Source organism: Dreissena polymorpha, chromosome 2 (assembly GCF_020536995.1).
Source record: "Dreissena polymorpha isolate Duluth1 chromosome 2, UMN_Dpol_1.0, whole genome shotgun sequence".
NCBI classification, from domain to species: Eukaryota; Metazoa; Mollusca; class Bivalvia; order Myida; family Dreissenidae; genus Dreissena; species Dreissena polymorpha.
In genome coordinates, this window is record NC_068356.1 from 133,913,239 (window position 1) to 133,985,327 (window position 72,089).

General features: G+C 34.8%; 1 protein-coding gene and 2 long non-coding RNA genes across 3 annotated transcripts; 2 read left to right on the forward strand and 1 right to left on the reverse strand.

Annotated features, from left to right (window-relative positions):
- Positions 1-20,362: 20,362 nt before the first annotated feature.
- LOC127870091 (myosin-binding protein C, fast-type-like) lies at positions 20,363-26,788 on the reverse strand. The gene is made up of 5 exons (XM_052412752.1): positions 26,779-26,788; positions 26,131-26,282; positions 25,190-25,325; positions 24,852-24,959; positions 20,363-20,646 (listed from the first exon to the last, which is right to left on the reverse strand). Exons 1-5 carry the CDS (start codon positions 26,786-26,788, stop codon positions 20,363-20,365), a joined length of 690 nt encoding a protein of 229 aa, XP_052268712.1.
- A 12,510-nt stretch (positions 26,789-39,298) lies between these two features.
- On the forward strand, positions 39,299-40,461 carry LOC127870441 (uncharacterized). Its single transcript, XR_008044823.1, has 2 exons — positions 39,299-39,616; positions 40,299-40,461. It is a non-coding gene; the product is annotated as an uncharacterized LOC127870441 (long non-coding RNA).
- A 15,599-nt stretch (positions 40,462-56,060) lies between these two features.
- Positions 56,061-58,630, forward strand: LOC127870503 (uncharacterized). Its single transcript, XR_008044855.1, has 3 exons — positions 56,061-56,126; positions 57,600-57,764; positions 58,040-58,630. It is a non-coding gene; the product is annotated as an uncharacterized LOC127870503 (long non-coding RNA).
- Positions 58,631-72,089: the final 13,459 nt, after the last annotated feature.

The window sequence follows — 72,089 nt, forward strand, 5'->3', positions numbered from 1 at the left end:
AAAAACTGCCTTTTATGCACTAAAGATTTTTGCAAATGTATTTCAATAACTTGAGTTTTTACCGTTAACTTTACATTCTTTCCAGCCCGTATGAAAACTCCTGTAAACCCCGTTGATTCTGCACCCTGTTCAGGCTGACAAAGAACGCAAGATACAGGTTTTCAAATACAAGTAAATTCGAAGCTGTTCCGTATCTTCTACAAAGAGCCCAAGACCAACGAGTAAGTCTTGAACATTACATCAACACTTGTTGGACTACAAGAACCCCTCCTGGCGGCCGTCAAACGAATTTTTTTAGCTTGGATAAGAAACGACTCACTGTGCAAAACTGTGCTCCAGGGCACGATAGAGGGAGGTCGCCGTCGAGGCCGTCAGAGGAAAACCTGGATAAAAAATGCGAAAGTCTCGACAGCCCTCCTGGCGGATGAGTTACTCCCAGCACCACACAACAAACCTGACTGTCGGAGAATTTCTGTGTCGTCGTGGCTCATTTCGCCCCGACGACAAGACCGATTAAGAGAATGATGATAATGATAATGCTGCTGCTGCTGATGATGATGATATAACAGACCGTGTATTTTTGGTATCGAATAAAAACGTTTGAAGATTTTATAAACAACAAAGTGCATATGTTGATTTAGTTTTCTACCGTAGTCTTAGTATTACTAGTATATAATTGTATTGTAAACTCTCCCCCCCAAAAAAAAACAACAACAACAAACAAACAACAACAACAACACAACAACAAACAGTTCAAGCATAACATGACCCAGCGATAGAAAATCTTTTTCAAATAGCAACCTGTGGACTGGAATTTTAGATTTAATTTTCTTAAAATACACTCAGTTACATTGTTGTAGAAGAACTTTCATTCGAAGAAAATACGCGATGCGCAGTACACTGATGAAATTCATAACTTCATGGTTGTGTTGAAAGATATTTATTTGACACGCGGGTTATTCTTACTATTTGAACGAGATGTTTAATGCAAATGAAAACTGTGTTCAGTTTGTAAGAAATGCATTACAGGGACACTCAATGAAATGGTACTGAGTACCATTTCATTGAGTGTCCCTGTAATGAGTAACTCAAATGCCAATATGCATGGGTGTGTTTGACAGGCCTATAATATTACCGTGGCAACATATTCTCTGCAGACGTTGCCTTTTGAAGTTAACCAACAAACACAGATCACAGATGTGATACTTTAAAACTGTGAAGTTTCCCGTGTCCATTATGCCGGCGAAAGTGTAAACTTTAAAATGTTGTTGGCAAAGCCATGACGGAGAAGATCTTAAACGTTGTCCAGAAAACAGGCTTTATAATCAATTGCAGCAAAGGAAAACGAAGTTTAAAAGAACATCTGAAAATACAAACAGATTGTCATCGGTATGTTGTAAGGCGGAAAATTATCACGAAAGAAGGACAAAAACTTCCCTAGTGCAAGAAAAAACATCATAATTTGAAAATCATTTTGCAGGTCAAAAGGCGTCTGCTGTTTTCTAGAATGCTACATCTGTAATTAAACGTTTGTGGTGTTTACGCCTTAGTGACGAATTTTTTGTTTTTGTCAAAGTTTAACTACCGAAAAGCCGTTTGTTTGCTATTTATAAAGATGTTAAACATACGTTCAATCGATAAGCAAGTGAATAGAATCGTTGTATGGTGTCACTTGTGACCACTCTTCATCAAAAGCCCTTCCATTCAGCAGTTTCACCATGACCTATAGGTGTTAGACTTCATTAGGACAGAACATCACCAATCCACATAATTAACAGGGTCAATACACTCAAACGGAATAATATTAATTAGGGCGAGGTAATTCGAAAATACAAAAAACTAAACATCTAGATAGATATTTAGATACAAATTGTTTGTTAAATTTCCTCACAGTCATTGTTTGAAGTTATTCCAATTGTGTGGAGTACAATTTTTCTCATGGATAAGATGTTTTTGTTGACAAATAGGTCAATCCTTGATAATCTTAAAGTTTTAAACTTGTTATGAACTCATCTCCAACCAATACCCCGTGCGGTCTTCGAGTATGCGCGTTAACTAAGATAATTTGGTCAAACTCAACACAAGATATGGGTTGAAAAATTCACATAAAAAACTAGCTGCCTTTGTTGTGTTGTGTAGAGGTAAAGCACTTTTACATCGAGACGTCCCGAGTTTGATTCCAATGGGAGGCAAGAATAGTATAAAGTATAATAGCAAAAACACGTTAATAAAAATAGTATGCCTCGCATTGGAATCAAACTGGTTGAATGGCGTATATTTGCCCTGCACCGGATTTGTTTTCGCCAAAGGGATATTTTTCTATTCATTTTGATTACGCCTACATTGTTACGACTTTTTATTTTGCGTTGAACGGTTAATAGCACAACCTGGCAGTATTAAACTGTTAGGCCGTGTCTTTCACGCACATGTAATTGATCACTCTTCACAAATTGACCCTCGATTCTGGCTATGAAATGTAGACCATATAGTTCTAATGTATAAAAGGCAATGGCATTGATGGTAGGGAGGAAGCAGAAATAGTAAGTGCACACACATGACAAAATAAATATTACTAATCCTTTAAAACCACTGTACTTAATTTGAATGGGCTAAATAAAGATACTGCCTATGGTTGGTTGGCTCAGATTATTGACGATAGGCCTTCAGTTATTAAAACCGACAGCGTCCTGCTCACTTACATTACACGAACAAGGCAATTAACTTTGTCTGACTCGCATGTGTTTTTAAAATGATAAAGCAAAACTGATTTTTACTTAAAATCGGTTTTCGTAGAACGAAAGAGGATAATCAAGATAACATATGTTGAAAGATACGATGAAACTAGGAGTGGAGTGGTGATTGTCGTTTGATGATAAACAATTTTATATATGAACCATGTAATTTCGCTAAAAATAATGTTGACAACATAATTTTCTTGGAACAAGACAATACTGAACAAACTGCATACAGTTGAAACAATCAAAATAAAACTCTAAACTCTAAATATAGTATACGTTTTCTATGTTAAAAGAACGATTATGCTGTTAAGTTGCGCAATGATTAACGTTCTGCGTCAGTTCATGCAGATTGTGAATCGATATATTTACCGAAAGTGTTTGCTTTATATACGCTTAGCAGCCGAATCGCTGTGAGGTATGAATAGCAGAATAGGTACTTAAAACACACACACGCACGTAAACGCGTGCACACACGCACGCACGCACGCACGAGCGCAGACGAACTATTATAAGTATTCTTAAGACTTCTTTGTATACGACTACTTCTACAATAACAACATCGCCATCGTCATCATCAGCATCACCAGCACCAGCACCAGCACCATCATCATAAATGAAACAATCATTCAATAAAGTATGTAAAACCAATTAGATTGAAGAGTATACGTGACGTTCAATATGGCGAACTTAGTAAAAGTTGTCAAATGATCGTTTATTAGTTTTTTTACGTTTTGACATCTGCAATATGAGAAATTTTTGTAAACTTTTGAACTAGTTAACACTGGATTAAGTGCAAATTACCTGGTTTCATTTTAAGCGTTTTTGTTCGTATTGAAATTTCAAATGTGTGTTATACTGTTGTTTTTTTCTTTTTCTGATTTCATTCACATCGCTTAATGTTAAAAAAAATAACAACATATGATATAATTAATTGTGCGGTAGAAAACATTAATCGTTGTTTTCGCAGATGCATAAACACCATCGATTCGAGCGATCATAACAATGCTTATTGTTGTACATAGATGATTGAGCAATATCGATCCATGGGGCAAAAATACTTACTCTGTAGTTACATAAACATTATCGTTTAAGAACTTAGGTATTCTATTGCTGTACGAGCAATAGAATACTTACGTTCTTGGGTACGTAAAAAACACAGGTTCAATGCACGATTGAATACTTATTTTCCTAGATACATGAACATACTTGTAAACAGCAATTTTTTTTATACGATTGATACTTATTATCGTAGATATAATATCAGCGTCGTTTCAACGTTCGACTTAAATACTTATTTTCGTTGATGCATTAATAACATCGTTTTAATGCACACGTTATAGCTTATTGTCGTACATAGATACACAGAATTGTTTCACAGCACTCCTGACTACTTATTTACGTACATATTCATACCTATATTAGTTTCAACGTGTCGCTGAATACTTATTATATGAAATACATTAACAGGATGACAATAGATATTTACACAGTATCGTTTCAAAGATCGATGTATTGCTTGTTTTCTAAGATATTATATATTGACCCTTTAACAAAGTTCAACAACAAAAACGTGACAATATATGAACACTCTTACTATATCCTAAAATATCATGATACATTCGAAAGTTAGAACGAAAAGAGGATTGTTATACATAGTTTCTCTTTCAGCATTAAAATAGTCTTAAAAGAAACTAAAAGAGATTAAAAGGTAACTAAAACATTAAAAACTAAAAATCCCCCAATAATTTCTAGACTGTTACCTTGGTTAACAATACTGTTTCCTTCTTACATTTTTCAAACATAACATAATTATATATAAATTCATATAGAGCTGTATAGTTCAATAGAGGTTTGTGACTTATATAATATTTCAAATCTAATTTAAAATTTATAATAACAGGCTTGGCTGTTACCTTAGCTAAATCTAAGTTGGAGAGAAGAAATACATCATACAAGTGAATTAAATCTCTATCGATTTGAATAGCTTTATCATATAAAACAGTTCTTAATGCCTCAGAGGCTGGACACTGTGTCAAAACATATGTTTCAGTTTCAACGCCTTATTTGCAAACAGTACATATACGTTTATTTAATGTAATGTCCTCATATCTCCCCGTCTCTAATCTAAGAGGGGCAACGCCACATCTGAATTTTGACAATGCCGCTCTATGCTTTAAAGACATTGCTATACATACATATTTCTCTGTTTCAAATTCATGTTCAAACAATTGATATGTTCGTAACTTATTTCTAGATATCCTATTAGAGCCGGTGTGACTTGATACTTTGTCTTTCCAGTCGTTTATAAACAGATGCATACATTTCTCTGAAACAATTTCACTAAATCTTTTCTTGACAATTCACTGAATTCAGATCTGGTTTCTAAAACATGAGACAAATTCAACAAATGCATCTTTTGTACAAATTCAAACTGCCAATTTTTACAAACATTACCACTTTTTGACGATGCTGCTTCAGCGAAGCAGCTCGTTTAAGTTATCATACCATGAAACAATTTTTCACAATGGCGACCTATGGTAAAGACCGAGTCAGTCCGATTGAGTTAACACATTTTCTCAATCGGCATACCTCGCAGATTATCATTGATTAAGGTAAATATTAATAGAACATCATATTCTGGGGAAACAGATTCATTAAGTGTATCAAAACGTTAATTTTAAATTAGTTATTTTACATCCATTGTATCTTTATGGACCAATGAAACAACTATATATTTTCTCCATTGTGTTTGATTGTTTTCGATTTTGTAAATACATTGCGAATGAAAACATATAAAATTAACTTTTTACGCGATCACAAATCTAAAGAATACGAACAATTTCGAACATGCAAATTGTAAACGCTGCACTGCTTTGATTTATAAAGATAGAACAACCCTTGTAACCGTAGCTGTTCGTACAGCTAGTGCAGTGGTTAGCACGTACGCTTTTTCACCTCTACGACACCGGTTCGATTCCCGCTCCCTGGTAAAACAGCATATCTCCATGTCCATGGGCATGTAAAATCACGTCCGTACATATAATATTATTAAATTAAGAAGGTAAACAACGAAATAAAGGTATGGTATGATGAACATGTGTTATTAACGATCATGTCATGTTTTTTATATATCTGCTGAAACGTTATTTTAATAACCCACATACATTTTATTGTAATAGAAGGTTTTTACGAAAAGTAGTAGAGAAAAATAAACGCCGATTATCTTTTTAAAGATATTTCTTGTAAGATTTGATCGAGAATGTAACCCGCCTCCAAGTTTTGCTGAATGGGTCAAGTTCCCCACGGGAACTACTTCCCTGAACCCCAATTTTTTTTTAGTACCCAACATTTTTCGTACCCTATTTTCTTTCGTACCCATTTTTTTTAGAACCCGAATTTTTTCGTACCCAAATTTTTCTTCGTACCCAAATGTTTTTCGTATCCAATTTTTTTTCGTACCCAATTTTTTTTGTACATACATTTGTTTTTGTACCCCAATTTGTGTGGGCATAATTTTTTTTACCCACACTTTTCGTACCCACATTTTTTTCGTATCCTAAATGTTCGTACCCACATACACAATTGTGGTGATGTAGATAAACTTAAATTGATGCTTTTATATCCACCCTCTTCAAAAGCATCGTCACACCAGTACTGTCAGTACTTTGATTGATTTACAAAATGCAAACACTTTATAAATTAGTCTATCATTATTTATTCTTTGAAATCTATGCCAATGACGAGCGACACAGATCTATTGTTTCACATGTGGCGGTTGCCAACCAAGCTCTACAAACAATGCTTCTGTATTTTTATCAAAACCCAAATAAAAACGCATTGCTCTTTTTTGTATTGTATTTATGCAAGAATTGGACTTGTTTCCCAAAAGCGCCATATGAAATTATAGGCCAAACTTTGCCATGAAATAATTTGGTGAAAACCTTAAATGACATACCTCCCATGCTTTTACACTTAGCAATCAACAAACCAAGTGCACGGCCAGTTTTTTTGGGCTACAGACTTTGCAGTTTTTGTATGATCCAAGTGCTCATGGAGAAGCATGCAGAGATAAGTGTATTGATTTACAACATGTAATGAATGAGTACCACATGTGAAACCATGCGATGTCCTCGATCGAGACGGTGGTCTAAATTGCACAATGTTGCTTTTAAGTGGATAAACAATCATATTATTTGATTCACATCGATTTGATAAAACATCAAGTATATACTGTAAATCTGATTAATTTTCAGCCATTACATGCAAAACAATGTCACAATTAGTAAAATACAAAGCAAATCATCATCTATCTGAATTCCTTTACCAGTGGCTTTAATTTTACCAACTTAATCATCAATAAATATATTAAATAATAAGGGAGATAACGAACATCCCTGACGAAGACCACATGTATTCTCAAACCAATCAGTGTAATGACAATTGATTCTAACACACGATGATACATTTTGGTATAAAGACCTTAAAGCCTTAAACATGCTACCTCCAATGCCTTTATCTAATAGTGTTTTCCAAAATAGACTACGATTAATGGAATCAAACGCTTTTTTAAAGTCGATAAAGGCACAAAAGGTAGACTGCCTAAAAAAAATTCTAGTTTCAATTACATTTGTCAAAGTTGAGATATGGTCAACTGTATTTCTGTGTTTACGGAACCCATTTTGTTCATCTGCTAAGACATTATAATTCTCGGCCCATACTGATAATCTATTGTTTAATACTGAACAATAAAGCATATACACGCTAACAGATGGTGAAATACCTCTGTAAGATAATGGATCACGTCGATCAACAGTATATGACTTCGGAATGGGATTATTACTTTATCCCAGTCAGTAGGTACAGTACCAGTAGTGAAACAAACATTAAAATCAAGAGCACCGCCTTCCGGGTGCAGACCACTCATCTATTTTTCTTTTTAGGGGTGTAGGGACCTATCTCAATTTCAATCACAAAGGAGGGAGGGTTGGAGTGGAGAGGGGTGTATAGTGTGGGGGGTGTGGTCATTTATTACATTATCTTCCAAAATGCAAAAAAGGGGGATTCTCGGGTGGGATGGTTTGACGGTATTTCAAAAATAAAATAATAAAAATAAATATTTGTGTTTTTTAACCATGTTTGAAAAAACAAACAAGAGATGTGTTTGTCAGAAACACAATGCCCCCTATTGCGCCGCTTTAATTTTTTTTTTACCTTTGACTTTGAAGGATGACCTTGACCTTGAACTTCAACCACTTGAAATGTGCAGCTTTATGAGAACGCGCTTTGAAATATTTTTTTTTTACCTTTCACCTTGAATGATGACCTTGACCTTGAAGGATGACCTTGACTTTGAACTTCCACCACGCAAAATGTGCAGCTTCATGATAACGCCGCTTTGAAATTATTTTTTTTTAACCTTTGACCTTGAAGGATGACCTTGACCTTGAAGAATGACTTGAACTTCCACCACTCAAAATGCGCAGCTTCATGAGAACGCCGCTTTGAATTTTATTTCATTTTTGACCTTTGACCTTGAAGGATGACCTTGACCTTGAACTTCCACCACTTTAAATTTGCAGCTTCATGAGAACGTCGCTTTGAATTTTTTTATATTTTTTTTACCTTGAAGGATGACCTTGACCTTTAACTTCCACCACTCAAAATGTGCAGCTTCATGATAATGCCGCTTAAAAAATTGACATTTGACCTTGAAGGATGACCTTGACCTAGAAGGATGACCTTGACCTTGAACTTTCAATATTAAAAATGTGTAGCTTCATGATAACGCTGCTTTGAAATTATTTTTTTCACCTTTGACCTTGACGGATGACCTTGACCTTGAAGAATGGCTTTCACCTTGAACTTCCACCACTGAAAATGTGCAGCTTCATGAGAACGCCGCTTTGAAATTTTTAATATTTTTTTACCTTAAAGGATGACCTTGACCTTTAACTTCCACAACTCAAAATGTGCAGCTTCATGATAACGCCGCTTTGATGTTGTTTTTTTACCTTTGACATTTGACCTTGAAGGATGACCTTGACCTAGAAGGATGACCTTGACCTTGAACTTTCAATATTAAAAATGTGTAGCTTCATGATAACGCTGCTTTGAAATTATTTTTTTCACCTTTGACCTTGACGGATGACATTGACCTTGAAGGATGACCTTGACCTTGAACTTCCACCACTCAAAATGTGTAGCTTCATGATAACGCCGCTTTGAATATTTTTATTTATTTTTTTACCTTGAAGGATGACCTTGACCTTGAAGGATGACCTTGACCTTGAACTTCAACCAATCAAAATGTGCAGCTTCATGAGAAAGCCACCTTGATTATTTTGATTTTTTTTTTACCTTGAAGGATGACCTTGACCTTGAAGGATGACCTTGACCTTGAACTTCAACCAATTCAAATGTGCAGCTTCTTGAGAACGCAGCTTTGATTTGTTATATATTTTTTGACCTTGAAGGATGACCATGACCTTTAACTTCCACCACTCAAAATGTGCAGCTTCATGATAACGTCGCTTTGATTGTTTTTGACCTTTGATCTTGAAGGATGACCTTGACCTTGAAGGATGACCTTGACCTTGAACTTCCACCATTCAAAATGTCTAGCTTCATGATAACGCCGCTTTTAATATTTTTTCTGACCTTTGATTTTGAAGGATGACCTTGAAGAATGACCTTGACCTTGAACTTCCACCACTCAAAATGTGCAGCTTCATGAGAACGCCGCTTTGATATTTAAAAAAAATAATTTGACCTTGAAGGATGACCTTGACCTTGAACTTCCACCACTCAAAATGTGCATCTTCATGAGAAACACATGCATGCCAAATGTCAAGTTGCAATCTTCAATATATAAAAGGTTATGGCAAATGTTAAAGTTTTCGGACTGTCAGACGCCATATATTTGACATTTGACCTTGACCTTTCACCTTCACCTTTTACCACTCAAAATGTTCAGCTCCATGAGATACACATACATGCCAAATATCAAGTTGCTATCTTCAATATTGAAAAAGTTATTGCCAATGTTAAAGTTTTCGGAGGGACAGACACCATAAATTTGACATTTGACCTTGAAGGATGGCCTTGACCTTTCACCACTCAAAATGTGCAACTCCATGAGATACATATGCATGCCAAATATCAAGTTGCTATCTTCAAAAGTGAAAAAGTTATGGCCAATGTCAAAGCATTTTTCGGACGGACGGACAGACTGACTGACATACTGACGGACAGTTCAACAGCTATATGCCACCCTACCGGGGGCATTAAAATTATTTTTTGGGGTGGGGGGGGGGGGGTAAAGTATGAGGGTGTGGCGGTCATTTATGAGATGTTCTTTAATTAAAAAAATAATGGGGGGGATTGAGGGGGATTCGGGGAGATTCGACTCGAATCATAAATCAAGAAGTTATGGCAATTTTAGCAAAATTTAATAATTTGACCTTGAGAGTCAAGGTCATTCAAAGGTCAAGGTAAAATTCAACTTGCCAGGTACAGTACCCTCATGTAAGCATGAAAGTATTTGAAATTTAAGAGCAATAGCCTTGATACTTTAGAAGTAAAGTGGATCGAAACACAAAATGTAACCATAGATTCAAAGTTACTAAGTCACAAAAAGGGCCATAATTCCGTAAAAATGACAACCAGAGTTATGTAACTTGTCCTTAAATGTCCCCTTATGATAGTTTGCGAGTGTTCACAGTATGAAAGCAATATCTATGATACTTTAGGGGTAAAGTGGACCAAAACACAAAACTAAACCAAATTTTCAAGTATAAAGGGCCCATAATTCCGTCAAAATGCCAGTCAGAGTTACATCACTTTGCCTGCACAGTCCCCTTACGATATTTAGTGAGTGTTGCAAGTATGAAAGCAATAGCTTTAATGCTTTAGGAAAAAAGTGGACCTAAACACAAAACTAAACCAAATGTTTAATTATCTAAGTATAAAAAGGGCACACAATTCTGTCAAAATGCCAGTCAGAGTTACAAAACTTTGCCTGCACAGTCCCCTAATGATATTAAGTAAGTGTTGCAAGTATGAAAGCAATAGCTTTGATACTTAAGGAATAAAATGGACCTAAACACAAAACTTAACCAAAATTTTCAAATTTCTAAGTATAAAAAGGGCACATAATTCTGTCAAAATGCAAGCCAGAGTTATCTTACTTTGCCTGCCCAGTCCCCTCTTGATAGTAAGTAAGTGTACCTAGCTTGAATGCAATAGCATTGATACTTTATGAGAAAAGTGCACCTAAACGCAAAACTTAACCGGACGCCGACGCCGACACCGACGCCGACGCCAAGGTGATGACAATAGCTCATTTTTTTTCAAAAAATAGATTAGCTAATAATATGTAAAAATGACACTGCGCAAGTATTTCGAAATATATCTAACGGTAAAGAATCCATGCCACATGCCTTTTGCTCTAAAAATTGCATTTTTTATTTCCTCTATAAAAATCTTATGGTTTAAGACACTGTTATCAGTAGAATCCAAATTACTTAGATCATTATCAGACACAAAGTAAGATTGACCTGTATCACTAAGATTTCTATTTTAAATACTACTAAAATAATTCTCCCATTTCATTTAAATGTCATCAATATCATGAGAAACAGAACCATCTGCTGTAACTATTTGCATAGGAATACCACTATTTCTTGACTGAGCAACACGTATCTTACCAATGGTTTTCCAAACCTCCTGTTGACTAGTCTCGCAGTCGGACGCTAATTGTTCTTGAAAAGAGATCCAATAAGATCGCTTAGCTCGTTGCACGGCTCTATCAAAACTTTTGCGAGCAGTAACAAAAACGCTATCGAGAGTTCTTTTTTGAGACTAAGAGGCATTTTTGCATTTTAGCCAATTCTTTCAGACTGACAGACAGAATTCCAAAGGTAGGATAGGCTGTCGCTCCACCAAGGTTTTGCAATTCTACGTTTCTTATTTTGATTTAACGATTGACCAATCTTCCTATAACTAATTTTATCATACATTTCTCCATTATTAATATGACACAAATCAGTATATGCAGTAGCAGAAAACATAACAAAACCATCGAGGTTTATTTAGATCTGACCATACTATAAAAATAATCGCCATCAACTTTTATATGATTTTAATATACGAATATAGATTATGTATATACATACATATATATATATATATATATATATATATATATATATATATATATATATATATATATATATATATATATATATATATATATATATATATATATAGGTTATTAATGCACGGAAGTTTCCCTTCTCTCCTAGGCGTCACAAACATATGAAGCAAGCACAAGCCAAGTCATGATGACGTCGTCACGAGTCTGGGAGACAATGCCTGCTGGTTAGGTGCCCGAAAGTTGAGTTCCGGATGGAGCTGGCTGTCTGGAGCATCGGTGACCGCTTCCGTAAATGAAGACCAGGTTAACGCGATCTGCTTGCTTTATTATAGATATCTGTACCACCCTATCGCTCTAAACGACGAGCCGTGCGACGCCCTTATTCCTTTCAATCAAATCCGATTCGATCTGTATTGAATGCATCGCAAATGCTCAGTGTATGTTAATGATTTGTTTGAATTATTTTTGTGCATTTTAACTTTGTTTCTTGTTTTTGTGCATTTTTACTTTGTTTCTTGTTTGTGTGCATTTTACTTTGTTTCTTGTTTATGTTCATTTTTTACTTTGTTTCTTGTTTTGTGTGCATTTTTTATTTGTTTCTTGTTTTTGTGCATTTTTACTTTGTATCTTGTTTTTGTGCATTTTAACTTCGTTTCTAGATTTACCTGTTTATAGCTTTGTATGGATGATTTTATCTGATTTGTACCAAAATAACAGTCACTGACAGCTGCCCTTGTGGAATCAGAGTAAGTGAGAAAATGGCCGTAAAAAGTATTTAAAGATCAATCACCGCACAAATTGTACGACCGGGTAGAGATTCTAACCCGCGATTCTTAGTCCGGCGCTCTACTGATAGTGCGAGCCGGCGCGTCTGTTAATGTGAATATGAGGTACCGGGGTTTTCAAAGTTTTTTCCCCAACAACTATCTGAATGGTTTTGTTCAAATATTACATCATTCATATTTTGTGTTTTCTCCTTATGCATGTATAAAAAATGAGAAATGAATAAACGATTATGCTAGCTGTTTTCTTGGACTACAGATGACTCTTTTTTTAAGGTAGTTACTTTAAGAAAGTTTTCAATTAACATATTAACATAAAATTCCGTTTAATTGTCAATACGTGCGAATTATTTCGTCAGAATGTTGTGTCGTAAAACTCGAGTCGGTGGGACCACCTAGATGGCATTATTATACGATTTGGCCTCGTTCCGGGAAAACGGGGCTTAATATTTGTCCGCACAGGCTAACCAAGGACGACACTTTCCGCTTATTGAATTTCTCGTCTCGTCGAATCAAAAATCCGATCTTGGCGGAAAGTGTCCTCCGTTATTAGCCTGTGCGGACAAACATGACATGTATTATGCTCCGTTTTTCAGATCGAGGCTCACACGTTTTCAATGTAAATGTAATCTTCAAATTTGATAACTGCTGGGCTAGGTTTGGGTTTTTCAAGCTTTCCAGCATGCCTAATGCCTTCAATGTTTAAATATTAACCGGTATGTTAGCTTTATAAGTCACTTATATACTTGCAATATGTGCATCAAAATATATTCGAATATTATGTAATAGTGTCCCTTTTACATAGTCATTCTTTCGCCGTGCAAAGTGACGTCAGGAACTGCGTATTAACTTAACACTTCATTGTCAACTTTATCTTTAAAATGTTTAGTACCTTAAACGTATTTCAATGCAAAATATCTTCAAGGTAACCACGTTAAAACCTAAGTTTTCAAGTCAACAAGTTATAATTAGATTGCTAGACAAGTCTTATTTAACTATGTGCGTGCCTAGCTTTTATTCAAGGATTTGGATTGAAATCCGAATCGAAGGGAACAATCTTAGTAATATAATGGATAACCCATTAGCTGAAGTCACACACCAACTATAAAATGTGCTTTCAGACTTGAGGAGTGTTAACCTAAGTTTGATTTGCACGTAAATTTAAAATGATTGGGATACACCAGGATAACCGGTTAACCGGTTAAAATACCGAAGCGATCAATAATCCGGTTAAATGTTCGAATCCGGGTTAACTTGATTTGTATCATTAAATAAATCGTTTTTATTGTATGTACAGCGTGCGACATAAGGTGATTTAACGCTGTTGCCTTCTTAAAACAACATGCCACTCTGATGACGGGAATCAATAACGTGTCGATGAAAACAACCACCAACAAACGAGCCGGTACCTTTGTTGTAGCAAATTGCAATGTAAATTTTAACCCGTGATCTATAAGTGTTAGGGCTATACGCGTGGGCAGCATTGATAAAGAAATATAAATTGTATCAATATTATCCCTCTGTTGAAATCATGATCAGTTAAGGTCGTGTTTGTTATTCATTCAATAATATAAGTTTATTACTAATTATTATCACCAACGATGCCACCACTTGACGCAACTTTTAATTCAGAAATCGAATTATAAAACCAATTTAATTATTAAAACAAACACTATTAAAGTTATTAAAATCATAAAATGTAGTGCATTGAATTATTTTGGAGTTGCGCACTACGGTACGTTAAAAAAATTAAATAGCAGTATTTTAGATCGTAATACTCATTAACATCCCTATACACGTGATTAACGCAACATGTATTTGCAGTATTGCATTTCGACTTGCAAGTTTTCATTAATGATTCTAATCTTTAAACAACTTATCACACATATCCAAATGGTGATTAAGTTAATTTGGCTTAATTTGTCCAAGATTTAATAACATTGTCTTGGCCGAAGATAAAAAAGATGAATTTGAGTTAACAGTTCTGGCATTCTGGATCAGCAGACAATTTATTCCATAAATAAATATTATTGATATCTAACGGAGGAGTCCGGAGATAGCCGATGTATCACGATTGCAGTTAACAGAACGGATCCGTGCTCTGGAAAATTTGAAACCCACTGCAATTCAGAAATGCACCGATGATGAACTATGCATGCTAACAGGTATTCCGTTTAATATATAACCGTTAACAATCCAAGAAGCAGTATGTGTTATGTTTAGCATGACATACTCAGTTGCACAAACAATGTACTGTACACAAGTCATACAAATAGTGCTGAATAGTACAAACGCTGTGCTTACGGCTCACGGTAAGAAGATTCTCTTTTAACGCAGTAATACAAACGGTTCACCGAGTCGAGTCAAGTCAATTTATTGGCAAATACTTAAGTACATAGCCACACAACAATACATGTAACAGCGCGGTGTAAATAAATGCTTATTCAACATGGTGATGAAAAGTATGGTATATATAAAATGGGCATTAAATGATAATTAATAAATGGTTGTGGGAATGTTGACCATAATAACATATGAATATTGAAACCAACTCGTAGACAACATAAACTAGATCAATGGCGGTGACAGTGCTTTCCGTAATACTACACACACGCACACACACGCACACACGCGCGCACACATACGTGTATGGTATACAATGTAAGGACCTTGACTTACTTCGGGGCTTGGATGACCATTTTTAATGAACGCATCTACACTTAAAACAATGTAATGAGGCGTTGCACTGACAAACTATTTGTTTGTATTCTGATTATCGTTGACAATATGTTAACCGTTTCTTCGTAAATTCAATTTAAAATTATGTCAACAATTAAATGCGGCCAGAGGACAATCGCATGCTACTATCGCTATGAGAACAGTGTTTTGTTGTCAATGTTTATTTACACTGACAATACATCATACGCACAAAACTAAGGTATATATCTTTGCGAGGACAATTAACTCAAATATGTTTTGACCTTCAAGAATGACCATGACCTTTCACAACTCAAAATGTGCAGAGCTATGAGATACACATGCATGCCAAATATCAAGCTGGTATCATCAATATGGCAAACGTTATGACCAAGGTTATGACAGACAGAAAGATAGGCAAAAAAACAATATACCCCTGATCATTTGATCCGGGACATAAAAAGCAGTCCTCGATTTGTCGGTAAGCACATAAGCACAGATCTAAGGTATATATCTTTACGAGGACAATTTACTCAAATATGTTTTGCAATATATGAGAAAATAAATACTTTATTTGTGTCACCAAAATGTTATGAATCTAATGCAAATGCAGAATTATACTTTCCGGTGCATATATCAATCTTCAACCTGCCATACAATACTAGAATTATCACAATACTTACGAATAATACACCCCAACTCCGCATGTCGTAATATGTAACATGTGGTAAAAGAATGTCTAAGATGAACATATCTGTTGTAATATGTATTGTAGGATGATACAATTCGCACATACACAACTTCATATCATAAGAAACAATGCTTTCAAGTTTGAATGTTGTATGTGGAAGTGTAGGAACGCCTGCGGACAAGAGTTTGTCCATGGACAAACAAACGTGCGGACAGACGTCCATGGTGATTCCAGATACCCATTTTACTTGGTAACGGTGCGGGGTATTATAATCAACGAAACATGATAGCAGTAAGAAGTATCCCTTTGTATTCGAAGACTACTTCGTTAAACATTTGTTTGTGTTTTATGTCGCTTTGTTTGTAGTCATGTACTGTTTAGGCAATTGGTTACTTGCCTTAAAGGTAATAATAGCGGGTGTTATTAAAAATGTGTATTCTTATGTTTTTTGAGTTTCATGATTCCTATACATTTAATATGCATATTCTTGATTTTTATACAATATATTAAATCAATACCTTGCGGTTATTTCTTATATTTTGGTAATTACCCTGTCCAAAGTATGTTCGCTTCGCAAAGCAATGTATATGTGCATTAAAGTGAAAATATACGTGATTGTTATTACAATTCACTACAAACATTTCCAAGTTCCGTGCATTTCGCAATGGCTTATATAGACCATCTTGCAGCTGAGTTCGCGTTTGAAATATGCTTATAACGTATAGCCGTTCTTCATGGTCATCATTTTTCCAAATTATTACATATATTTGAATGCACACTTATTTACTTATTTAATTATGTATAAATACTTGTACCAAATCGTATTGATATTTCAATTAACATTCATTAACTTTATTAAATTACTTATACATACATTAAGCTCACTTTTCATTGTGCACGTCAAGTTTAGGTCTTTAAAAAGTGGTCCTCGGACTGTCGGTATGTGTCCATTGTTAAGGTTCGCAACATCGGTCAAATATAAGCATGTACACTGACAAAGTGGTAATTTCATTTGCTTTTAGCGAATATTTCAACTGTTGCACCGAGGAGATAGTGTTTGATTTGAAAGTGTTGCACGCATTAAAACGGTCTTTGAAACGTCATCTAGAGGAAAGTATAGACTGACCCGCAAAACATTTTATTACGTGCAAGTTATTCGTGTTAAACAGTTTATCTGACATGACATTCGATACCGTCCAAACCAATTCTTAACCATTTCAAGTGAACAATTTTAATGTTATGTTTTGTTAGTTGATCAATAAGACGTAATTTTAGCGCCAACATAATCAATAACAGAAGCATCAGAAACGTGATGTTCAACACCAAACACTAACAAGAGTTCCACGGTCGGAGACATATGCCCCACAAACAGGCCTTTGAACTAGTGACCCCAATTTCAATAGGGGTCATCAACTGTCCTGGGACAATGCACATGTGAAGAATCAAGCCAATCGTTCAATTTGTTGTCGTGTTATTGATTGGATTGGAAACAATGTTATCACTTATTGTGACTGACCTTGACCTTTGACCTAAAGACCCCGATTTCAATAGGTGTCATCTACTGTCCAAGGCCAATGCACATGGGAAGTATCAAGCATATCGGTCAATTTGTTGACGAGTTATTGATCGAAAACAATTTTCACTTATTGCGACAGTGACCTTTGACCTAGTGACCACAATTTCAATAGGTGTCATCTACTCTCCAAGGCCAATGCACATGTGAAGTATCAAGCAATCGGTCAATTCGTTGATGACTTATTAATCGGAAACGATTTTCACACTTATTGTGACAGTGACCTTTGAACCCAATTTCAATAGTGGTCAGCTACTGTCCAAGGTCAATGCACATGAGGAGTATCAAGCCAAACGGTCAATTTGTTGATGAGTTATTGATCGAAAACGATTTTCACACTTATTGTGACAGTGACCTTTGACCCGAATTTCTATAGGGGTCATCTACTGTCCAAGGCCAATGCACATGTGAAGTATCAAGCCAATCGTCAATTTGTTGATGAGTTACTCATCAGAAACGAACTGGTCTACCGACAAACCGACGGACAGACAGACCGACATCAAGCAAAACAACATACCCCGTCTTCTTTGAAGGGGGGCATAATTATACAAAAAGCAACACACTTTTGATTAAAATATTTTAATCAACGAGTTAACAACTCAGGTACTATTAAATGTAATAAAACTAAAAATGTCAGTTATATGACTTATCAGTTTTTGTGTGATTATTTAAATGACGTACAATGTACATCAACTGTTAAATTATTAGGACAACCTTTTCGGTATTAATAATGTTTTTACCAAATTTTGCAAAATGACATGAGCAAACAGATGTTGTTTTCTGAATGCAATAAGTAGTGTAACTGACTTTTTTTTTTAATTTTCAGGAGAAGCAAAAATCTGTTTTATTAAAATAATAAATATTTTTCAGTATTCCAATTTTCTTATTAGTATTAAAATAAAATTTGTAAAACAAAACACAACTCTAAATTGAGATGTCTTTTTTAAATCAATAAAAAATTAACAAAGAAGCAGTTATCATAATTGTAACACTGAAATATTTTGAATGCAAAAAGTTACGTAAGTGATCTTAATGTATTTTGGAAAATATGCTGTCTTGAAAAATTCACAAAATGTCTGTTAAACAAATTATTACATTCAGTAGATGACATGTATGTTGTACTATATTTATGTAATAACAGTAGACGACATGTATGTGCATTATATTTATAAGTCAAAACAAAATGATAGTATGGTCATGAGATCAAGTGAACATTATCATCTTTTAATTCTGATATATTGACATTCATGTCCACACGTAATGACGCGAACAATACCAACACTCATACAATAACACACTCCAACATATATATCTCTTGCAACTTATAAATTGTAACAGTTAGTGAAATTAAACACATTAAATATTAAGGAATAGTCCACACATAAACCAATTACCGTCATCAATTTAACATTATATAGACGAAATATAATTATTCAAACCCAGCACAAAACATATGAGTTTATTAATGAAACATCTTTAGGAGTTATAAAAAAAATATACACTCATTATTTTTTAATAAAAGGGCCGGGCGGAGCCTCAGAAGGGCAGGGCAGAGCTTTGGAAGGACAGGGCGGAACACCCTTTCATTAAGGCCTAGCTGGAGCACTGCATGTAGATAATACAGACATTGAAATCACATCAAAAGCAGTACAAAATCTGAAAAACAACTTTATATAAGCATATCACACATATACCAAATGAACATAACACAAAACACCTCAACACGTGTCCTATATTATACCTTAAGCCATTCATGAGAAACTAGCTTACAGAAAAAGTTTTAACTTAAACGCTAGTTCAAAGGCTGAAGCTGGGGCAAGAAGAAAAGCCATTTCTTCAAAATATGGAGCTATACGCTGCTTAAAGATACCATTGTGTCTTAAAGGTTTGTTATACTTTTGCAAAATAAATTTAACAAAGGACATGCCTGTTGTTACAAAAGCATATAATAAAAGTGCAGCTGATCAATACATATATATGTTTACTACTCTAGCAGTAAATCCTTTTGAGTAATATGCAAAACAAATCCAAAAACTTAATTTATACTAAGAAAAACAGCTGCTACTACATATGCGCCATAACACACGTTCAATCAAGTTACAAATCAAGTTACAAATCATCTGAAAGAAAGGGCGGGGCACCCTTCCATTAAGGCCTAGCTGGAGCACTGCATGTAGATAATACATAAATTGAAATCACACGAAGAGCGGTACCAAAAATGAAAAACAACTTTATGTGAGCACATCACGCATATAAAATGAAGATAAAACAGAACAACTCAACACGTGTCCTATGGACACTGATGGCCCTATATTCCAGTTGTCTCATAACTCCAATTATGTAGAAAAAAGGACCAAAATACACAGGGGAGTAAGTTCTCATGCTGGTAAATTAATGTTTGTAAAGTTTCATTCCTAGCATTTATACTTTTTGATTATGCGCAACAATAAATCCGAAGGACATGAGTACAAGGTCGAATGTTAATGTAAAATACAAACAAAAGATAAATAGTGATGAATGCTCCTACACAATAAGCCTTGGAACTAAGGCATTCCTTTCAAGGAAATAAACCAGTAGTTCAAACCTGCTGGCTTGACACAAAACACACAGCTTATTCAGTTTGCACTGTTTAATCTTCTCTACATTGTAACTTTACAATTTTTAATGTAGCTTTTCACCTGTTGCCAAGGTCTGTTCAACAATACAGGTTCTTTTTTTCGGCTCTCCTCAATCTCTACCTGGCAGCTTTGAAGTGTGAAGATATTTTCCGAGATGTCGCTCAACAGCAGCTTGTTCTTCAACAGACCACAATTTTCTTTTCTGCGCTTTCTTTCCGACAGAGCAGGTTGTTGCCTTGGTTGAAACTTTGGACTGGCTGGTTGTGGCTTTGGACTGGCTGGCTGTGGCTTTGGACTTGTTGGTTGTAGCTTTGGACTTAGCATCTGTATCAACAACTGGCATATCTTCTTCAGAATCTTCTTCCGAATTACTGTCTTCTTGGTCCAGCGGCTCTACACTAAAGGTACAGTTTTTTAACACACAATTAATTAATTTTGTACCTATAGGAAAGGAATACCTGAAGGATTAAGATGATAAGCCTATTTTAGTGGGAGAACATCAATTTGGCACATTTTTTGGTAATTCAAGGGTAATTCAAAAGTGCTTCAGGTTATTGCACTTCACTTGGCTGAGAGTATATGCCCACAAACATTTTGACCAAGATTGATGATAGGATTAAAACTAGTATATGGCTGGTTATAAAACTTGGCCCAGATATTATCAACAAGTTTCATGATGATACAACTAAAACCTTTTTGAGTAAGAGTGAACATAGTTCTCCTTGATGCTGCAGGACAAACTGCCTGCTGCAGGTGTTCCTATCATATGATCAGTTTTTCAAGAGTGTATCGTTGTTCCTAAATAGGGCCATAATTCTGGTTGTGTTAAAAAAATTACCAACATTTTTGGTGCACATTTTCACATGCTGTTGATAATAGTATGTTGGTTAAGTTTCATCACTTTAGTAGCAATACTCTTTGAGTTAAACAATACACCAACAATAATCACCAAAATGGACTCATTATTTGGGAAAAGAATTATTACATGTTGTTTTGTTTCTACTTCTACACCAATATATTGATTTGCTAAGATTATTGCTCACATTCCAGATGATACATAGTGTGTTAATTATGGCTGCTTAATGGTATAAGTTTGAAGTTTGAAGCAAATAAGATGTGTTTTGCTCTGGATGAACAATTAAGAACAAGCCCATGTATCTTCATATTATTGTAAACAATTATTCTTGTCACTTGTCAGTGGAAGGCACTACCGGCAACACATTTTAATATTAACACAATATTCAGCTTTTACTCAAGAAACATGATCATGAAATGCATAAATATACTCATATAACTATATGTCACGAAATGATACTCTCAAAGTTACATAAAACCTTCCATGATTGAAAACGTCATTTACATTTTATAAGTGACTAATTGAGCACAGTGAAATTATTCTTGTCTGTGAAACTGATCATAGTCAACATAAAATATCAAAATATGTCCACCATCTATTACACACTTCAACTTCAAATTCCCTCAATGTCCTGTTCTGGACACAACCGACATGTATTGAAATAAATTCAAGATTTATAAAACATTTGTACTTTAAGTGTGACCTTAATCTTAACCAAGGGAACTGAAACTTGTTCAAGACACATCTGATGGTGATGGTGAACATTTGTGCCACACTTAATTATCTCCATGCATAAAGAAGACCTAAACCATGAGCCCGACACAAACATATACACTCAATATCTAAATATTAGTTCTATGTACAATTATCAAGTGTTCACTGTGACCTTGACCTTTTAACGAAATTCAGCTGTATGAGTCATTAATTGTAGATGACAATCTGGGCTTCCAAAGAATAATAATGGCTAAAACAAGGGATGTCAGAAAATTTAAGGTTTTTGAAAACTTATGAAATATTACGGTACTTATAACGAAAACCCATAACCACGACTCACCACAAAAGGCATGTCTAAATCTGTCCCCAGCTGTATAACTGAATACTTTTCTTAGGTCTACCATAGAAATGTTTTACAAAATTGAGGACCAACAAGTTTTACAAAAGTAAACACACAACAAATTCCCTAAAACTCTAGGTTTCCACTTTTTGAGGATGTTTTATAAAAATCAAATAACAAACGCCAACAAAATGAGGACTATACATTTTGATGACTTGCCCACATGCTTCTCAGAATTCATGTCACAACAAACTTCAATATATACTAAGGACTTCACTTTTCCATGGATATCACATATATGTGTTTCGTTATCAAACACACAGTCAACAATCCCTACAGCAGGAGGACTAGAAATATAACAAATGATTACATATTTCGACTCACAACAAACTCCTAAACAATGAGGACTATACCTTTTGAGAATCCATTCAATACTTCCGGTCCTAAACTATGCAAGAGGCAGGAAAGACTGATTGATTGATGGACGGACTGACGATTCTATATGCCTCCCTTTGGGTTCATAAAAACAACAGCAAGGAAATTGATACTAGAAAATGGAGCTGAATTGTCCATATTACCATCTATCCATGTTTCAAGTTTCATGAACAAATATTAAGAACTTTTAAAGTTATCGCAGGATCCAGAAAGGTGTGACAGACAGGCAGACAGACAGACAGACAGAAAAACAGCCAGACAGACAGAGAGACAGACAGACAGACAGACAGACAGACAGACAGACATACAGACAGACAGACAGACAGACAGACAGACAGACAGACAGACAGACAGACAGACAGAGTGCATACCATAAGTCCCCTTCGGTTGGTAGGGGACAAGAACAACTACAAAAGACATTTGTTAACTGATTTTATGAACACGACTAGAAAAATGCTTTTTCTCACCAAATTGATTCTTGACTAGCACTGGGCAGTCTGTCTCTAAAGGCTCTCCTATTCCGTATATGTTCTCAGCCATGACCCTGAACTTGAACTTGACTCCAGTCTATTCTGGACTTGCACAATATAATTAAAACACATTTGAACTTGTTCGACATTGCAAACATGTTTCAAATCACAAACAAGAAACATTGCAGGCATCCACACATTTAAATCGAAAAAACACAACTTCTGAAAATAAGCAACCACGTCAAAGATGAAAACATCTTGGTTCGCCATTCCTCAATCAATTAAACTCATATGGTGTTGAATCCGGTTTACCATGAAAATGATTTCAACTATTTAGGATTAACAAGTTTCAAAAAAATTCACACAAAATCTCCTTAAAACGGAGGTTTCCAATTATTGAGAACTAAGGCAGATGTTGTATGGAAATGATAAATAAACTCACAAACCCCTACATAATGAGGACTATACATTGTTGTATTGAAATTCTTAATCAACTCACAAACTCCTACATAATGAGGACTATACATTGTTGTTTGGAAATGCTCAATAAACTCACAAACTCCTACATAATGAGGACTATATATTTTGGTATGGAAATTCTTCATTAACTCACAAAGTCCTACATAATGAGGACTATACATTTTGATGACTAGCCCACATGTTTCTCAGAATTCATGTCACAACAAACTCAAATATTTACTAAAGACTTCACTTTTCTATGGATATCACATAATATATAAAGTCATCGTTGTGTAGTGGATGTCTGCTAGGAGGTCACGCATTCTATACCCACTGTGGGAACGTTCTTTAGATCTCCCATAAAAACACAAGTACTGGTTCTATGTCTTGGAAATGGACTAGAGAGCATTTTAATAACTCTGAGGCTGTTGATGCTAGCAAGCTAAAATAAATAGATTTAAAAACTATGTGTTTTGTTATTAAACACACCAGTCAACATCCCCTACAACATCTGGGCAAGAAATATAACACAATTTTACAATATTGGACTATCAACAATCTCCAACATAATGAGGACTACACCTTTTGAAAATCCCTTCAATATTTTCAGTTATACTCCACGCATGAAGAGGGCAAGACTGATGGATGGGTTGAAGGACGGACTGACAATGCAGTTACTATATGCCTCACTTTTGGGTCATGAGAAATACAGGAAGCAAATGGATACTAGAATATGGAGCTGAATTGTTCCAAGGACACACATAACAACAACTACACAAGACATTTGTCAACGAAATTTGTGAACACTGACTAGAAAAAAAAGCATTTTCTCACCAAATCGATTCTTGACTAACACTGGGAAGTCTGCCTCTAAGGGCTCTCCTATTCCGTACATGTTCTTATATATTCCGTATGACCCTGAACTTGAACTTGACTCTAGTCTCCAGTCTTCAGTCCAGTGACTATTCTGGACTTGCACATCGGTATGCAAGGCACCTTTTCCCAGAAGTCTTAGCCCTCCTGGCATTTATCTACTGTGTAGCCTAAATCAAGAGTACATTCCATAATCTGTTTACGTGGCAACATCTAAAACTTGAATATTGTTTTCAATTGAACGAAATAGGGAAAGGTTACTTAAGAGATATATTGTTGTGTCAAACACTAACACAAATATATTTTCTGTCATAACAAAAGTTCAGTTTAATTCATTGAAAATGATTTCGAAACAAAATATGCCCAAGAACATCAATTTCATTTTCAATAGTTGTATTCATGGTAAACAAGCCTAAATCAGAGAATAAAAATTGTAATTAAAAGGACTCACCGATTATTGGTGAGTTTCCTTTGTCCTGAGGTGGTTTCCATGCCAATTGGCAGGAGTCCGCAAACACATCACTGACCTCCAAAGTACCTTTGGGTGGTCCAGGCTTGTCTGCAAAACAATTTGACTATTTGTAAATTTTATGAAGAGGCTATAAGTAACAACACAGAACACTAGCACAGCCATTATGGTTACAAAAAGACATATTATGCAAATAAATAATAGATCTTTGATAGAGAAATTATTAGCAGTTTGGTAATTTATTATCAACTAAGATATTTGTTGTTGTTGCTTTTGACAAATGCCAGTGAGAAATTGCAAAATTGCAAAATTTAACATACCAATAACGATCACCGGAATATCTGCAGAGTCTCTGCCATGTTTGTTTTCAACAGTCACAAGGTAGTTTCCAGTGTCGTCATAATCTGCTTTTGGGAGGTCTAGAATATCATAGTCATGAGTGTTGGAGGTGCGAGCCTACAATATAAGTCAACCAAAATACACTTGACTAACAATAACATATGTTGCATCTAATGGAAGTAAAGGTAGGTTTGCAAATTGTTTATATTTGATGGTTAGTTGAGAACTAGAGCCCAGACATGGCAAATGCCCGTCGGCCCGTGGGAAATTGCCGACAAATATTTCAAAAGGCCAAAGGTGAAATGCAAGAGCGCCAGACTTACTATCCAATATTTTTTGCGTCCTAAGATTGCAACCCCTTTGCAGTTTTCAAAACAACATTATTTCTTGATTAATGGTTCCTGATATTTCCGGTAATAAAAAGGTAAATCTTGTCAAATAATGTATCATTATCAACCGACATAAGAACACTGAAGAAAAATTTAAAAAATCCAAGAATGATTCCAACGTTAATGGAGCTTCTCGAGTTGTCGCGAACGTAGGCGGTTGTATACGATTTTACATGGCGCTGCACAAATAAAATGTGCTTCTAAGATGGCAGACAATAAAATAAAATAATGAGGCTTAGCGGAAATGACAAGTAACCATAGAGTTAACGACAGGCATCATATAATTAATATTAATTTGATGTGAAGAGCATGTCATACATGTTCAACGATGGAGGATACGTTTTACATACAAAAACACATTTTAATTAGAAATTAAGTGGATTAAGTATTATTTATAATCCGTTTAGGTAAGTACATGTACAATCGCTTTTGTTTCACTCTGAAATGGTTAAACATATTTAATGGGTTACTGGTTTAATATAATTGAAAACACTAAACTGGTCCCAAAGATTTAAATACTAATAGATAATTACCCTTGGAATGGGTTTTCCTTCTTTAGCCCAGATGACAATGGGAGTTGGAGAACCGGTAATGCCCAGTTTCATCTTTAGTGGCTCCCCAGCATGTACACGAACTTCAGACACTCCGAAAAGAGTTGTGGTGGTCAGGTGAACCTTTGGACGCTCTGTAAAACAGCAAAAGGTAAATTAAGTAGGTAGCTGTTTTCAGAGTTAAAACATGTAATTTCTCTATATCAGGGTATTTATCCCAAATCGTCATGTTAAATGAGATAATATATGTTAAATGCGAACTTTGCTTCTTGACATTATCAATATTTTAAATTCATTTCTCATGCCTCAATTTTTGTTTTATAGTGCATTTTCAAATGAGTTGGAAGGAGCTTATCTGCAGGCTCAACCTTTTTTTCTAATGTATTTATTTACAAATGGTCATCATTACCTTGGCTTGATTTTACACATTTATTGCTTTCAATCAACTCCTACAATGAGGATTTTTTGACATAGAAAATGTTTATCATATTAATCAAGTAACAAATACTCTGACAATTAAACAAATTAAGGAACATCACTTTCAGGATACTTTTCATATAATTTTTGTAAAGATAAACTATAGTATAGAATGACTTTTGTTTTACAATTGTTTTACATACTAGAACTCACCAACAATCATGAACTGTGAGGATTTTGATTACTTACACATTTGTTTTACATTAGTAAATACACAAAAAAACTCCAACAATATGAGGACTTCACCATTTGATAACTTAACATGCTTTTTTCATAATTCAACATACAACAAACTCAAACAATATGAGCACTGTTCCTTTTGATTACTTACACGTTTTTTTTTAAACATTATTCAACACACAACAAGCTCAAGTAATATAAGGACTTTACCTTTTGATAACGTTCACATTAGTTTTTTCATAATTCAAGATACACCAAACACCAAAAATGTGAGGACTTTCATTTTGGATGACAAACACACTTGTTTTACATAATGTTATATACAACATACTCCAACAACATGAGGACTTTCCCTTTAACACAACAAACTCCAACAATATGAGGACTTTCCCTTTAACACAACAAACTCCAACAATATGAGGACTTTCCCTTCTGATAACTTACACTCTTGTTTAACAGAAATCAATGTACAACACATTATTTTAGATTTTAATTAAAAACAAAATCATTCACAACCTAAGGGCTGGTACACAAAATATGTACAAACGTTCACAATATAATTATCAAACATTTGAACTTGTTCGATATTGCAAACATGTTTCAACTCACAAAAAAAGAAACATGGTAAGTCTCTACACATTATTCCAGATCCACTCACCCTGCGTGGCAAGTAGGCCCAAAATCTAATCGCCCTGCAGTTTAATCTCCTTGCCCTGCATTGTTTTGAAATCGAAAAAACAAAACTTCTGAAAACAAGCAACCAGGACCAAGATGAAAACATCTTGGTTTGCCATTCCACAGTCAATTAAACTCATATGGTGTTGAAACCGGTTTACAATGGACAATTTGAACAATTGAGGATTAACAAGTTTTTAAAAAGTTTATAAACAAAAACCTCCTGTAAACGGAGGTTTCCACTTTTTGAGAACTAAGGCAAATGTTAGATGGAAATTATTAATAAGCTCACAAACTCCTACATAATGAGGACTATACATTGTTGTATTGAAATTCTTAATCAACTCACAAAGTCCTACAAAACATAATGAGGACTATACATTTTGATGACTAGCCCACGTGTTTCTCAGAATTCATGTCACAACAAACTCGAACATATACTAAAAACTTTTCACTTTTCCATGGATATCACATATATGAGGTGTAATGGATGCCTGCCGGGAGGTCATGCGTTCAATACCCACTGTGGAAGCGTTCTTTAGATCTCCCATAAAGACACCAAGTACTGGTTCTAGCCCAGGAAACGGACACAGCATTTGGGAAACGGCATTTTAAGAAGTCTGAGGCTTTCAATGCAAGCAAGCTAAAATAAATAGGTTTGAAACTGTCTGTTATGCACTAAAGATTTTTGCAAATTTATTTTTAAAACTTTAGATATTTGCAAAAATAAAGTTCTGAACGGTGTGTTTACATTATGTCTACCCCGTATGTGATCCCCTGAAAACCCCATTGATCCTGACCCTGATATACTAGTACCATCAACTTAGAGTCTAAAATATGTTTCAGCGTGAGTGGCTCTTCAGCATGTACACAAACTTAGGAGGCTCCAAATAGAGTTGAATGTTAGGGGTTCTGCAAAAAACAGCAAGAAGTACATTTTAAAGGTAGTTGTTTTCAGGGTCTGCTCTTTCAGTCTTTGTTTTTGTTTCTCTAACTTTTATAGTAGTAGGTGCAAGTCAAAATATTATTCTACACAAATATAATTTATTAAAACAAGCAAACTTTTCTATTTCTGGGTGTTGGTCCAAAATTTTCATGTTAAAGCGAGATTATACGATTTTGTCAAATATTAATGAATTTGAATAAAATATGTAAATACTTATTATATATATATTTCAATATAAATAAAATAAAAGGTCAGAAGAACATGTGTCGAAAATGCAAATTAAGCCAGATATTTAATTCTGACATCGAAAACGGCTGTACAGTCGAATTCGCCAGCATGTATATCATGCATGTAAGATGTGAATCTAAACTTAGTTTAACGGTTCATTTCAAATTCCTGCAACGATATATATTCATAAGACACACGTACACTAACTCTGGTCCTGATAAAAAGACGAATGCTTCAGTTATTGTAGGCAAAATATGTTCGTCACAATCGGCTCGGGGCGCTAATTTGTCTTTGCTGAATTTTATGAAATTCGTATTTAATGTATAATTTGTTTGCCTATTTTGTGTTATTGTAACATTATGTATCAATATATTACAATTTAACACATATAAAAAATTGTATAATCTCGCTTTAAATGAATCAAATTATGTTTGATTAAAACTTTGCTTCTTGGCATAATCAATATTTTAATTCAATTAATCATGCCCCAATTTTTGTTTTAAAGTGTATTTACAAATGAGTTTGACAAGCTTATCTACACGACCATTGAAAAGCTTATCTGCAGGCTCATTGAAAAGATTTTCTGCAGGCTCAAAGTATTTTTTTAATGTATTCATTTACAAAGGTTTCATCACCTTGGCTTGATTTCACACATTTATTGCTTTCAATCAACTCCTACCATCAAAACTTTTTTCCAATGACAAATAATATGTTTTACATATTATTCAAGTCACAAAAACTCTGATAATTAAACAAATTATTGAACTTCACTGTCAGGATATTGTTTACATAATTTTCGTCAAAACAACTACACTATAGGACTTTTGTTTTACAATTGTTTTACATACTATAACCCTACACACCTAAACTGTGAGGACTTGCCCTTTTGAGGCTTAAAGGGGCCTTTTCACAGATTTTGGCATGTTTTGAGGTTTGTCATTAAATTCTGTATAATGATACATGTAAACATTGGATCTTAAATTATCCAGGAAAAATCAAGAATGCAATTTAAAAAAGGAAAAAAAAAGCGTAACCTTCCGCAGGGCTCGAACCACTGACCCCTGGAGTCGTGGAGTAAAAAGTCTCCCAATTAAACCACTCGGCCATCCTTCCTTATACAATGTCGGATGCATTTTATACTTTATATAACCAGTCCTCGTAGTTTCACAAAATATAACAACAACAAAAGAACTCTCCAAAATATTAATTTGTTTCGCGTTGCAACGTTTTATAATTTTCAGGTTTTTAAATCGTCAAAAGATGCATAAAATGGCTATTTTAGAGCATGGTAAATGTTCAGTATTACTGTTACCTCACAAATATCATAACCAAAATGAAAATCTGAATCTGAAACAACTTTTTTTTTAATTTTGTCAATTTACCCAAACGTAAAAAGGCCCCTTTAATAGGATATTACCTAAATGTTGAATTCGAAAATTAAATATATTTTTTAAACCTTTAATTGTGAATTTTTAGGTCCAATTTGGGAAAAAATATCCTTTTTTTCCATTTAGAATGTTGCAGAATACCGGCCCGAGTTTGGATGAAAAAAAAACACTGTAATGTCACGCTATAATTCAAATATTTTAAACTTTATATAATGACAATAAAAACTGCAAGTATGTCGGAATAAATTCTTGACATGTGGGTTTTTTGCTAATCCAAATAGTCAAATACATCTAATAATACCAGAAATGACTCTAATCCGCATATGATGTACACTTAGGCCGCCATTGTTGTTTGATCACATGACGACAGTTTCATTAGAATATTTTCAAATAAACCTTGACTGCATGATCAGAATTGTCAAAACAACTTTTGGTTTCGGTAATGTATTATTTGTTCAATAACTCAAGTTTGACCAGCAACACATTATTTTAATATTTAAGTTTAATCTATAATTCCTTGTTGTCTATGTATGAAAAGTATAGTGTATTCATAAAACAAGCACCAACAAGGCAAAATATAGATTTTTGTTTTCTTTTAAAACAGAAACAGCACATGTTTTGTTTCTAAAAATAGGATAAAGTCACATGACTGTTAAATACCGCAATATTATCAATTTACAAATGAATTCGATCTTGATGATTACAGATCTGATACATTAAGTAACAGAACAGTTATTTAGAGATGTGTTGGGACAGTATTTTGTTAAAAGTATGCTGTACAGTTAAAATTATCCATCTTCAATTACGCTGCCTATTTTAATCAATTCTAAACTTACTTAACCGTGATTGTCATTCATAACTTTAGAGATGAGGTAACATATAAACATGTTGGGACTGTTGCACAACGGAAATGTGTTCGCAGCTGACCAGTATAACGTTTAGATACGTACACACTTAAAATATTGTTTGTTTGTAGTATTGAGAACAAGAATGTTAAGATAAGGTATGTTTGTTATATACTTCAAGTTACAAAATATCCTACAATGTTAGGACTTTATCTTTTGAGTAACTACACCAGAAGTTTGCATAATTTACTTCAAAACAACTCCTACAACGTGAGGACTACATTTTGGGGAGTAAAACGAATGCTTAACAGCATAATGTTCAGATACTTACACACTCAACTCACTACATCTCTCACAATACGTGGACTACATTTTGTTGAATAAAACGGATGTCTTACTGACTTCAACTCATATTAAATTCCTACAATATGAGGACTACAATCTCTTGCAAAAATAAAGCTTTGCAGAATACAACTTATACCAACTCTCAATTTACTCATACAATAAGAGGACTACATGTACCTTTTGAGGACTAACAAATGTTTTACAGAATCAAACTCACAACAAACTCCTACTGTGTGAGGACTTTATATTTTGAGGAATAATCCCAATACCAATAATTTACAGATTTCAATTCACAACAAACTCCTGCAATATGAGGACTTAACCTTTTGATAAAATATACACATATTTGTATTGTTTGAGAGTATTCAATATGATGCCTTTACATGCACCTTTAGAGGCCAGGCACACATTTTCAATATATCAGGTACCTATACAAACCTATTGTAGAGGTCACTGACTGTAGGTATAATGTGGATTAATAGTACCCGATAGTAATACGTGCTAACACAATATTACTTGTTGCACGCACGATATCTATTTTGTATGCACTCGATAGCTAAGGCTAAAAATGAAGGTGTTTTTCAGGCACATGTGTAACACATTCGCTTCTAAAAAAACTCACGCTCAGTCATTGTCACTTCAAAACGCAATATTAAAATGTTCGTTTAAAGAAATGCTTCAAGACTTTAAATAAGTGGTGACATATAACCTGATGGAACATGCTTAAACACACCAAACAACATGTCATCACAGGGCCCTCGTTTTTGGGGCCCCATTTCCCCCTTAAAATATTATACTTTTTTTCCCCTTTTTCATCTAAAAATTCCCCCCTCCATTTTTTTTTAAATACTTTAATACCTATGTTGCCAGCTGTTATTGTACTATTAACCTTTGATTTCATGTATATTTATGTAAATTACATTAAAATATAGCAATTTTAAGTGTTGAATGGTTGGTTAAAAGATCTTCTAAAATTCCCTTTTTTGCCCAAAACGACGCGAAATTCTCCCTTCTAAGGGCCCCGGCCCCAATCATCCAAAGTGAAGTAAGGGCCCTGCATCATCACTAAATGATGCTGTCAAATAGAACTTATCCCAATTTTGGGACATATATACAGCCATAGAGACATGGCTTGAAGCCTCCCACTTCCATTTATGGAAAGGCAATTGATATGTGAAGCAAAATCGTGCTGGGTACATTTAAAATGAATGTCTTCAGAAAATGGACATCTTGTAACCCTGTAATGTAGATGTACCCGTCTCCTCAACATCAAACTGAACAAATGTCTCAAAATCCAGACGGCACCATTAACAATAACATAACATTCAACAGTTTTAAAAGTCTAGTTTCAGCAACCAGTTATTTCACTGTCAGCAATATATACTTTGATTAGAAATCATTTATGAATCTAAACACCTTTTCAAGAGATTAAATAATGTGTCGTCTTTACAGACAGTATATGCAATGACTTTATAACTCTTTCATTGCTTTGACATCAACTTCAAGGGAATTTCTGGTCAGGAAGGCTTTCCCAACAAACCGAATGTACACAAAAGTATACAGAATTGTACATCTACCAGATTTTTCAGCCGAGTAAAAGTGAAAACATAAACATTTTTTGTTATAAAATCAATTAAGGAGCGGGCCATAATGAAACAAAGCAGCACTGCCTGAAAACCAAGTCATTACTTTTTTTTACCCTAACCCAATTTAACCAATGATTAAATATATGTCATTATTGGTTACTTATTACATGCAATCTTAATAAATCGCATGCAAACGTTATAACTATTGCAATGCATCATGGCCAGGTAATAGCTATCTCAGGTGCACTGATTAGATATAGCTAAAAAATATTTCTTTTGTCTTATTTTAGCCACTGTAGATTTTTGTCATTAAATAAAAAATATACCAAATCAGTCAATTAATTAAAGATTTTTGTTTAAGATTGCATGATAAGAAAACAGAGACATAACACAATTAATATTATAAAAGTTGCATCTGAGCAGTGAGAATTTTCGACTATCTGACCAGTTTTGGCATAATTTGCTAGTATATATCATAGAAACATTGTTATTTTACAATCATGAAAAGCATGAAAACAAACCAGATCATTATACAACAACATAGTCAATGTTGATATTGTGTCCTTACAATTTCGAAAATATTTTCTCTGTAATTGTATTTACGTCTTTAATATGATACTTTAAACGCAGCGTAGAAAAAAACAATTCAAATTTAGTTGGCCATAGTCCCTTTTCCGCCACCCTAGTGTTGAAACATAACCTTTGCCCCTGAAACTTTGATGACAGGGCCATAGGTTTTGTGTAATGTGTGTATCTTAAACATGAATAATGAAAAAGAAAACAAAAGATTTTGAGAACATGCTGTGGCGTTGGTTGAATGATTCAACACCCACGCATACACCAGACACCTTTTTAAATGGATGGGTCCAGAGGGGCATGTGCTTCCAATTGGAAACACATCATTTATGCTACTTGTAATGTGAAACAAAGCCTGCTTGTTGCTAAAGGCTAAACAGTGATCGTCAATCTTAAATTGAGTGTTCGCAGCTGACCGGTATAATATTCAGATACTTACACACTTTTTTTATGTATTTCAATCAAGAATGCTAAGGTAAGGTATGTGTGTTACATACTTTAAGTTACAACACCTCCTACAATATTAGGACTTTACCTTTTGAGTACTAACACAAGAATTTTGCATTCACTTCAAAACAATTTTCACAATATGAGGACTACATTTGGAGGAGTAAAACGGATTCTTTACAGAATTCAACTTACAACAACTCCTACATACTTGAACTCATATTAAAGTGAATATGAGGACTATAACTTGTTGACTAACACAATTGCTTTGCTGATACCACTCATAAAAACTCTCCATGTACTCCAACAATACGAGGACTTTACCTTTTGAGGACTAACATGTTTTACAGAATCCAACTCACAACAAACAAACTCCTACAGCATCAGGGCTCCCACTGCCATTCGCAATTATCACCAAATGCGAAAGTTTTAGAAAAGTGGTGATAAAATCTTATAATTTGCGAAAACTACTGGCGCTTATAATCAATTATATGTTGAGGCCAAAAGAGCAGTCTCTGGCATTAGTTGCCCCATTTACAGGTCATGCAAAGTTGAAAATTTAAAGTAAGGAGCTAATAGACATTAAAATTGTTCATAGATGATTCCTTGATTAATAGCCTTGTGCTAGTTAATTTTGCTTCTGCAAATTTAAATGGATCATAAATATGGCACTCAAGAATGAGAAAATGGGAAGAGGTAACCACTGCTAAAATATAGCTATTTTCCTGGCACTAGCAAATTGCCAATAAATAAGGGACTCATGTACAGGTCGGTTTTGGAATCGCTGATGTTAAATAGGATTTTAAATGATTTATATATATATATATATTTGTAACCAAGTATACATTTGATTCAACATTAAATTGCTGAAAATTTACAAAAAAGTAAACAAGTTACTGAACATTACTGGTTTAATTACATTTTTTGTAAGTTAATACACCTGTACAAAAAAAATCACAATCATAGGGTTTTATTTAACTTTTGTCTTAAAGAATTGAAATGCAGCCTGTTCAGTGTTTTTTTCGTTAAAAATCGCGTCTTGTTTTCGGCCCCATTCCCAATTGAAAAAGTATATTATATTCTTCCCAAATGGGACCTAAAAATTTACAATTGACGTTTTCCTAAAAAACATAAAAAAAAAATTTTTTTTCTTTATAGATTTCAACATTTTGTATATTTCTCATCCAGCCATAAATATGACTAAATGGCTCATATTTTTATAAAGTGGCAAAATAAGGCGTCAATGTGTGGCAAAAGAAAATTTCAACCTAGCGAGAGCCCTGCAGTATGAGGACTTTATATTTTGAGCAATAACTAAAAAAACAATATTTTACAGATTTCAACTCACAAAAAACACTACAATATGAGGACTCAACCTTTTGTTGAAATGTTCACAATTTTTAGATTATTCAAGTCATTATAAATTATTTCAATATGATGACTCTGCATGCACCTTTAGAGGCCAGACACACATTTTCAATATAATTCAAGTCACACTTAAAACAAATCTTCATGAGCATTTGAACTTTTGAATTATATCAAATTTTTGCATATTTAAAATCTATTATAGTGCGGGAACGTAATACTATCACATTCACATTATTGTAATAAGTATCACATAGTAGCAATGGCATGCAAATGATAAACCACTACTGTACGAAAGAAAGCATGTAATAACTTTCGCATGCAAACGTAATAGATACCGCTAAATTAGACAAATTATGTGTAACAATTATGCCATTGTATTAAACAGAATATTAAATGTTCTCTTGATAATCCAATTTAATTAAAGCCACACACAAGGTGTCGCAAGGAAAAAACATGATCATATCGTATTTAACCAAGATTGAAAGAGTGTTGTGCCAGATAAATATTTCGGGATTATTTTTTACTTTTTGACCACAACTATTCTATTATGCGGACATGTAACACTGCTTATTTTCAGGTACATTCCGTAACTGCTGTGTCTATGCAGACCTATTTCGAACTACAACCGGAGAGCCAGCAAGCGGTTTGTTTACCTACCTACATCATGTACATGTATATCTTAACCGGTGTAGCGTGAGAATTGCAAGACCGTGAATTTCTTAAGATAAACCGGAAGTCTTGCATTTCTCACGTTACTCCCGTAAGAATTACAAACCCGCTGACCGTGAAAACATTCAGACCGATGTCCGATACAAGTAGCACTTATTTAATTTGAATTTGTAGTAGTTTTGTTAATATTAAAAGTACAAAATGACTTTTATATCAAGAATGCAAAAAACTACTGTTCGAATTGTTGTTATTTCCGGACATTAATGGTGAAAGTTATTACTGGTTAAAATGAAAACGGTCCCGAGGTAAAACGGCCTAACAGGTTAAAACGGTCACTGTTTAAAATCAATGTGCTTACAACCGGACCCAAATTTGTATGAATATGTTTATACTGAAGTGTTACCACAAGTATACTTAAAACGTTTAGATATCAAACATTTTGTGAACGCTTATATGTGGAAAATATGGTTAATTCTTAAGGAATTAAGTATCTGTAAGTGTTTAGATCGAATTATAATGATTTGTTATCTTTGTAAAAAAAATTTTTAAATCCTGCCAAAATTACTTAAGATCAGGGACCTATACAAACAAAGGGATTAGCAACCTCGCGATATCCCGTTACAGCACGCAAAATAAACCGGTGCGCGAGATTTGATTATCTCGATCGATTGTACCCTGTCTAGCGATAATGCGGCTACACGATATCGATTGCGAGGGATATCGCTTATTTAGCGTGTTTTTAATCTGTTAGCAATAGTCCCAGATGCAAGCTTGTAAATTACATTCAAAAGTGTTAATGGCCTTAGGTTTTTCAGAAAATGTCTTGGTTTATTATCTTTAGGTATACATGAAATTATACCTTGTTTTTGAGTATCTGACATGGTTCCAGAGGCAAAACCATAGTTGAGGCTCCTCACTATAAAGTGACCTAAATCTTTCCAAAAAACTTAAAAAAATTCTGCTGTAAAGCCATCTGCTCCTGGGCTTTTGTCATGCTTCATATTTTTTAAAGTAATTGATATTTCCTTGAGAGTTAGAAGTCCTTCTAAGGATTGAGATTGTGCAGTACTTAATTTAATAGTGTTTATGCCTTTAAGGTCATCATGTACAGTGTACGAGTCATTAACAACAGTCTTTGTACACAATGTTTTGTAAAATTGGGCAGCTTCTTTAAAATACCTGGATTGTCAAATAACCGTTGACCTTCATCGTTTTCAATAAAAGGGATGTTTTTATTAGATGAATATTGTGTTTCTAAATTACAAAAATATTTTGAAGGTTTTTCGCCTTCATCAATCCACTTTGCCTTAGCTCTAATGAAAGCGCCTTTCATTTTCAAATTCCGTATGCCTAAGAGTTCTTGTTGCAAAAGATTGAGCTCATCAGTGTTTTCATTTGTTAATTTTTGTTCAATTTCTTCAATTGCTTTTAAAATATAATATTCTCTTTTCTCTTTTTAGATTTGAAGCTCGAATATGATATGGTTTTACCTCTGATTTCCATTAATAAAGTTTCTAAAAACAGTTGATCATTTAAGGTAAACTGTATTAAATCAATTTCTATAGTATTAAGATATTCAATGTTATACACAGGTAAGACATATTGCTGCTTAATTTCTTCAATTATTTGTTTCATACATTGAATATGTTCTAGGTCATAAAGTAACGAATAATTAAATTTCCACAGGCCCTTTCCATGTTCTATATTGCTAAAATTCAATTCCAAAGTAATAAGGGGGTGATCTGATTTGTAGCTTGCGTGCACTTCCGATTTCCTGATAAACTGACTTAAATTATGAGTTGTTAAAAAGAAGTCCAATCTGGCTTGTTGGATAGTATTAGGCTTTCGCCAGGTGAAACATTTTGCATCACCGTTTATTACTCTATAAGTATCTTTTAGGTTTTTATCATTGATTACAGAAGATAACAATTCCTTCGACTTCTTATGATTATTCAATGCTTTATAGTTGGCATAATCAATATTCACATTAAGTACTAAATTAAAATTCCCACATAAAATATAAGACTCGTTTCCTATGGTCTCTATTATATACAAAAGTTTGCCATAAAACAAGGGAGTGTCATTATTTGGTACATAAAGGGTGCACAGAGTAAATCTATGGTTATCAATTGTTAAATCTAGAATTATTAAGTTTTCCTTTGTGTCTTTTTCTTGATTTTTTCTTACTAAAAACTAGTAAGTACCCAGGTATTGCTTGAGTTTCATTCATATAAATAGTAGGTACCAATTTAATATCAACTTTCGATCTTTATTTCAGAAGTTCGAATTCTTATTTTTAAAAAGGTACCTAGTAATTCGCGACAAGCATAGAATCGTCAGTTACTGGTATCGTTACATTTTGTGATGAGTAATATATTAATTATGAAATTTGTTGATGTCAAAACATGTTTAAAGGTTACTTAATTTTAACAGACGTACCAAAGATAAACAATAATGCAACTTAAATTTCCTTAAGTCTCCAACATATATCGAGGAACATCAAACAAATTGTGTACGTTTGCATTTGCTTGATTTAAATTTGTTGTTATAAAATCGCAAAATCACACACTGTGTTAGTTTCATATAGATTAAATGAAATATGAAGTAGCTATCGTATAATTTCGTTCTGATATTGAATAAATACGGATGCATTATAGTCCCTCATTTCTATGATTCACCGAGCTCAGTGGAGTTGAAACGAATTAAATGGCTTATAAGACTGATTTTTTTAGCTCATAGCTGTGGTCGACGGCTACATCAAAGAAATACAAACCGGGATTTTATCTGATTTTATCTAAAGGTAATACATTTACTGCGTCATATAGATGGCGGTTGCACATTTTATTTTAATTGCGACATTTTCCGAAGTAATCAACAATTTAACGACGTGCAGCTCTTTCCGGGCTACTGAACATAATTGGCTACTGACTATAAAAAGGGGGAAACGTTAGATTGTCCTGGAATATAAATGTTCAATAAAGAATTGCAGAATGTAACCGAATGTGAAACGAAAATGTGAAAATGTGAAAATGTGAAAATTAAAAATCCCATTTTTTGCTGATACACATTGGTGCCCATCAAAATTGCACAGTTAATGTTGATTCATCAAATTACGAAAAGAAATTACGTGTGCGTGTTTATCAATCGTTTTGCTCAGCATTTATGCATCAAATGATACACCGCAAACCAGTCTAGAATGATGCATATATTCATCAAATTTATGACTTGAGCGGCGTTGAGAGAAAATGTGCCATAAGACATATCCGAAAAATGTACCTCAAGATATGCCTCTGCATCCGTGTTCTCTGATGATGAGCAATATTGTCCGCTAAAGAGATCACGAAACATTGCGTGACTTTATAACAGACAGGTTATCTCCTGATCAGACTTCGCACATCTTTATCTTTATGGACTGAAACGCCAGACAAGCACGCTTACTATACGTATATTAAATTTTAAAAGCGTATATAAGTATTAAATAACCACGTCTTCTATCTTATATGTTCATGGTTGTGTTTGTTTATCACAAACTATTTTAATAGTGGTATAATTGGTTTCCTTCTTATGTGTTTATATGAGAATATATATAAATATCTCGGTTCACCCACAGGACTTGTTCTGGTTAGTTAAAGGTCTTCTTCTTGGAGGCAAAGACAAATCAACTGTGCATCAGTTTCTTTTTGATAAGTTGTGTTTGTTGTGTACAGTTTCTAATTTGACGAGTTAACTACCAACCAAGTAAGTGTAGCTTTGCTTTTGACTGAGTTGATAAGGGTTGCCACATAATTAAATAAAAATAAATTTGAATTTCTTTTATTCAATACTCGATTGAGCTCAGAATATTTTCATGGAAACTAATCCCTGTTTAGATCAGAGGCTAAAATAACGTGTTTGTTTCTGGATGCATTCGTACAATTACAAAACCTACAGTTAATAAAGAGCCTATTATACCAGATACATTAAAAAATTGTCAAACGTTTGTTTCTTAGGGCGATGGTTCTTTTGAGGATCTAAGATGCGTTTAACTCTTTTTTTCATCATGCTTTTTTCAGAATAAGTGAAAATGTGTCTGATATTGGAGTCAGATATTGCGTTTTTAGATAATCACTGTGAAAATAGAGTTAAAAACTCTAAAACGGACACTTGAGGGTTGCGTATCCCGCTCGTGGTTACACGAATCGTTCATTACTACCGATTATTGTTTGGGCATGTGCACATCTCTTGATTGGTGTTAATGGATGAAAATATCGCTGCTGCTTTAAACAAAATTAATGCTTCACTGTGTGCACTTGCATGATTTTGAGTTAAGGCTTACCATCATGTGTATTGATGGTATTGCGCTATTCGCATGCCACACATGTGGGTGTTTTATTATACGTGTAACGACATGTCCTACAGAATTGATATAATATCGTTTCAGTTCTTTAGATATATGAGAAGGATGTCGCAACGTTTACGGAAGTCTCGAGATTCTTCATAGAGGTCGATCGCTGTTGCACATTGAAGACGCACGGTCGTCAACAGAATTGTGTGTTTTTGCATTTATGTGTAAAAAACTGTCAAATCCAAACAACCTCTCCTGATATAGTTTGTTTTATTATTCATATCAAGGAAAGAACTCGTTAAGATAAACGAGGATAATAATCATGATTTTATGGATGATGATGATCATCTTCTTTATTAAATACGCGTTACTATCATCATAATGGTGATGATGTTGATTGCGACGACGACGACAACGACGTCGCCGCCTCTGATTGTGGTGGTGGTTGTGATGATGATGATGATTATGATGATGGTGGTGATGATGACGACGACGACGACGACGCTGATGGTGGTGGTGGTGATAATGATGATATGATGATGATGTCGACTACGACGAGAATGACAACGACGCCGCCGCCTCTGATGGTGGTGATGATACTGATGATGATGATTATGATGATGATTGTGATGATGATGATGATGATAATGATGATGAGTTTAGGAGTATTTTATAGTATTTTGACAAAAGAGCATGCTAAATTTACTCATAACTATCAGTAAGTGCACTTTGTACTCGTACCCCACTTAGATCGGTTACACGTGCACAGGATGTCGGAGAGAATAAACTGACCGCATTGATATGTATTAAAAAAACTATTATTTAAAAATCTAACACTGCAACCCATGTTTCTGTAAAAACGTGTGGATTAAGTCGAGATGTTTCACCAATAGCGTGGATTATAAGCGCTGTTTTTTTGATAGCAAAGAAATGGGCGTCTTAAAAAATGTACGGGACTACTTATTAACAGCAGTAAAAATCTGGTAAACACAGAACATGTCCACATGTATATCCTAATTGCGGTAAAGCAGTTTTGTGAAGTTCGCCTTCCATTTGCTTTTACAGTTTGAAGAGGTGTGATGCAGAACAAATTTATTTTGATAAAGCCAAGGTACTTTACGTGGCTGAAAAATAACAGCAAATCTTGTATATAGATAAGTAAATAAAAGCGCTGAAATTAAATGAATCATATTGGTAACGTATAGATCAAAATGATACCCATAGGTTAGCCTGTTTTGTAAAACAAAAAAATCGTGTATGCGTTTTTGTCGGTTAAAAACTTATTTGGATAAGAGTTTAAGTTTTTCGTGGTGAAACCCCAACTTCTAGTCACGAGTCATTCACCATGGCTAGTCGGTACCATAATGATTGTGCTGGTTTCTTTGTTAAACAGTGCAATAGACACTGTATTGTAGTATTGCTTTTTCTCTGTTGGTAAAGTATTGTAATCGTCCATTGTTTCAACAACGACATGGAAAAAGTTCAATTTTGCTTCATACCTAACTCGATTGTAGTGGCATTAACAGGTATCAACACTGGATATTTAAGTCTCTAAATCATATAAATACCGTACAAAGCATTATTTTTTTAACGAACTGTAATAGTATAAATAGGTATTTGCAAAATTATAAAATAAGCTTTCTAGTCTGTTCAATTTAATCATGTATATCATTGTCCATTCGACAACACCAATGATACAATGTGGTGTTATCGTGATAATTCTAGTTGCTCCCTAATCAAATCGCAAACTGATTATTTGAAAGGATTGTTAACATATTTACAAACTCAACGTGCGAGACATTAAGCATTGCACTGGTCTGTCCCTCCGTAAATGCATCCGTCCGTGCCGGATTGTGTTTGCAACTGATATTTAACTGCTGGGTGGATATCGCTCAATCTTTTACAACTTAATGGCCTTGATAAAGAAAAGATCTTAAAGAAATGAATTTTTGAATTGACCAGTTTCGGCATAAGAATGATATTTTGTCTGTTTTTTCCACTATACGGTAACTGACGGATTGATATCGCTCAAACTCCAAAGTTGAGTTATTTTAAAGTTCGATAAAAAGTAATTTTGCGACACGTTTTAGCAGAATTATGGCCGTTTGTCTGTGTGTCCTCTTTCCTCTACAGAATATATAAGCTCCAAAGTCGTGTGTACTCGACTCCTCTTAATGTGCTTGACGTGAACATAGAACGCTGTTTTGATGTTTAATGTTGACGGCTTTTAGGTACCCATTTCTTACAAACCGTATAATGACATTTGTCTCGTTGAAGTGTAAATCACTCTGATTATTCGACATGCCGTGAAATGTATATTCCTGCATCGAAACTGAATTAGTAGGTTGGGGCGATACAACGCTGTTTTATACTTATTTCGCCCGATGTTTAGGTAACTATCTCCGATAAATTAGAATTTTCTTGCATGAAAAATCGTGTCACCTTGAAAATCTTTGTACTGTTTCTCACACTGACTTGGTAACATGTCGTCCTCAAAGAGTTGTTCACTTATAACGAACTAAAATGTTACACAAGAGATTTACGCTTTATCTATCAAACTGATTAGCTCCCTTCTATCAGCCACTTAGAACATAAGTTTAACGTCAAAACGAAATGTTGTGTTGTCACAACACGCCGGGTATGCGGATACTTTGATAACAGATGGCACTTCGATACCAGATAACAACAAAAGCCACGCGCGAGAGTTGAGTTCGTCAGCTTTTTTGCATTTATGTGCTGTTCATTTGGTTTTCAGACACGTAACATTGTTTGGTCGATTAATGGTATAGTACTTTGTATTGCGGAGCAAGAAATTCGTGAAAAAAACAGTGGATTATAAAAAAAAGGGATAAAATTTCATCAATAATCATCAGAAATGCAGATTCGCTGTGGAATACTGTTTTAGTAAGCAGGCAATAAATACAAATGTATGTACCGACGTATATTAAAAACAAATTACCGAAACATGTTCATATCCATTTGGAATATAATATTAAAAGGGAAAGGGAAGTGTAAAGGAAAGTGCTTCCTATAAGTAGAGCTAAATATAAAGGGGGTTTTCCAATCTCTTTTAAATTTTGTGGCTACGCATTTGTATCGCCTTCATGATGCGATTCTTATGAGCACCAATGACAAAGGATTTTATGAGGTGTATTTGACGCTTTAAGACCCCTTACTCCCCTTATATAGAGGCCTGCTATAAGTTCAATTGGAAACAGTCGTGTTGATCCACGTGATCTGTTGTATTTTCAATTCTCTTAAGGTTCATGTAGAGGCTTCATTTTGAAAAATGTGGGACCCCTAGCATTGAACTCAAATTTGACTAAAGGAAGAGTGCCACATTGATAATGTATACATATATGCTTTAATGGATGTTTTTCCTTCAAACTGCTACCAATTTTGTACATCAATGTATCATAACATCCACAAAATCAATCAAAATACAAAGCGATTTTAACGCTAAAATATACATTATTTTCAAAAATCTGAATCATGTTTATTCCACGTATTTCGGCGGAAAATCATATAACTAGTGAATAATATCGACATTGACGAGGGCAAGTTACGCTAAAATAGTAAAAAAAAAAAAGTTTGCATATCTAGAAATATCAAAACTCGAACACATGTCATTTCATCACCATGGTAGCAGCCATTTTTAAATTAATAAAATAGAAAGAAACATGCTAAAAACTCACTTATCGCCTAATTGACATTCCAAATGGTTGACGATGACAAATGCATTGGATTGTAATCTTTCCGTTGATGTTTGCAAACTGCACGATCAGACCTCATAAACACTCAAAAGAATAACTATGTAAGAAGCATTTCACCAATGTTTACAATCGTTGTCGAATCACATGTACTTTATTATTGCGCATAAAATAGTACGCTTACAGACTGACCGAAAGATCGGTACGTTACTCCGTTCAATTCATCACGGTATACTATTCTATTGTTAATATATAATAATACATCGCTTTAACAATCTAAAAGTAGAAATAATTATTTTAAACGGAGTTTTTAATGACGAAAGTGAAAACAACGGAAGTTGGATGGATATTTTGTGAGATGCACTTCGGCTCCAGAAAAACAATACAAATTACTAGTAACTAAAAAAGACGTGTGGGGGACAATTTTCAGCTGGAAAACATTTGAAATATGGTAAGTGATGATATCTCTACGTGGTTATTTCTGTTATTTAGTGCGATCTCTTGCTGGTTAATGTTAATAGTTGTTTTACTAGTTGCCAACCAACTGTCAAAATAAGTATGTGTTATCTCAGGTATGTGTATACACATACCCGGTTTTCTCACCACTGCACGTGGTTTCGACCGATTTGTTTTGCACGTTTTTCTACGGATCACAGCGATGGCCACGCTTTCAAATGGGTAGAAGGAATCGAAATATAAAATCAATCGTTTTGCCAATTTCTTTATATTCCTTTACAATTTTATATGTCGTCTGCAATCTATTTCAATTTGAGATGGTTTTAAATTTGCAATTTGGTTGAGAGGTAAATAACAAAATTGTTAAGCCTTTGAAATAGAATTGTGACTCTTATTATCCACCATACCTGGATTTTTAAAAAGTAGTTACGTTTTAGTTATTTGTAGAACTATGTTTAGGATATTTATCCAAAAAAGGCAGTTGAATAAAAACTCATTTGTTGTTTGATGACAATAATTTTCTGTGAAATGTTGCTAACTTGACCTTGTATATGTATATAGCTTTGTGTTTATTTAACTTAAGGTAGTGCATATCCTTCCTAACTTTAGATTGAGATTTTGTAAATTAGTGTAAAAAAGTATTGGTTTTAAAGCGGGTCTATACGATTTTGTCAAATATTGATGAATTTATACAAACTGTGTAAAAAACTTATTATATATATATATTTCAATATAAATTAAAATAAAAGTTAAGAAGAAGATGTGTCGACAAATGCGAATCAAGCCAGATATTTAATTCTGAAATTGAAAACGGCTGTACAGCCGAATTCGCCAGCATGTATACCATACATGTACGATGTGGATATAAACTTACGAGGGGTGTTCCAGAAGTTTGTAGATTTTCGCTATAACTTTCATTTGGTAACATAAATGGACAAACAAATAGCATGTTAAGAATATTTCGTCCTTTCCAAATCTACTCTCCAAATATCATGGAAATACATAAAACAATAAATATATATCAGAGATTTAAACATGTGCACAATGCGCACACCGACGCACGTGTAACGTTTCTGTTCAATGACGTTATGAAGTTAACTCCTGTCAAATCTTTTCCACATAATCACCTCCAACGCGAATGCACTTTATGTGTCGGGAAATCCACTTGTCAAAAGTGTCTCTATACCAGTCAGCGTCAAAAGACGACACGATTCGCTTTGCTGCAACTCTAAGTTCCTGTTTACTTGCAAAGCGAATACCGCGCAACTGTGATTTAACTTCCGGGAAGACGCGGAAGTCCATAGGGGCCAAATCCGGGCTGTAAGGAGGACTTAGGCGCTGTAACGTGAAATTTGTCATAAACTCTGTTTATCAACGACATTTAAACCAAATTTAAATTCGCGTAACGCTCATACTTATAATAAAATACACGCGTGCGCCGCATGTCGTTACTGAGGTCTCTATGGCAACGCGTTTCAAACGCGTTTTATGGAATTCATGCATTTTTAGCTTATATATAAAGTCCGTGATAATTGGTTTGTATAATATGTAAATTTCATTGACTTTTACCAGCAAACTAATAAGTTATAGCGAAAATCCACGAACTTCTGGAACACCCCTCGTAGTTTAACGGTTTATAATACAAAGACGAATGCTTCGGTTATTGTAGGAAAATATGTACGTCACTATCGACTCGCGGCGCTAATTTGTCTTTGCTGCATTTTATGAAATTCGGCTTTAATGTATAATTTTTCTTGCCTATTTTGTGTTACATTGTAACATATTTTATCAATATATTACAATTAAACACATAAAAAATCGTATATACCCGCTTTAAACCAAAATATGAATAAAGCACACAAATACTGAATGACAAAAATGTGTTAATGTTATTCTATCCGTCTTTAGCTTTAAAATGATATATAGTTTGACCATATTGTACCACATTCAATGAAGAAAAACCAAAGCGAAGTTTAAATGAATTTTATCCCCCCCCCCTCATGAACCTTAATCTCAATTTACCACTTAAAAGCAAGTTGATTACTTAGACAATGATTTTCGGTCGTCACTTGAAATATATTACTTCAGAAATAAGCATTTGAATCTTATTTAAAATTTGCACTTATAATATTAATTATATAAATTAATAGTAATAAGGCTTTTGAAAACGAACAACGTCATTGGTTATATTTTACATGTGTATGCAATTACGTTATACATAGATTCCCAATGTGTCGGGCTTGACAATGCAAATTGATTCGTACTTCAAACTATGGCGCACCAAACGGGTCGAAACTTTAACTTCTGCTCGAGCAGAAAAAATGCTGCTCGAGCAGCATTGAAATGCTGCTCGAGCAGCAATTTACTGGTCGAGCAGCATTTAAATGCTGCTCGGGCAGCAAAATTCCTGCTCGAGCAGCAATATAATATGCTGCTCGAGAAGCATTTATTTTTAGAATAAGCCATTGAACCCGTCAGCCAATCAAATTAAAGCTTACAAACGGACGACGTAAGCTATCTCTACGGAAACGAAATAGACCGGTGTAGCGAGAATATTGTCAGATCGTGAGATCTGTCACATAAATAGGAAATCTGACGATTTTCACAGTACCCCCGTGAGATTGCTCCGATCAGTCGCCGTGAAAAATGTCAGATTGATGAAAAATAATATTTAACGCAATGTTGTTTCAATTCAACTTAATTTCGCGTTTTAACAGCTTGCAGTTATTTTTGGACATCTTTTTTTCGGACGTTGAACCTAAACACTTTGTTCACAACAAAGATATCAAAACAGTAGTTCTAACACCATGCAAACATTTGAATTTTAAAACGATTTTCGTTTTAAATGTTATATATATCGATGATGTACATGCATTACGTTGTAAAGAAATATGGTAATGCCTAATTTACAGTCATGAGTGTTGCAGTGTTTTAATACAAAGATATAACATTGATTTAAGAAAATATTTTCAAATTATATATATATAAATATATTATTTCAGCTTAAAAAAGTTAAAAACTGATTATGAACCAAATTCAGTCCCAGAAATGTATAATCCCAATCGGTGTTTTTATCATTATTTTAGCTAATTCACATGTACACTCAATTCAGGAAAACTATTATATTATATTTCACACAATCATAGTTACCACTATCATCATTTACTTAATCTGTCAATAAGCTCGATTGGTAATTGTCGGTTCGGCTCGGGTAATGCTTTAAAGTACCCAGTGTACTCTTAAGTATACGTTAATGTACCCCGGGTACGCTAAATATACTTAAACGTACCGTCGGTCTGTCTGTCAGTGCAGTCACGCACAAACTTTTCAGGGCTTTATCTCAGAAACTCAATATAAGTTTTCAACATGAAACTTTATGGATGTATAAATATAGCTGAAGAGAGGTGCCATGCACAAGAACCATAACCCGTCGCTTTCTGAAATAATAGTTATTGCGCTTTGTTGTTTTTGTATGATGTAACTAGGGCTATATCTCAGATACTATACAAGATTTTAACATGAAACTTCATGGGTGTATAATTATCAATGCACAAGAACCATAACCGTATACTTTCTTACATAACGGTTATTGCTCTTTCTTGTTATTGTTATTTTATGATGTAACTTTTCAGGGCTATATCTCATTTATAGAACCATGCATAAGAACCATAACCCTTCACTTTCTTGAATAAGAGTTATTGCCCTTTGTTGTTTTTGTATGATGTAACTTTTCAGGGCTATATCTCAGAAACTATAAATACAAGATTTCAACATGAAATTTCATGGGTGTATAATTGTCAATGAGAATAAGTGCCATGCACAAGAAACATAACCCTAGTACATATGTACATGTCTGATGTTAATTTTCAGGACTATATCACAGATACTATACACGATTTAAAGATGAAATTTAATGGATGTTAAGATATCAATGAGGAGAGGTGTCATGCACAAAATCTATAACCCTACACTTTCCTAAATAAGAGTTATTGCCAATTGTTGTTTTTTTATGTTGTAACTTTTAAATAATTGGGATAAGGGTACAACCCTTCAAATAAACTTTTCTGTTAGTTCTGCACCCATCAATAATCAAAATTTATTTGGCGGGGAAATCAATTTAACGAATTTGCTTATTATTAGTCTAAACGTTGAAATGGACTTAATATTTTAAGTAGCATTGAGAATATAAGACACAACAGACTCATCAGTAATCAGTATTATGTTAGCATATCTTTAGTCGGTTACTGAACTAGGGCAAATATAGTTGAAGTTTATCAGGTGGTCTGAAAGTCCTCACCGCCTAGCAGATAAGTCTACAAAGTATTTTAAAACCGGTTCATGAACATGAAATGATAAGTCATTTCCGCCATCACGATTATTTATTTTAAGTCGATAGGTTTTTGGAATCTTAAGGCACTCATTGAAAAATACATCACTACATAAATTAATATCTAGGTCAATTGTGTCAAGCAATGATTGACATATCAATTATTATCTCCAGAGTTATTCTTTTTTTCTTGCACTTATCATAATCTAACCATCTGCATTATTTTTGCCAAACAGGTGGTTTTGCAATCTGAGCACCACAATCATCAATATTTTTATGTGGATATAAAGATTTTATAAAAAATTAGGATTATAGAACCTTAAGTTTCATTGTGCTGTACTTGTTTAGGAGATGTGTAATACCAACTAGCTACTTCTGTTTTCAGAACTAAAAGGCACAGAAGGATTTTATTAATATTTTGTTGAGTTCTCAGATTAATCGAGCCCAAAGCACTTCCTGCTACAAAAACTTATTTTCAAGCAACAACACATATTGATAATATACTCTTGGTTATTAAGACATCAACAATAAGCAACATGTATGCGAGAGCACATATAGTAAATATGATTCATATATAAACAAGGGCTGTTTGTAAAACATGCATGCCCCCCCCACATGGGCTGTCCGTTGTAGTGGCAGCCATTGTGTGAATACGTTTTTTGTCACTGTGACCTTGACCTTTGACCTAGTGACCTGAAAATCAATAGGGGTCATCCGCGAGTCATGATCAATGTACCTATAAAGTTTCATGATCCTAGGCGTATGCGTTCTTGAGTTATCATCCGGAAACCATTTTACTATTTAGGGTCACCGTGACCTTGACCTTTGACATTGTGACCTCAAAATCAATAGGGGTCATCTGCGAGTCATGATCAATCTACCTATGAAGTTTCATGATCCTAGGCGTTTGCGTTCTTGAGTTATCATCCGAAAATCATTTTACTATTTCGTGTCACCGTGACCTTGACCTTTGACCTAGTGACCTCAAAATCAATAGAGGTCATCTGCGAATCATGATCAATCTACCTATGAAGTTTCATGATCCTAGGCGTATGCGTTCTTGAGTTATCATCCGAAAACCAATTTACTATTTCGGGTCACCGTGATCTTTGACCTAGTGACCTCAAAATCAATAGGGGTCAACTGCGAGTCATGATCAATGTACCTATGAAGTTTCATGATCCTAGGCCCAAGCGTTCTTGAGTTATCATCCGGAAACCACCTGGTGGACGAACCGACCGACCGACCGACATGTGCAAAGCAATATACCCCCTCTTCTTCGAAGGGGGGGGCATATTTAAGAAATGTTACAGTTGAGAAATGCATTTCTCGTTGAATCACATGTTATTAAAACCATCATTTTGAATAGAAATTACACATGCAGTAACAACCAGCTGCAAACAAATTGTTTCTTACACGATTACTTATGCATGTCAAGGTTAGGAAATTACACACATAAGGAATGAAATATTATCAATGTGCAGGTATCAACAGTTGTCTTTGATTTAATCTATCTTGAATAATGCATACTTTTTAACACGAAAATCTCATTTTCCACAAAACACTAAATTAAAAGAAACAGGAAAAATTCATTATTTCAGTTACAAAGCAATGAATTTAAAACTATCGGTACATTCAAGTTATCTGTATTAAACATGGCATCAACTTAAAATCAGTATCAATGCATGTATCACCTAAAATCCGCAGATGTTGAGTAAGATTGCCTTTTTAAACAAAAAATTATAATTGCCCTAAAATGAGTGATTTAACAATATACATAGAACTATCATGAACCATTTTCATTATTTACTTTGTTGTTCTAAAATTTAAATATATATGCAATTTCAAACTATTTATGCAGGTAAACCATGTACACACACAATTTTAGTGCTCATCTTTACCTTTTTTTTTAACCCCACGCTTTTTTAAAAGCGTGGAGCTATTGTGTTTAGCTCCGCCGTCTGTCTATCTGTCTGTCCTGGATACTATTATCTCCTACACTATTAGCACTAGAACCTTGAAACTTACACACATGGTAGCTATGAGCATATATGCGACGGTGACAGCGACGGAATTTCGATCTGACCCCTGGGCCAAAAGTTATGGGGGTCAGGGTGGGGCCGGGTCAGAGATTTTCCTGCGACCGCGATTCGAAAAAGGCTCATAACTACTGTGTCCCTTCAGATGTTGCTTTCATATTTGGTATGCATGTGTATCTAGACACCACCTATCCATGCGCATACAATTTTTACCCCTGTGACCTTGACTTTGAACTTTGGGTCAATTTCAAGGTTTCGAAATCTGTGAACGCGATTTGAAAAAGGCTCATAACTACTGTGTCCCTTCAGATATTGCTTTCATATTTGGTATGTATGTGTATCTAGACAACACCTATCCATGCGCACACAATTTTTTTACCCCTATGACCTTGAACTTGGGGTCAGTTTTCAGGTTTCGAAATCTGCGACCGCGATTCGAAAAAGGCTCATAACTACTGTGTCCCTTCAGATATTGCTTTCATATTTGGTATGCATTTTTATCTGGACAACGCCTTTCCATGCGCATACATTTTTATATCCCTGTTACATTGACCTTGAACTTTGGACTAGTTTTCAGGTTTTGAAATCTGTGACCGCGATTCGAAAAAGGCTCATAACTACTGTGTCCCTTCAAATATTGATGTCATATTTGGTATGCATGTGTATCTAGACAACACCTTTCCATGAGCATACAATTTTGTACATGCTACCTTGACCTTGCACTTGAGGTCAGCATTCAGGTTTCAAAATCTGCGACCGCGATTCGAAAAAGGCTCATAACTACTGTGTCCCTTCAGATATTGGTTTAATATTTGGTACACCTTACCATGCGCATACAATTTTTGACCCCTGTGACCTTGACCTTGAACTTTAGGCCAGCGTTTAGGTTTCGAAATCTGCGAACATGATTCGAAAAAGGCTCATACCTACTGTGTCCCTTCAGATATTGCTTTCATATTTGGTATGCATGTGTATCTGGACAAGACCTTTCCATGCGCATAAAAAAGTTTTGACCCCTGTGACCTTGACCTTGAACTTAAGGTCCGCGTTTAGATTTCGAAATCTATTAAGTGGTTATCTACCAAATTAGAAGAAGTGCAAGCATTTTCATCAGACAAAGGAATTATTCAACAATGAAGCTTGTGTATTGAAAACATATATAGAGTTACACAGTAGTGGCGCAGAGATGTATTTAGTAGTCAATTATTTGTGTTTACTCATCTGTGAAATGGTTTAGCTCATCCATCTTATGTTTATACAAGGGATTATAAAATATTGGTGCAAAGGGACACCTGTATTTGAGAGAAGAGATAGAATGCAGTCAAGCATACAAAGCATGAGAAACTCATGGAATAGAGCCTCAAGAATCTATAAAAGGGCTGAAACTTTCAATTTGTTCAATCACACTTTTAGACTCATTACTGAAAATCTTTCAAAATGTTCAAGTGTGAAAAATGTGACAAACAATTTACAGCAAAAAGGACTCTTGAACAGGCACATCAAAGACAGACATGAAATTTAACATTTTCATTGTTGTGTACAAGATTGCGATAGAAATTTTTTGAGACGCTACTATTTAGTCAACCCTTTAACCTCAAAACATAACTTTTCCACTTTTCCAAAGCAGAAGCAAGAAGATTGGCTATAACATAGCATGTTCATCCATCTCATTCCAATGAGGATGATATGTACCTAATGAACGTCAGTGAAGTTGATTCAGTATAAGATTTGTTAGGAGAACAGGATGAGGAGCAGAAATTAGGGTACCTTAATCCAAGCGAATTTTACTCTTGTATTAAGGACTTCGATTTTTACATTTTCACCGCCACCAGAATCAACAAAGCCTCGAATATGCATGGCCCCATTACCAACCCTAGGGCGCCCCTGGGTAAAACATGCGGCGTGGAGATACTCGTCGGCCTCTGCCACGCCATTTCTAGTTTTAATTTAAAATTGTAGTTGACCTTGTTTTATTTTTAAAGCCTGGTTTCAATACATCAACTATATTGTGCAATACAAACATCACACACAAAGCTATCTTGGGATGTAGGTTTTGAGACCCAGACCTCATGCAGCCATCGTTTGCAAACGTAGCATGATATCCATTTTAATGCCGTGTGGGTCTTTACAGTGGAGTAATCGAGTCGCACATAAACTGAAACATGGGCCTGTCGCAACATTGTGGGTTGCTTTTTCCTGACCAAGCATTCGGCAGTCTGGAAATAAAGTAAAAGTCATTCATACATAACTTAAAAAACAACAACATTTGTTTGCAATAAGAAAAGCATATATTCACTAGATTAAGTGTTCACAAAAAATACTATTTCTGAAAATAAAATTGCAAGAACGATAGTTTGACAGTGAAAAGTATTCATGTTTTATGCATCATAAATATACAATCACATTAAGACACTCAAAAACAACTTTTCATACAAAATAATATAATGGAGCAAAGAGAATGCTTTATTTCATTATACGACACATTAATAAGTTAAAATATGAGTAATCTTCTTGTTTAACCTAATTTTATTTGACAAAAGTGGGACTCTAAAACACAGTTTGAAATATCATGACCTTTATAAATTAAAAGAAAATGCAAGGCTCTAAAAACCAATGCACCAACAGAAAGGTACGATGATTATATTCTACATTCTCCCATTATTTTGTTGAATAAAAGTTAATGCAGATCTTTACAAAGCAAACTAGAGCTTTGTCACAGACGCGACGTATACCCCCACGTGCCGCATTGACACAGACTATTTTGCATGCTGTCTTCATAAAACAAGAGAATTAAATTTATGGCGATTTTTAAGAATTATAATGCCATTATCATTTATGGTCATTTCGACCTTTGAAATCTTGAATTCTTTCGCATGACATGCCGTCCAAATTTATGGCCATTTTTTTACTTTTGAACTCCAAGTGTGACCTAGACCTTGGAGATATCGACATAATTTTTTTGCATGACACATCGTCCAATGCTTGTGAATAAATGTACCAGGTATTTTTAAAATCTCACAATAAATGACATAGTAATGGCCCGGACAAGATCATTTATGGCCATTTTTGACCTTTGAACTCTGAACAGTGTGACCTTGACGTTGCAGATATCGATGTAATTCTTTCACGCTTTTATAATCTCACAATGAACAACAGAGTTATGGCCCGGACAAGCTCATTTATGGCCATTTTTAACCAGGTTTTCCGAAGGCTGGCGGGCGGGCGGGCGGAACAAGCTTTTCCTGGCCATAACTATGTCATTCATTGTGAGATTTTAAAATCATTTGACACATTTGTTCACCATCATGGGACGGTGTGTCGCACGAAAGAATCACGTCAATATCTCCAATGTCAAGGTCGCCACGACTAAAAATAGATTTTTTTTAAAAACAAACTTACAAAGGGGGTTAATTTTGTTTATTCATTTCAAAAGTTCAGTTTGAGTTTTCTCCCTTTATCAGATTTTTTTTTCACAATGAAAACCTGGTTTTGTGACAATTTTGTCCCTTGTTTACCTTTGAACTCAAAGTGTGACCTTGACTTTGGAGTTATCAACGTAATTCTTTCGTGCGACACACCGTCCAATGATGGTGAACAAATATGCCAAATGATTTTAAAATCTCACAATGAATGACATAGTTATGGCCCAGACAAGCTCATTTATGGCCATTTTTGACATTTGAACTCAAAGCGTGACCTTGGATTTATGGACGTTATTCTTTCGCGAAACACACCGTCCAATGATGGTAAACAAATGTGCCAAATGATTTTAAAATCTCACAATGAATGACATAGTTATTGCCAAGACAAGCTCATTTATTGCAATTTTTAATCTTTGAACTCAAAGTGTGACCTTGACCTTCAAGATATTGAAGTAATTTCTTTCGCTCAACACACCGTCCCATGATGATGAACAAATTTGCCAAATGATTTTAAAATCTCACAATAAATGATAAAGTTATGGCCCGGACAAGCATTTGACACTTGAACTCCAAGTGTGACCTTGACCTTGGAGATATCGACACACTTTTTTCACGCGACACTCCGTCCCATGATGGTGAACAAATGTACCAAGTTATTTTAAAATCTAACGATAAATGACATAGTTATGGTCCGGACAAACTTTCAGTTTAAAACACACTAAGTGACCCCGTGACCTAGTTTTTTACCCGGCATGACCAATATTCAAACTTGGCCTATACATCATAAAGAAACAACTTGTGACCAAGTTTGGTGAAGATCGGATGAAATTTCGGGACAGACCGACAAAGTGACTCCTATATATAATAGTAATGGGGGTATAAACATATATTTACTAATCATATAAAGCTAATTTATTACCATCAATGCAAACACTCCACAGCTGTTTCCATCGCGCTGTTTGTTGCAAGGTGGCGCTTTGAACTCCCATTTTTCCAAGCCATCTTTCACAATTTGCGCTCGTTTACACATGAACTGGCTGCAACAAATATTTTGTTGGTAAAAATCAACGAAAATCATGTGCCTATATACTTAAGCGGTACTTTATCTATACCAAATTGTTTTGGTAATCAGTTTTCAAACATATAAATATGTGAATCTATTAACACATTATTTGACACACATAAGTGTGAGAGATAGGACACAATAATAAATAAGAATGAACTAAGAAAGCAAGCTTAAATTAATATATAGCCTATCTTTTTTCAAGTGTTGGTGGTCATTACAAGTTAATATTTAAGATAAAGATCCAAATATAGAAAACAAATAAGATTTACAAAGTTTTTTGAATATCTTGTTTGGTATATTGCCTGATGAATAATAACTGGAACTGGCCAAAAAAGCTCAATCATCCCTAAATGTGACCTTTGATCTCTTGTTAAGGCATGCGCTGCAGCTTCTCTACATGGAGAACATATGTGGTAAGCTATATTATAGGCATATTCAATTATCGAATCACAGTTTGGATAAGCTCAGAGACACACATAAAAATAAACATTCACCAACTGCTACTGTGAGTGCTATATCAAGCAGGTAAGACAAAAAATGAATTACAGCTTTGAACCTTACCAGAACAAATCGAACAAGGCCTTGTTGTTACTACCCAACGAGTGGTAAATGGTTACAGTCCTGGACTTAACACTTGCAACCAGCAAAACCCAGTGATTGTTACCTTTACATTGTGGCAGCATACGTAGATCATACATATTGAAGTCCACTAGGTCCTACAAAATGTGAAATTATAATGTACCTTAAACAATGTATGCATTACTTAACAGTGAGAAATTTGCTCAAATTACTTCAAAGAAGTATAGTCAGTGTGGCCATACCACTTGGTTTGTGACGTCATTTTGGCTAGCACGCTAAGTAGAAATTTGTCAACATTGGCCCCGCTTAGAAATTTCAAATCCACGTAAGTATCTTATTATTTACTCTTTTTTGACGAAATAAATCGCAGGCTAAGGGAAAAGTTGAGCACTATTCCCGGTTATATAAATATTTGTCACCAGATGAGTAGTTTAGTCTATCATTCGAGGCAAATTCCTAGTTTTTACGTTACAATGCACGCAAGCACGACAAGCACATTTTAAATCGTCCAAAATATCTGTTTTATATTCCTTTTTGCAGTGAACCAATATGTGCGAACGTGATTAATTCCATATAAAATGTGTTTTGTCCGAAAAAATTACCTGAAAACACCACTTCATGACAATTTTAATGTACATCAACACTTTGGCTAACACGACAAGCAACGAAATTCAAGGCAAGCACGGCAAGTCGATATTCGGCTAGAACGATCAGTTGTTATTAATTATGTTTCTGAAGCGATGTTATTGTTGTTGTATTACACACAAATTTAATTAGAATTTCAAAACATTTTCTTGGTCCGGCACAGTAAACACAAAAATATAATGTCGGACAATAACTGCGATGCTGTCTTGCACAAGTGCTATAAACAAATTTGAAACTTTCACCGAGAACAATCCTCGGAATGTAACAGAGATACTATATGTCTGAAAAAAGTTCCAACTAAATGTGGCGAATGTCTGACACACCCTTCTGAAGTCAGGTTTCAATTAAATTTTTGATTTTTATGAACAGTCCACAATAACTCAACTATCGTTAAAACGAACTGATGCTTATTGTGTCATTTTCGACCTGAAATGGCCCACAAGTCATCCGGGGGTGACTAGAAGCCGATTCATGTCACACTAGGATGACTTTTGTCAACCGGGGTGACTAGACGCCGATTATAGTCACCAGGTGATGACTAGCGTCGGCTTGAAGTCACCCAAGGGTGACATGAATAGGCTTCTAGTCACCCCGGCCGACATGTGGGCCATTTCAGGTCGAAAATAAGCCGATCTTATTGATATAAAATGCTACATTTGACGCAACATATCAACACATGTTCCTTTGATCGTTTTATCCTTAAGTGACAGATGCTGACGTATATTAGCACTTGTATTTTGGTAGGATTACATAAGTAATATTTGATTAGTAGCATAGTGATGTACGTTTTGATAAAGCAATACCCAATGCACACATAGATTAATAACAAGTAATATATCGATCTGAGTTGCAGTTAGCTTGGCTTTCGATTAATCCTACTGTAGGTTAAGTCCATGTTCTTTCCAACTGTTAAGGCCATTGCAAGGATTAAACAATACTGTTGTTAACAATGTTTTAAATTGTTGTAAAATGTAGATTTAGTAATGCGCCGTTATCTTGTAATTATTTATGGCTAAGTAGATGAAATATTTGAAACGGTAACACACATGACAAATACATCATATGATTATAATACTCTAATGGTGACAGCACGGTGAATACATAATAACAAATGCATAAGTATTTATTTCATTTAACATATTTGATGTTTTAGATACACATGATGACGACCGAAGAGCGATATATTTGTGCCATATGCGCCAGAGAGGTACAAGCACAGGCGCTATTTGGTTTACCATGAAAGAACACACGCTTGGATGTTACCCTTTAACTGTTGCGGCGTTGGGTTTTCATCAAGACAACAATTACAAAGACACAGGTCATTATCAAATAGCGCTTTTAGTCAGTAGAAAAATCACAGTCGGCTGTCTTATTTTACTTGCGATTCTAAACATTTCGAATTACATGTACATTGCAGTTTCACTACATAAACATTATCTTTAGAAAGCTGTGATAAACAGTCTTAACCAAAAAGCGTTATAGATGTATAAGATACACATTTCCCAAATCATTAACTAGTTAATTATTGTAAATAAGTAGCAAAGAGTGTACGTGTAGGATACATGTGCTTATTATGCTTATGAATGATTACAGGTGCAATGTACACGGTGACGGAAAAACTATCTTTGCCTTTATTGTGGAAAAGAATTCGCAACCAAAGTAGATTTAGATGCCCACTCGGCCCGAGAACAGCGCACTCGAGAGATCGAGTGCGAGATATGCAACCACAAGGCCACAACACGGGCTCATCTCCGAGAACATCTCAAAACACACAGCGAGGAAAAAACACACGTTTGCCATGTGTGCAAAGCCGCCTATAAACATATAAGTTCACTGTATAGGCACTATGGGCAAAAGCACAAATGATGTGTATACAGTGGTTTTACCTGTTTGTGATTTATTTGTGATTTATTGTGATTTACCCGTGATTGAATTGTTGCGATAAAGGCATAATCATCAGATCTCAAGCATAATTAACATTTGATACGTATCTGCTTATACCACGATGTTTACTTGTTGCGTTTTTTTTACTTTTTATTGTACTTTTTATTGTTTTTTATGTTTTGTTAATGCTACTGTTATATTATAGCAGTTGTGATTTGTATTGTGATTAAAATGTAATTTTATAATTGTGATTAATGCTTTATAATCAGATCTCAAGCATAATTAACATGTGAATCGTATCTGTTTTTACCACGATGTTAACTTGTTATGTTATAGCAATTGTGATTTATATTATGATTTACATGTGATTCCATGATGCCATTTAACATTGTTTCATTAATTAAAATTATTAATAAAACATACACTGCGTTGTGTTAATTTCTGAAACAAAATCTTGAGCAATCTTCGTTGTTCGTTAACTGCATTGAGCAAATCAAACGTAAAAAGCAAAGACAATTGAGCATTTGTGTAATATTATACTTTGCTTTTATCCAAAATTTCTCAATTATCTATGTGACACACAATGCTTAATGCCGAAATATAAAATGGAGTATTAAATTGGGGCAGTTTAAATATTGTACAGTTTTGGAAAAAAATAGAGATATTAAAACAACGTTTGAATCAATGCTGTTCAAAGCTTCAATTAATTATTTGCAAGCAATTATGATCGGATTCACAAAGGCGACGATAAACACATACCATTAGGATTTATTTGAGTGAGATAAATATTCAGCACAATTGTGTCGTGTACTGAGAAAACTGGGCATTATGCATGTGCGTAAAGTGTCGTCCCAGATTTGCCTATGAAGTCAGCACAGGCTTATAAGGGACGACATTTTCCGCCTAAACCAGATTTTCGCTAAGAAGAGACATTATTTAAACGAAAAATTCCATAAAAGCAGAAAATGTCGTCCCTGATTAGTCTGTGCGCACTGCACGGGCTAATCTGGGATGACAAATTTGCGCACAAGCATTATGCCCAGTTTTCTCAGAACACGACATAATTAACTTAAATACGGCATAACACACTATGCACATAAATAATTATTTATATCTCGCTCAAGTCAAGCTCCTTAAACACGGAATTCTTCAGAAAGGCGGTTTCTTATCAAATTTCTTCCACGTCTAGTCCAAGTCTGTACGTAGGCAATAACTTGCGTTCGTTTCTCCTCGCACAGTCCCACCGTACACCTAAAGTTTCCCTGGCAACGGCATTTCGACTCGAGTCCATCTTGGCCTCTTTTGCCTTCGGTTTCACGCGCAGTCTCCCCGGGTTGTCAAACTCGTGGTCACTAATATTGAAATAAATACATTACTTCAGTTGAAATAACATGTGTTTTTTCTTTTAAATTTTACTTAAAATATTCCGAATGGACATATTACATGTATTTCCATAATAACAGTTTGTGCACGACTAAATAAGCTTTACGGACAAACAAAATTACCGAATATCGGAAGAGCTCTTGATGTTTGGTTCATCTTCACCTTTGCCATCGACGTTATATTGACCAACGAGTTTGTACACATTCTTTTTCGATGTTGTATAGAAGAAGTGCCTGAAAGTTTTAACAATAGTTTGGGTTGGAATCTAAATGCATCGGAGGTCAATTTACGGCATAATATGAAATAAACACGACTTATAAGCCTGTTATCCGCGAGTGACTATATGAAAATGGAATTATAACATTTTTAATAGTTTTAATTTCTAATGAAACAATAACATCGCTTCAGAAACATAATTAATAACAACTAGTCGCTCTAGCCGAATATCGACTTGCCGTGCTTGCCTTGAATTTCGTTGCTTGTCGTGTTAGCCAAAGTGTTGATGTACATTAGAAATGTCATTAAGTGGTGTTTTCAGGTAATTTTTTCGGACAAAACACATTTTATATGGAATTAATCACGTCCGCACATATTGGTTCACTGCAAAAAGGAATATAAAACAGATATTTTGAACGATTTCAAATGTGCTTGTCGTGCTTGCGTGCATTGTAACGTAAAACCTAGGAATTTGCCTCGAATGATAGACTAAACTACTCATCTGGTGACAAATATTTATATAACCGGGAATAGTGCGCAACTTTTCCCTTAGCCTGCGATTTATTTCGTCAAAAAAGAGTAAATAATAAGATACTTACGTGGATTTGAAAATTCTAAGCGGGGCCAATGTTGACAAATTTCTACTTAGCGTGCTAGCCAAAATGACGTCACAAACCACGTGGTATGGCCACACTGATAGTGGCATGCTAGAATTTAGTACACTTTAAGTTAACAATAAAACAAAAGATTGTCAGGCAATATGGTACTCCTGGAACAACTTTGTGGAGGTCATCATTTGCAAAGAACATGTAGAATTTATGCAGAACCACCACTTTTACATAAAATTCATGTTATGTAAAACGAAGACTTTGGTATTCATATCTCACAGACATATCAAGTCATTACCACAGCCACCTTCATCAACATAATTATTGGACACATAGTGTTGTTCTGACAAATCTCACAGGCACTTATAATCATGTTATCAAGAGAAAGACAAGTCACCACCTACACCACCGTTATCATCATTATTATTGCATACATAGAGTTGGTCTGACAAATCTCACGGGATGTAATTAGCAATGTATTCATGAAAAAGGCAAGTAACCGCCACTACCACCTTCATCATAATCATTATTGCATACAGAGAGTTGGTCTGACAAATCTCACAGGCACATATAATCATGAAATCAAGAGAAAGATAAGATCGGGGGGGGGGGGGGGGGGGGGGGGGGCGAGAGGGGGGTTTAATGTGGGGTGGGGTAACTTATAAGACGATCTTTAAAAAAAAAAATTTAAAAAAAATAAATAAAATGGGGGGGGGGGGAGGGTAAGGGGGGTGGTTGTGAGGGGGTATAATGTAGGGTGTGGTTATTTATAAGATAATCTTTTAAAAAATAAAAAAAGGAAAAAAAATATTTTGGGGGGGAGGCGCGGGAGGGGGGGGGGCAGGGATTCTGGGTTTGGGCGTGGGGTATTGTTTGGGTGGAATCCATTGCGGCATTCAGGTAAGTGTTGTTTTGACAAAGTATTAATAAAATCTGATCATAAATAAAGATGCTATGGCAATTTAACTAAATTGTACTCTTGACCTTCAAAGTCAAGGTCATTCAAAAGTCAAGGTCAAATTGAACTTGGCAGGTACAGTACCCTCATGATAGTAAGAAAATATTTGAAGTTTGAAAGCAATAGCTTTGATACTTTAGAAGTCAAGTGGATCTAAAAACAAAATATAACAAAAAATATTCAGTTACTAAGACAAAAAAGGGCCATAATTCTTACAAAATGCTTGATATAGTTGTCTGCTTTAGTTTATAGACTAGGGTCATGTTGGTAAAGAAGTTTGCAAAATATGAAAGCAATATGTCAAGAGACATTGAAAATATTTGAGGTGGTACGCAAACTTTAACATAGATTTATCAATAATATGCATATTCTAAGTGAAAAAAGGGCCAATATTCTTACAAAATGCTTGATACAGTTGTCTGCTCTTGCTTATAGGTTGGGTCCATGTTGGTAAAGAAGTATGCAAAATATGAAAGCAATATGTCAAGGGACATTGAAAATATTTGGGATGGTACGCAAACTTGAACATAGATTTATCAATAATATGCATATTCTAAATGGAAAAAGGGCCATAATTATTACAAAATGCTTGAAAGAGTTGTCTGCTCTTGTTTATAGGTTGGGGTCATGTTGGTAAAGAAGTATGCATGATATGAAAGCAATTATGTCAAGGGACATTGAAAATATTTGGGGTGGTACGCAAGCTTAAACATTTGCACGCTCACGCTTACGCTAAACGGGAACACTAACGACGTGGTGAGTAGGATTGCTCCACTATATTTATTTCGTATATAATAGTCGAACTAAAAATAAGACAAGAGGGCCTGAAAGGCCCAAAGACGCTCACCTGAGATAGCAAGGTATTATTGGGACAAATCTATTGACCAAGTTTCATGATGATCGGAAAATAAATGTAGCCTGCAGAGTGTTAACAAGGTTTATCTATAGCCATATAAGGAAAAATGCCCCGCCCCATGGCAGCCATGTTTTTCAACCAACCGGCATTATTTTTAAACTCTTCCAAGATATTATGGGGATGAATCTTCTTACCAAGTTTCATGAAGATCGGACAGTACACTGAATACAAACAAAAAAGAAAACAAGGTCTGTTTGTAAAACATGCATGCCCCCCATATGGGCTCTCAGTTGTAGTGACAGCCATTGTGTGAATATGTTTTTTGTCACTCTGACCTTGACCTTTGACCTAGTGACCTGATAATCAATAGGGGTCATCTGCCAGTCATGATCAATGTACCTTTGAAGTTTCATGATCCTAGCCAAAAGCGTTCTTGAGTTATCATCCGGAAACAATTTTACTATTTCGGGTCACCGTGACCTTGACTTTTGACCTAGTGACCTGAAAATCAATAGGGGTCATCTGTAAGTAATGATCAATCTACCTATTAAGTTTCATGATCCCAGGAATAAACGTTCTTCAGTTATCATCCAGAAACCATTTTATTATTTCAGGTCACCGTGAACTTGACCTTTGACCTAGTGACCTCAAAATCGATAGGGGTCATCAGCCAGTCATGATCAATGTACCTATGAATTTCATGATCTAGACATAAGCGTTCTTGAGTTATCATCCGGAAACCATTTTACTATTTTGGGTCACCATGACCTTGACCTTTGACCTAGTGACCTCAAAATCAACCATTTTACTATTTCAGGTCCCCGTGACCTTGACCTTTGATATACTGACCTGAAAATCAATAGGGGTCAAATGCGAGTCATGATCAATCAACCTATCAAGTTTCATGATCCTAGGCATAAGCGTTCTTGAGTTATCATCCGGAAAACATTTTACTATTTCGGGTAACCGTGACCTTGACCTTTGACCTAGTGACCTGAAAATCAATAGGGGTCATCTGCCAGCCATTATCAATCTACCTACGAAGTTTCATGATCCTAGGCATAAGCGTTCTTGAGTTATCATCCGGAAACCATTTTACTATTTCGGGTCACTGTAACCTTGACCTTTGACCTAGTGACCTGATAATCAATAGGGGTCATCTGCGAGTCATGATCAATCTACCTATCAAGTTTCATGATCCTAGGCCTAAGTGTTCTTGAGTTATCATCCGGAAACCATTTTACTATTTCAGGTCACTGTGACCTTGACCTTTGACCTAGTGACCTGAAAATCAATAAGGGTCATCTGCGAGTCATGATCAATCTACCTATCAAGTTTTATGATCCTAGGCCTAAGCGTTCTTGAGTTTATCATCCGGAAACAATTTTACTATTTCGGGTCACCGTGACCTTGACCTTTGACCTAGTGACCTCAAAATCAATAGGGGTCATCTGCGAGTCATGATCAATGTACCTATGAAGTTTCATGATCCTAGGCCCAAGCGTTCTTGAGTTATCATCCGGAAACCACCTGGTGGACGGACCGACCGACAGACCGATCGACAGACCGACCGACTGACATGTGCAAAGCAATATACCCCCTCTTCTTCGAAGGGGGGCATAATTAAGAGTATTATATCAAGATTTTTTTGTCCATTATAGAAAAGCATTACAGAAATAATACCGGTACATGTTTGTTTCTGTCTTTTCTCATTAAGATCGTTTTTTGTATACAGAGGGTAAACAGAATAGAGCTATCACTACAGGTGATACAAACATACCCTGCAATACCAAATACACAAATATAGACAAACATGTTTCATTGTGACTATAAACTATGTGAAAAGTGATATTTCATTTGTATGTGACATTTTAAGATGCTATCCCGCTTTTAATGATATGCAAGGCACCTACCTGGCTACTGAACACCTGAATATATGCTATCCAACTGAAATAAAGCCACCTGTCCTAAAAGAATTAACATAATTGATGTGGTATGTGATATCAAAATTATATTGCAGAGTTGTTAATGGTATCATATTAACACCAAAAAAATGTTATTTTTTAATTCACCACATGACATGGCAGTAAAGTTTTATTTGGTTGAAAAGAGATTATAGCTGATATGGTTACGAAATGTTAAATTTTTATATCATTATAAATGTACATTTAGTTACCACGGGAATATCATGTTTCTTTGTATGATAAATACCCTGCTTTGGAATTTGTTAATTCCATCTATCAATTGAATCACATAAAATGAAAATGAAATACATAACAAAATGTTAAGAAAAAAGCAAGTGTTATACAGAGGATAAAACCCCTTTTCCATAAACTCCTTTAAAAAGCTATGTGCAATAATAAGGTAGAGTAATTATTACTTGACATACAGGATGTAAACACTGAAAAGGGGTGTAAACAAACCAGAGCTGTCCCAAGCCATCTTTGTGACCTTGACACTCCCATCAAGCTTTTTATTACTGCCAAGTTAGCATAAATGTAAAATTGTATTCAGTCCATTTTTGGTAGACAAATTTATGCTTTGGATTAAGTCTGATTTTTCCTTATTTCAGCCATTTCTCAAACAAGTGAATAAAAATGAATATGAAATACACGTACAATAAACTATAACACTGACAAGTTGACATGAACACACTATTATTATGCAAAGCACATAAACTGGTTACTTAGCTGAAAGTGCATGTTGAAATGACTTTGTTTAAATTAGCAATAACACATGATCTATTTAACATCAAAATATATCATTTCTGCAAACCTGAAAATAATACGCTGTAATTATTATTAGGGAAACATGCCTTATGTGTGACAATTTTTAAGTTTCGCCAAGCTGTATAATGCTCAAATACGACAACTGACATCTAAGTGTTACCTTAACCTTTAAGGGAACATGAAAGAGGTTTCTACATGTAACTGTTAAACATATTTGGCAAATTATTTAAGAAGTGCATAATTACTATTGAAGCAGGGGTGGCGAAATCTCAAAAAACTATACTTGTCCACGGACAACAATTTAGGAAATTTAATTTGTCCGTTGCTGAACTACACTTGTCCGTTAAACTTAATGTTTATATAAATTATAAACGCATTTATTGTTATACCTACACGTGTACCATTCTAATCAGATAAAATAGTGGCCAGTTTCTTAGAAAACTGATGATGGCAACGGTGTAATCCTCGTGGAAATTGTGCATTTCATGCGTAATATTGTCAAAACATTTTTTCATCACGTTAAGCGTTTTAACAAAGACTCGTTGAATGAATTACACACAACTGTAAACGTTTTGTTTTATTCTCAAATGAGTATAAGTAAATGTGTAATCCGACAAACACTTCTGAATTTTAATGACAGCCATTTCCATATGCAAAGTAACTATCCGGCAATGCTCGAATTTGTATGGAATAACATGAGAAAAAAATGATGCTAGAATTTAGCCAACATTTGGTATGTGAAGGTATAAAACCCGGAAATGTCCGGAAAACCCGGAATTCTTTTAGGTAAAACCCGGAAAAGGTAAAAATGGTTATAAATGAATTATTATTCGTCCGATATGAATTATAATGGTACCGTTGGAAAGAAGAGCCTCCAAAGCTTCTAACGATGTAAACATATTGTATGGCAGGGTCGGGGTCGGTCTGTGAATTGCGGTCAAAGTCCGTCTTCTTATAGTTTTGTTTTCGCACACAAAAATGCCTAATGGAAAACCCGGAAAAGGTAAAAGTGATTTAGAGAAAACAGTTTTATTAATTCGATATTAATTATAATGGTACCTTTGTAAAGAGGATCCTGATAAGTGCCTACGAATGATTTTGATTTATATCTTATATTGAGGGTAAATAGTATATATGATGGCTTTTGTTGTCGTGAGAGCAATAAGGAAAAGACAGCGGGTAATTTGACTATTTTCCATCATGATCTTATTTCTGGAGTTAACTTATTATTTTATTAAAAACATGCGACGTTGTTTTTGTTTCATTTCATTGTGCCTTAGAAAGTTACAGTTATGTTGCTCTGGTGAACATACAACCATTGAGTAGTTGAATAGTTTAATCAAATTAAGCGTATTCTCTTTTATTGTAGTTTGATTGAAATTGTCATGCAATTAGGTTAAGTAGTGTTTTGCTGTTGAAGGATTTTTTTTCTTTTGGCAAAGTGTAATGTTTCGGCGCCCTTAAACCGGATCTAAACCTCAGGCTATGCGTTGCTTTGCATTTGCCATGTTAATGCGGTGACCCCAGTGTGTGTCGTGTTTTTGTCTTGTGTCTAATTAAATTGCAATTGGCCACATGCCTAAAATGACCGGCCTTGTTTTAACGATACAATAATTTCCTGCAGATGCAACTTGATATTAACGTTATTTATAATTGATATTGGACTCGAATCTGTTAGTTCATCCATAATACGCACTTATTAAACAGCGTACATTCATCAGCATAATTCGCTAAACGTAATATGAAGCGAAGTATCTTATTAGATGTTTGTTTCATTACGGGCGATACAGGCCTCGATATTAACTTTTGAAGCCACTTGTCCAGTCGGACAAGTAGACCATAATTTCACTTGTCCTGACCAAAAAGCAACTTGTCCTGACCATTATATCTTATTCTGCTCAGTACTTAGAAAATAATGAAATAATACAAAATGCTCAAATCATAAAGACTTGAATCGTTCAAAATACATGTAAACATAATTGTAGGCAATTTCAATACAAAAAGAACTGACTAGAATAACAGGAAAACTCAAGATTATTGATTTTTAAACATTATACAAAGCCATAATACCTGACAAAAACTTGTGTGTTGCCAACATCAATCAGAAAATGTTAAAAGTGATGTATATGTACAGTACTTCACTGATATTTAAAAAAAAACTTTCTATACATAGAGAGGACGTCACTTCGTTAATTGTCTGTAAGATCGGTGTGTACCGGTGTCGTAAAATGCATATTCTTTACAAGGGAGAATATTCTTGTTATCTTGGCAAAGAAAAAAATGTTAAGGGTTGCTTCCCTTGTGAACAGTACAGTGTAGTACATGTATCACATGGAACTATCAGAATATCTCGGGCTTCGACGATTAAACGTATACAAAATATAATAAAGTTGAGTGATATCTCCACAGAAATAATGGCTTTAAAGGCATTTATTCTAATTTATACAATTATAATGACCACTTGTCCCGTCGGACTAGCAAATTCTTTATTTACTTGTCCGGACTAGCAATTTGGTTGTCCCGGACAGTCGGACTACCTTTAATGTCGAGCACTGCCGATAGAACAAGTAATATCAAGAAACATGATGGTTATAATGACGTTTCTATGGTGTGTTTTTTTCAATTACAAATATGTGTCACTATGAGTTGTGTATTGGCTGCAGCAAATCTACCGTGTATCTCATTTCTTTGTGAGGGACAACTATTTTTTCCTGTTTACCTGTTATTTGGTGTTTTATCTCAACATAATCTTTCGGTCTTTACATCCATGTCAGTTGAATTTGAATGAATTTTCTTCCTGTCTTTTTTAGTTTCAGGTTTGAATTATAAAATTGGAAAACTAATCACGCAAACGCGAGTAAGTTGTACTTTAGGAAGTAGTGTGATTTTGCTTTAAATGTATAATATTGCTTCATAAACTCACCTGAAAATACGTCATGATGTTATAAGTCAGTCGTAATTGTATGTAGTGAGTTCTACCATTCAACTCGGTTAAAACCACAGCGGTGTTTTAAAACATTATTTCAATATATAATTTTCATTTTTGCAGATGAAATAAGCCAGGAAATGTAATGTTCAAATTATACATTATATATATGTTTTTTATACATAATGACTATTTTACCTTCTTTGTTCAACTTTAATATAAATTGTAGTTGATTTAAACGGAACACTTCACCCAATCAACGGAACTGTACGTAATCAAACTCGGCTTTCCGCTTTTCACGTCCCAACGTCCCGACGTTAGTGAGTCTAGAAATTTAGTTAGGTAGGAGCGATGTGACACACTCTGGGTTTTCCGGACATTTCCTGGGTTTTATACCTCCCCTTTGGTATTAATAATGCATTTTAAAATTTAAGACGAACGTTCAACATTTAGGTACGGAATGAACGAGCAAACCAGTCTGTACACTGCCTATTAAACAGACGGGCCGAATGTTGAAAATGCGGCATGCTAGCCTCCTGGACCCAGTTGTCCGAAACCTGGGTAAATTTTAACCCTGGGATAAATGCCGGATGAATTTAACCAAGGGTTAATTTTTTGGTTAAGTGTTGTTGCATCATTTTGGTTAAATTTATCCAGCGTTTTGTCTGGATAAATTTAACCCTGGTCTAAAGGTTGGTTAAAATGTATCCATGTAAACAAACAAAATAGCCGATTTTATTTGTATCGTAATCCACGTAAGAATCGCCAAAAATCTTTGAATGTTGTGTTATATGACGATGAAATGCGGAATCGATATCGGTTCAAATGAAAATGTTAAAATAATTTGTAATTTAAATGGCGGAAATATCGAAACTTCAACAAAGCATTCCATGCTTATATATCATGCATGCTTTACAAGTGGTAGGTTCGAAATAATTCGCATTCTTTACACTCATGATCGCGTTAAAGGTTAATTATACACGTTATCACTCGCAATTTATTTACAGAATCACGAAAAATGCCAAATACAATGAATAAAATACATACTTGTTTTAATGATCTTTAAACATTTACTGGATTGAATATAACTGATTTTAAATTTGCGATTGTATAATGGTATTAAATCTTTTTCCCAGAATATGCTGTCCTATTTATAGCTTGACGACATGTCGGCCATATTGCTTTTACAATGGATAATGTGATATGTGTAACGGTTAACCAGTGGATAAATTTACCCAACATGGATAGTTATCCAGCCTGAATATATTTCCAGCAACGCATTTATCCAGCCTGGTTAGTTACCCAGCTTGGATAACTTTATCCCGTGGTTAGCGCTAACCCAGGGATTTAAATAACCTAGTGTACGAACAACTGGGTCCCGGTCTCTTATCATGCTTATAGAATAAGCGAGACCACTGTGCAGGAGAGTGCCCATATTTTAGCTCGATTGCTCCGCAAATAGCACTGACAATGTTATCGGGTGTAAACATCCGGTTTTGTAAAACTTAATAAAGGCTTTAATACAATCTATTTTTTTGTATTTCTCAACCCGACTGGTTGTCCACGGACAACTTAATTGAAAAAAATCAGTTGCCCGGACAAGCAAATGTCCGACTCGGGCAACTCGGACATTTGATTTCGCCACCCCTGAATTGAAGTATCAGTTTGGATTGACCATTGACCTCTTAGTCTGACTTTGGGCCGGGAACATGGGTCTTAACACAAACTGGTGAACATTTGTTGTCAGTTATTGCTCAATTAATGACAAAGTAACAGTTTGGACAAATTTTACCTTGGACCTGTAAGTGTGCCCTTGACCTTTAAGTAAGGTAGACAGGTGTTACATGTTAAACACCGCCTCCTTATGATGGTCTTTTGTAATTATTAATTTTAAAATTGGATGCTGAATGATGTAGTTACTGTCTGTACAAACCCGAACACACACACACATACAATAACAGACACACAAATGCGCACTCATACACTCAACCATTTTTACAAATAATTATCGTTGTTTCTGAAGATGTCTCAAATAAAAAAGAAAAGAAAGATATGTCAAAGACATTACCCACGTAAACCATCTAATGCTTTGTCAGAGGCTTTGCAAATCTGCCATGGTTTAGTGCATGTGCAAATAATTCAGGAACATTTGCATAACTTCGATTGAAAATTGTGTCATTTTACATCTACACTTAGTGGTAATTACATATTTTAAATCAAGCACTTAACAAATTTAGAAATAGTTCGCTTCACAGACAATTGGATGAACAGTAAAACTGCCATATTCCACCCTACTGGGGGCATACAAACAAAAGTATTTGTAATTTGAAAGTTATTTTCATTTTAGTAACCTTTCAATAGGTATTATAAATCTTCTATTGAGCTTCAAGCCTTGCAATACCATTTAGCTGAACAGAATTAACTGGGGAGGGATATTATGTTTATTGTATTTACTATGTAAAGGAACTTATTTAAACAATAGTTACATCAATTAAGATAAAAATTAAGGACCAATATGGGATTAATAATTCATGTTTTCAATATTATTATAAAAACAAATAATTGCCAGTCAAATACTTATCATTTAAAATACTCAAACATACTGAAAGTCTCACAGAATATAACAAACAAGAACAGTCTTCACGGTAATATATTTAAACCACTAGCCCGAATTATGAAGCTTTATCTGAAACAGACAAAAAATGCAATAGCCCGACTATATAATATAAAGAAGTGAAACAGTTTTGCACTTCTATCATACACACCTTCGTGGTCATTTATTTATGGCAAGGAACCAATTGCCAAAACGGTACAGCACGGCACAAAAGGAAACAACATATTCACATAGTAGAATTAAGCTGGGGTCAACAAAACTAATATAAATTATTAATTTTTAGTAGCCCGAATAACATTTCATCAGTCCCGGGCTGGCGGGCTTAAAGTTAGTGTGGAGACTGCAAGAAGGCCTGAAAGGCCCGAATTGGCTAACCTGAGATACAAAGGAACTGACACATTCTGTGCAGCCCAATATATCATTAGAACAAAATAAAGTTCTGACAAAGTTTCAGAAGAGTGAACTATAAATGTAATTTTAAAAAAGCTAACAAGCTTTTACTATAGACATATAAGGATAAATTGCCGACCCGCTGTGGTCATATTTTTCAACAGACCGGAACCATTTTCGAAATCATCCAGGATATCATTAACATAAACGATCTGACCAAGTTTCATGAAGAATGGACCATACATGTGACTTTAAGAGTGTTTACAAGTTTTTACCAAAACAATTATAAGGAAAAATGATCCTGGCGGCCATGTTTTTCAACCAACCGAAACCATTTCAAACTCAACCAAGATATCATTTCGACAAATATTCTGACTAAGTTTTATGAAAATTTGAAAATTAACTAGGCCTCTAGTTTGTCAACAAGGTTTTACTAAAGTCATATAATGGAAAACTACCCCACCCCCTGGCGGCAATGTTTTGCTGGCCAACGGAACCATTTTTAAACTTGTCCAATATATGATCATTTGGACAAACCTTCTGTTCAAGTTTAGTGATGATCGGACAATTAATGTCACGTCTAGAGTGTTAACAAGGTTTTAATAAAGCCATATAAGGTTAAATGCCCCGCCCCATGGCGGCCATGTTTTTTAACCAACCAGAACCATTTTCAAACTCGTCCAAGATATCATTAGGACAAATCTTCTAACCAAATTTAATGGAGATCAAGCAATAAATGTGGCCTCTAGTGTGTTTACAATGCAAATGTTTAGGCCGCACGACACACAACACACTACCTCACCATTAAACAATAATCTCGTTGCTATGTTGAACAGATTTTTAAAAACATCAAATATTCCCGATTTATTTGGGATTTCAATAAAGAAACAAAAGATTTCTACAGAAGGTTTTTTTTTACAATGCACTTTTAAAACGAACATCATCCATGGATTAAATTATAAAAAAAGTCATTTGACATTTTGATGAAAGCACATGATTTATGTATTGATAACCGAGAGCGAGACTTGTTATTCTGTATATTATCCATTTACAATTGTTAATATTGGTTAAACTAAAGT

Excerpts from the sequence above, each read along its gene's own strand:
- LOC127870091 (XM_052412752.1), bottom strand. Across the intron at positions 25,326-26,130 it reads AAGGAAAACCCATTCCAAGG|GCTCGCACCTCCAACACTCA; the intron begins GTAATTATCTAT and ends CTTATATTGTAG. Across the intron at positions 24,960-25,189 it reads TATTCCGGTGATCGTTATTG|ACAAGCCTGGACCACCCAAA; the intron begins GTATGTTAAATT and ends ATTGTTTTGCAG.